Genomic DNA, 72,089 nt, shown 5'->3' with positions numbered 1-72,089 from the left:
GGCCGTGCCAGGTGGCATGTGGGATCTTTGTTCCCGAACCAGGGAGCTAACCTGAGCCCCTTTTGGAAGTGCAGTCATAACCACTGGAACACCAGGGAAGTCCCTTTCAATCATTTTTTGATTGGATTGTTTGTAGAAATACTTTGCTTAGAAGAACTATTAACGCTTTTGTCAAATATACTGCAAATATTTTTCCTACTCTATTGCTTGTCCTTTAACTTTGTATATATAGTTTGTCATATAATTTAAAATCTTCTAGGTACTGATATTGTCAATATTTTGCTTTATGGTTTTTCCATTTGAATATTTTACTTATATATTACTTTCTACTTTCTTGTAAAACTCCAGTTTTTACATGTTGCTTTTTAACTTACCTGAATATTTTTTGTATATGTGTGAAATAAAGTTGCATATTTTATTTCAAATAGATAATGGTTCCTATGTGCTATTTGTTGAATAATGTTTACTTTCCCCAATGATTTGTAACTATCATAAACCTTATTATACATTATGTTCATGGACAGGTATATATGTCTGTTTCTAGAATACTTATTCTGTTTATTTGATCTACCTGATTCTTTCTGTGCTGGTAATAGGCTATTTTAATAGATTTTGATATTTATAGTATATTTTGATATTTAGTACATACGTTCTTTATTGTTCTTATATAAAAATGTTCTTATTTATAATTACATTAAATCTTCCAGAAGAAACTCAGAGTCAACTTGTAATGTTCAAAAAAATTATCATTGATTCTTTGATTGGAGTCATATTTTTATAATAATTTGCAAAAATTCTGTCTCGTGATGATATTATCTTTCTCTGTAGGAATCAGGTGTGTCCCATCCATTTGGATCTTATTGTGTGTCCTTTGATATGATTTGGGTTCTTCTAAATCCTTCTAGATTTGCTGTTCATCAAGCTTCTGTTCTGACATTTGGGCCAGTCTGGATAAAGTAGATTTTTCTTAATGAGTAATTGGATATGCAGATCAGGGACAAGGAAGGGAATGATTGTCTCAGAGTCACACAGCAAATTAATGATGGGGCTAGGCTGATGGTAGAGACAGAGATGGAGAAAGAAAAATAGGGAGAAACAGGGATATTTTGCACAGAAGGTAAATTATCTTTGCAAAGGGAGGAACTAGGATACACCCACAAAATGGGTGGAAGGAGTGATAAGGGCAAAGAGTGGGGGACCATTGTGCCCCTCTTCTGCTCACAGAACTTACTGTCAAGAGGGTACAGAATGTGCATAGTGTGCTTAATACACAATTATTTGCAGTAAGTCTGTTATTAGAAGATCAGAAACTCTGGGTGGGAGCTCCAGTCATTTAGCGACTGTTAACTATAACCAGACCCTCCATTTCTCAGTGGTCTGGGAAACAAGGATTATTCGTAGATGGTTGGACTAAGTCAGAAGTTATTTAGATAATGCATCGTGAGCAGTAGCCTCTACTAGACAGATTACCCAGCTAAGAGCTAGGAAGCCTGAGTCATAGTTTTTCCCCAAACACGAACTCACCAAGGGAGTTTGGGACAATCATGAAATCTCTCTGGGCTTCACCTTTCCCTAATGCAACACTGAGATGCTACCTGATCCTGCCCTATTTACCTAAAGGGGCACTGGTAGGTTAGGACCAGGGTCAACCTGTAAGTAAACAATGAATGCAGGGAAGAAGACAACATGGTCACCATGAAAAGGGGTGCACGGAGCTCTGAAGAAGTAGCAGTTCAGCTAGATCCAGAGGGAGAAGAAGAGGATGACAGGGTGGGCATTGATCATGATGGGGAAGGAACCTTGACTATGACACATGCTTTGGAGCCAGCTGTAAGCAAGAAACCTCTAGAGGTAAGATAAAGAAAACCACAAGAACTAGGGCAGGTGAGAGGAGGGAGGTAGTTGTGAAGAATTTCCAGGATAACATTGCTGTGTCTGCAGTGTCCTGACTAAAGGCATTGAGAGGAAGGGAAGGCCAGGGGTGAGAAAAGCTGGAGACCTCTGCAGGGGGAGTATTGGTCCATAGGGAGGACAATAGCTGCTGTGCAGTCAGAAACAATCTGGTGGGGACTTTACTTATTAATCTGATTGCAACCGACCCATGAGATGATTAACAGTAATTCACATCCTGGGGAGTGAGAGGTTTGATGGCAGCTTCAGCTGGGCTGAGAAATGTGATCTGTGGTGGAGACCGTATCAGGAGAGAAGGGGCCAGAGTGGCAGCGGGGATGATTCTACTTGGCAGCCTATAGCCAGGGAAGCTGTTCACTCTTTGCTGAAATGAAACACTGAGCCGATGAGCCAGCCATTGGAGATGTAGACAGTTACAGGACAAGGAGCTGACAGTCTGGAGACAGCCTGCAAATGTGACCCAAAGAGCTGGAGGGACAAGTGGGAACTCTTCAGCTTGAGTCAGGCAAGAGTTGAATCTGGGTAAGGAATTCTGCTTCTTTGGGGTTTATTTCCCAGAACATACACAGGGAAGACATTGTAAGGACTCTTGCTTTAGGGGAGACTCTAATAATTGCAAAGCCTAGAGTCAGAAGAGTTTGAGCAAGCTCTGGGAGTTGGTGATAGACAGGAAGGCCTGGCATGCTGCAGTCCATGGGGTCGCAAAGAGCTGGACATGACCGAGCGACTGAACTGAAGTCAGAAGAAGGCTGTCATAGTTCCAGTTTTGGTCTGGAAATTGTTTTGTGTGTAGGTACTGGGGAGACCCAAAGACAGGACATGGATATTGTACCAGCAACCACTGGTGGAGCAAGGAGCCTTGGTGACTCGGCTGTGTCATTGGCAGAAGGACATTGGGCATGCACGTTGTCTAGGGAGAGAGGCATGCCCAGGCTTGAATTGCAGAGGGAAAGGAGAAAAGGAAGAACAAAGTGGCTGAGGTGTTTCTGAGAAGGCGACGACAGACGAGGAGGAAGAGGCTGCCTTTCAAGTTACAGCGGGAAACAGAACTCAACTGGAAAAGGAGCTATGGCGGCCATATGGGTCCCAGGAAACGGTCCCTGCCCTGGAGCCAGGAGCCTCACCCCCTTGGCTCCTCGAAAGAGGCTGTTGTGCAGGAATCCGCTGAGCAGGAAAGGCCAGGATAGAGGGGGTGGCGGAGGTAGGGAGGAGGGCTTCCAAGGTCCATTGAAGGGAAGGAGCAAAGAGAATGAGCTCAGCAGACCCAGCATAGATGGAGTGAGAATACAGAGGTCACCTCCAGCCTGTGATAGGGGAAAGCAAGGAGCTGAAGGGGGAGGGGAATAGGGCAGAGAGTTCAAAGGCAGCCTCGAAGGACTCATTAAAATGACACAAACACAAATCACAACTCAGCGTAGGAACATGTACAACAAGTGGCCTAAGAATGCGTAAGGCCAGAGAGGTAGCCGTTGGGGCCCTGGGAGAAGAGAAAAGGGATGTCACTTCAGTATAAGGACAAGGCTGAAGACAAAAAGGATAGTGTATTGTTGGGGAGGCCAAGGGGGCTGGGGGCTCTTCACAAGGGGCAGCGGGGAGGAAAGCCAGAAGGGAAGGCTGAGTTTCTCACGCAGTTTGCATTTTCTAGGAACTGCAAGTGGAGGGTTTCAAGATATAGGATTCTGAAGGTGAATTTGGGAGAGAGCAGGCAGCACTGTGAAGATGAAAAGCAAAATAAATTTCAAAGGAAACATTATTTAAAGCAAATTCCACTTTCCCTCCGCAAAAGATGAAATATAGGAGTGGAAGGATATTTCCACTGTACCTACACTGCAAAAATGGGCTGAAAACAACAGGAGAAAGGTCCATCATAAGAAAGTTTTTTGCAAGTGTTAGTCACTCAGTTGTGTCTGACTCTTTTGTGACCCCGTGGACTGTAGCCCGCCAGGCTCCTCTGTCCTTCGCTATCTCCTGCAGCTTGTTCAAACTCATGTCCATTGCGTCGATGATGCCATCCTGGGCCCCCTCTAGATGTACAGAAGCAGACTTCCTGAGGAAATGGATATTTTAAACTCCTCATTGCCTATTTGTTCACTAGGTTTTATATTATGTGTGGTCCTAATATTGTATCTGCATGATGGAAATTGTATATGTACAGTCATGTGCCACTGTACATCTCTTTCCAACATTATATTCAGTGACATCTTATTGTTAGTTTGAAATCTGCTGTAGTGAGTGTATGTATACCATGGGAATCGGAAAACATTAAAGGCTTGGTTGATTGTCAAGACTTAAGAAAGGGGTGGTGAAAATATTAATAATGCAAATGAAACTTAAAAATGTGTTGTGTTTGTAACCATAACATTTGTGAACAGTGCAAAAAATAAGGAAATAGTCTTCCAGTATTTGAAAACTATCCTCTGATTCAGCAAAAAGTCACTCATATCACTGATAAACAAGTGAATTTCTACCATCTGTAATGCAGAAACTGAAAGACGCTTTAATTTAATGTATATAATTTCTATGAGGGAAAAATATAGCTTGTTTGTAATCATATATCAGAGTTCATGATAGTTACTTTTGTTAAATTATGGTTAACTCTGTTTGCAGCCATAGATAGTCTATGAGTGCAATAGCTTGGCAAAAATGAAAAAAAGTATTATTTAAGTATAATTTATAAAAGTATAATTTATTAAAAAAGAGTATTGTATCAGGTTGGCCAAAAAATTCATTTGAGTCTTTCCATAACATCTTATGTTATGGAATATATTCAATATATTTTATTATTGTTTGTAAATTGTGTGCTACACATCATTTGTGTCATATGTACAGACATGCACTAGAGCACTATTGTTTTAAGGAAAAAATGCATTTCCTCTAGCAAACAAACTCAGAGTAAATTTCTAAAGACAGATTTATTTTTTAAGGCACACTTCTCTGTATATCTCAGTGTGAAACTCAGTTTCTAGATAATAAAGTCAAACTCTTTATCCTCATTCTGCTTAATGGATGTAGATTCCATGGAAACAAGTGACGAATAGGGCACCAGTGCCTCGGAGTTAAGGCAAATTTCCCCCTGAGACTCTACAAATATATTTAGAGATGACCAGTGAAATATTATGGTCCCTTGGTCGAAAGCAACCAAAGTAGAACCATTATGAAAATTAGAAACATCCAAAAGATACTGGCATAGAACAGCGTGAAAACTAGAGTCTAAGAGTCAAGACTTGGATACCACTAGTCCCATGCTTTCCACTAGTCTCCTCAAATTCCCTGTGAACTTAGGGCTTTATCAATTTCAACTTTAGGAGCTGGTAAGTGTACTATAATTTCTCTGAAGATACATTCACTGTTGACCTATAAGAAGAAACTGCTTTCCTTTTAATACTCAAAGTGAAAAATATTTTTTTTTAACACCCAAATAGTTTTTGGTCCAAAAGCTATTCTGCTGCATTAGAGAGTGTTAAGAAAATTTTGATTGCTCTGAAATACATACATACTTATATACATATTAATTTCCATATGAAAATATTCAAACATGCATAATGCAATGACTCCCCACATGTTCGTCCTTCAGCTTCAGCACTTAACAAGATTTTGCATTTGTACCTCAAGTTATATTATTAATATAATAAAAGAACCATTCATAGTTATTTAAAGGAATTTCTTACTTAAGTTTTTTGTAAATGAAAGGATTCCTCTCCTTCTTCCACATTTCCTCTCTACCTGTCCAAATTCTGTTTCTCTTCAAAGTGTAGCTCCAATGACACGTTCTCCAGAAAGTCCTCCCTTAGAGCCTTTCCCCATCCCTCAACACCTGTAAAGATCCCCAGTCCTCTGAATTCTCATAACCCTTCTTAAACCTCTTATACAGTTCTTTGCATTCTCCTGGACTTTGTGTTCTTGTCTCAACCCTTCTCTTAAACTCTCCTATTCACTTCTGTACCTACTACTACTACCCAGGTTAAGACGTCATTTCTTTCTATGTGTCCTATTGCTCATAATGATGAGTGTATTAGTTTCCTCAGGCTGTTGTAACAAAGTACCACAAACAGTACTAACTACAGGAATGCATTGTCACCTAGTTCTGGAGGCTGTGTGCTGTACTGTGCTCTGCTAAGTCACTTCAGTCAGGTCTGACTCTTCGTGACCCCATGGACTCTAGCCCACCAGGCTCCTCTGTCCATGGGACTATCCAGGCAAGAATACTGGAGCGGGTTGCCATGCTCTCCTCCAGGGGATCTTCCTGACCAAGGGATCGAATCTGCGCCTTCTGCATTGGCAGGCGGATTCTTTACCACTAACGTCCCCTGGGAAGCTCCAGTTCTGGAAGCTGGAAGTCTGAAATCAAGATGTCAACAGGGTTGGTTCCTTCTGAGGGCTGTGAGGGAGAATCTGTCCTAGGCCTTGTCTCAACTTCTATAACCCCAGACATTTCTTAGCTTATAAGTAATTCCTCTTCCTTTGTCTTCACGCTGTGTTTCTTCTGTAGGTATCTGTGTCTAAATTTCACCTTTTCATAAGTACACCAGTCATATTGGTTAGGGTTCATCAGAATCGCCTCATTTTAACTTGATTACCTCTGTAAAGATCATATTTGCAGCTAAGCTTACTTTCTGAGGTATTAAGGGTTAGGACTGCAACATGCCTTTTCGGAGGGAACAGAGCTCAACCTACAACAGTTGGGACCCATAATTGTTAGTCAGATGCCTTCAAGGATATAATAACTTCTTTTTTTTTTTTTGAGTGGATTATCATTCCTAAAGTAGTTACTCTTGAAAATCCCAAATCAGCCTCCTTAGAACAGCATACCCCTGTGTGCTCCCTTTCTAGAAAAGTGGACAAAGCACAGTGACATGAGGACATATTTATTTTTTCTCTCTTACTTTCCAAATTTTTAATCTCTTAATCCAAGTCTTTCTAGAGAAACTGTATAAAGCATAGCTCTCTTGTTTGTATTATATAGCCTAGAAGAAAACATTTTATCAGTGATCCAAAGATTTTATTTTATCCAATAGAAAAAGGATACATTTCCCATTTAATTTTTGGGCAACCACTCAGTCATTCACTCACCTGTTTAACCAATATTTATTGAGAGCTTTTCTATGCCAGGTTCTAGGTTGGCACTATGAGCACAGTGGTGACCAGCCACAACTGCTGCCCCCACAGGAATGCGTTACAATTGAGGGATATGCAATTTCTTAAGCGCAGCATACCCATCAGAAGTTGGTTCATTTTCTAGGGCTTCTGTCTCCTCATCTGGGTCTGGCCAGATTTCACAGCCCAATCATCTATCAGCATTTGATAATTCCAATGACTTCCAATTTCTAACATCTCTTCTCTCCTCTCTGAAAAACAGCTTTATGAATACTCCTTTCTTTGTGGTACTAGCCATTTTCTCAGCCCCTTTTCCAAGGCTTTTAAGAGTCATCATGGCTATTGTTTCCTTTCAATTAGACTGAAAATTTCCCTTGAGAGTTTTATTTAGGTTGTTTCCAAACTGTCCACCTGCTCTCTAGACCAGTGGTTTTCCAACTTAGTGGGCAGTGAAGCTTAGTGGTGGTCCATGAATCCAAGAAAGGAATTGAAGTAGCACTGACTTAAATGTTGGTAGCAGAGGATTAGAGAAGTAGGTGGTTAAGAGGAGTGGTTCACCAACTTTAACACGTATAAGAATCCCCCAGGATGCTTGTTTAAAGCACATATTTCAAAATTTCACCCTGAGTAATTCGATTCAGTAGGAAGCCAGTAGCCATTGGACTGCACTTTGAGAAACACTGAACTGGAGCACATGGTGCTTGTGGGAAAGGAAGGCACATTAGGACCCGAAAAGGCAGGGCCAAGTCACTGAGAGCCTTCAATGTCAGGTTGAATTATCTGGACCTTAAACTTTCTACTCTAGGTGATTGATGGAAAGCTGGGGGAGGCTGTGTGGCCCGAGAGAGACCCACCATTAGAGAGAACTTGGGTCTGGTGGGAACACTCACCTTGGCAAAGAGGGGAGGCAGAACCAGCATGGAGTCTGGGAGCCCAGCAGGGGTACTGGCGGAGAGTCCCAGAGAAGGAGTGGTGATGAACGAGGGCCTGGACTAGGGACACTGTCCATCCAAATGCATTCCTTCTGGGTGCACTCAGAAAGGAGAGAGTCACTTCCAAAAACCTGGGCCAAGAAGGAAGAAAAGCAGTTGCTCTTTCCCCGATGGCATGTGGAATTTTGCTGGTGACTTATTGGAATTCTTCCCAAAGCTGGAATTACCCAAGCAACTCACTGAGGCCACTTGAAAGGGATCTGATGTCGTAGTTTGCTTTAATAAGTCAACTCTGCAGAGATGTACATGGAAGTAATCTGTCGTAGTCAGGAAAAAACAAAGAAAATTTCCAAAATTTTATTCTTGGAAGCTGAACACATTAGTGCTGAACTGGACTTTAAAACTCACTTAGATCAGTTCTCTGGCTGACAACTGGGAAAATGAATTGCTGTCCCACTGAGCATTCAACTAAATAGAACATCTTACCCAGTGGTCTTCAGACTATTGGATGCATTCAAACCATTTTAACTGTTAAAAATGTGCATTATTGCTTCTCTTCTAAAATCCTGATTCATTCAGATGAGGAGGAGGCCTTGAATCTACATCTCTAAATCAGTTTCTCTAGGTGACTCTACTGCAAGTGGTCAACATCCACACTTCAAGAATCATTGCCATAGAGAACTTTTATCTGTTATCACACAGTTATCCTGGCTTTGTCTTTTTAAGGTTCTGCATTAAGCACTCTGAGGGGTTCACAAGGAAAGAAGCTGAGTCCCTAATCCCCAAGGGACTCACAGTCTCCAAGGCAAGCCACCTAAGCACAAAACTGGATTTCAGGGGGGAGATCAACAAATAATCCTGAAAGGGGCAGAAAAATAATGCTGGGATGTTTCCAGCAAGGGAGTGGGCTTATTTACTAATCCAGTTGCTTTTATGAGACCAGCTGCAGAGGTGGTCTGGAAGTAAAGAAGTAACAAGACTGCATTGTTGAAAGCCATGAAGATTATGCCTTAGGAGTGCCTTTCATAGGCATCCTTGGAAAAGCATCAAGCTGTATAAGAGAACTCAGTAAATAAGAAAGAACAACAGCCCCAGACAACTTGGAGAGTAAATCTGTAGTGTTTCCTTCCAGAACATTTTAACACTGAGGAGTGATAATTCTCCTTGACCTAGCTGTCAGCAATCACCAAGGTCACCCAGCTTCCTCCTGTTGCAGCTAAGGCAATTAGAACCTGAGAGGTGAAAGCCCTTGAGCAGGTCATGTGGTGTTTGGAGTCAGTGCTAGAGCCCTTTACAAATTCCTCTAGGTCATGCAGGAAGGCCCTTTAATGGACCCTGTTCTACTAGCCCCTGGCTGTCTATCACCTTCTGGTAGCTCCAGACAGGATGCTGAATGCCTACTCTGGGCACTCAAAATGGACTTCTTCTTAGCACATTTCTCTTTGTGGTTTCCTAGTGATGATATTGTACTGGCTAGCACTTACTATGTGGCAGGCTTTACTTTCAAAGTAGCTTTTTATCTACAAAACCCTATTTATATATCTATTTTAGAAATGAAGAGAGCAAGCTCCAGAGAAGTTAAAGAAATCGCCCCAGTTCACACGGTTATTGAATGTCAGAAGTATGATCAGAATGCAGGGCAAAGCAGTAGAGCTCATGCCTCTACATACCATACTGCACACCCTCCTGGAGCTGTTCTGGGACTCAAGTCTGTCTCCTCCACCAGACTGTGAGCTCCATGGGGGTCAGGAACCATGTCTGTCTTGGTAACTGCTGTATCCTCAGTACTGAATACAAAGTAGACATTCAGTAAATATTTTTTGGATGAATGAATAGAGTTGGGCTGAGCTGACACTGATAAAATGATTCAGTGCTGTCTTTAGAACCAGTCCTGTTTCCACCATTAATTCCCATGACCTTTGTTAAGACCTGCCCTTTTCTGGACTTTGGTCTTGCCTTCTACAGAATGAAGGTGGTACACTCTAAGAGACCTGAAATATGTGACAGTTTAGAAGCCTTCACCATCACTAAATCCAAGGCTCCTGGGAGGGTCAGGCCAAATCTATGGTATGACCTCGCCCTGGCCCTAAGCCGTCATTTATGCTCCAAATCTTGGTGTTATGTTCAAAAGTATGAGATAATAAGTCGGGGCTGGTGAAGAGGGGAAGGGTCAAACATTTGGAAAGTTGGGGAGGAAATATTCTTGGGCAGTTTGGAGCTGAAATGGAGAGGACCAAGAAAAAGTTGGTGTTTGCATGTAATTTGCACAAGTGAGCCATCCTTAGAGGTGGTTCTAGTCAGAGAATAAATGTATCAAGTAGGCCATCCATGTGGGCTTCCCAGTTGGCACTGTGGTAAAGAACCCTCCTGCCCATGCAGGAGACATAAGAGATGCAGGTTCAGTTCCTGGGAAGGGAAGATACCTTGGAGGAGGAAATGATAACCCACTCCAGTATTCTTGCCTGGAAAATCCCATGGGCAGAGGAACCTGGTGGGCTACAGTCCACGGGGTTGCAAAGAGTCAGACACAACTGAAATGACTTAACATACACTCAGGCCGTCTATGTGGTAATCAAACACTCTGTTTATTGATGTTTATTCCAGGGCAAGTTTAACAAGATAGAAAACACACTTGAAAACACAAAACATTCAGACCTCCAAGACCAAGAATCAATAATTCCAGATCCCAGCAGACAAGCCAAGCTTGCCTTCACAGCTTGTTCTGGAGATAATCCAGTCATCACATGAATGTAACACTTTCTACGGTCCAGGTGGCCCAGACCAGAGAGTCTTGGGATGCTCTCAGAAGGATGGAAGCCAGCCTTCCTAGGTCTTTAAAGAAGTGACGATGGAGCACAAATTTAGGAGATAATGGTCTTCTGATATAAACATTCTAGCTGCCCTCCCCACCTGGGCTTCCCTGGTGGCTCAGATGGTAAAGTGTCTTCCTGCAATGAGGGAGGCCTGGGTTCGATGCCTGGATCAGGAAGATCCCCTGGAGAAGGAAATGACAACCCACTCCAGTGCTCTTGTCTGAAAAATTTCATGGACAGAGGAGCCTGATAGGCTACAGTTCATGGGGTTACAAAGAGTTGGACACGACTGAGCGACTTCACTTTCACTTTCTTTCTTTCCCCATCTTACAGATAAGGAAACTGAGATTCTGAACAACAAAGCAACTTGAACAGAATCATACAGCTCCCAAGTAGTGGAGCCCAGAATCAAAGCTGGGTCTGTGTGACTGGAAACTCCCCCTCCCCCAGCTCCAGCCTGCCCCTCTGCTTAAGCTCTCTTTGGCTAATCCTTAATGACTAATTAGTTGTCCCATCATTAAAAAGAATCAGAGAAAGGCAAAGGAATGGGGATCCCATGACCTGCTGACCTTATTGTGTCATTAAAAGGAGATAGCTTTGAGTCAAAACATGGTGGTTTTCTTCTATAAGAGTCTCATATTCTCTAGCATCCTCTCACTTCTGAGAAGCTCCCCCTCCACTCTACCCCCCACATGAAAATGTTTTCTGTTCTGGGAAAAATGAGGTAATATTTATAAAGTTCTTAGAACAATGCCTGACATATATAAGCCATAAATATGTTTGCTATATAAATCCAATAAACATTATTATCGTTAAAAATTTTTCAGACAATTCAAAAAATGTAAAGAGGAATGAAAATCACATTTAGTCCCACACTAGAGAAGCCATAATTAACATTTTGATGTTGGTGCAGGCTTTTATAATGTGAAAAGAAAACTTTTTTCATGATATTTGATGCACATTGTCTTGTAACCTGAGCTTCTCACTTAATGATGTGCTGAGGACCTCATTTAATGTCAGTAAATACAGATTTGCATCATCATTTTTAGCACATTCATAATATTCCTTTGCATTGGTACACAAAGAACTTAATTGACTAAATCCCACTAGTGGACATTTTTCTAATATGCTCCATTATTGTCTGATTCACGCACTTCTCCAGATCACCCTGCTGAAAGCTTGCACTAATCTGCATTCACATCAACAATACATTTCCACTATTAATAGTTTGATCAAACATCTTTTCAAATCTTAATTAACTTTTGGTGACTTTTTCATTTGTGTTCTTTGCTCATTTTTCTGTCCAGTTATTTATGTTCTTATAGATTTTTAAGTTTTTAAATAGTATGACTGTTAACTTCTTTGTTAGGTATATTGCAAATTTTTTCACAACTTGTTGTTTCTGTGTGTTGTGCAAAAGAATTCAATTTAAAAGTAATAAAATCTATCGATCTTTTACTTTATGGCTCCTGTCTTTAAACTCATGCTAGAAAAGGTTGCCTTCTGTACTTTAAGAGTATAAAAATATTCCACCTGTATGTTATTTTACATATTTATAGTTTTATTTTTCACATTTAAACCTCTGACCAACCTGTAATTCGCTCTGGTATATTTCCAGAGGATTTAAGTCAGCTCTTCAAATCTTTGGCATTCAATTTCTAACATACTCAGTTCTTGAAAGAGTAGGAATGAGGTTTTCTCTATCTCTGAAGGAAAAATGTAATATAAAACTTGACTAGCATCTTAGCCTGCCTTCTAGAGACCTGCACTACTCTTTCCAGTCTGGCTCACAAAGTGCTACTAGTGATTGAACAGCCTGCTCACCACCTTTGTATAGAGTTTCATTAACTTGAAGATTTTTTTTCTGACTTTGCTCATCATTCCTACTGAGGATACTGAACCTTTTTATTACATGGAAAATATTCCATGGGGGAAAGACAGAAATAAGACAGGCACAAAGAATATGGCTAAGGAGAATCCATTACAAATTTGATATGGGTAGGTAGCAAGGAGGAAATGAGTGACAAGTGACAGAACTTTAAAAAATCTACCTTCAGGGATCAGAAGCCAGAATAAATGGAGAAGACTAACAATTGTCAAAAGCAATGACTTAAAGATGATAAAAAGTACGAACCCAGGAGTTGGGACCCTGGGACTCTGGTGTCAGGTTTTTCACATGGAACTTAGACAAGTGCCGTCTCTCCTCTAGGTCTTGGTTTCTCTACCTATAAAGTGTGAGTGTGAGAGGGTGGTTGGGGTGGAGCAGATGAATTAGACTCAATTTGGTCAACATTTATTGAATGGCAGTTAGGCGCTAGACACAACTCTAGAGACTTAGCTCACTCTACTTTCTTCCTGTTCAGCCCAAGTATGGTAAGGAGCATTAAAATTTCCAGCTGGACCTTCTGGAACTTTCTGGTCTTGGAGAGGATTGTCAGATCCAAGAAGGTAGCTAGATGTGAGGAGGAATTTGGTGGGATAGAAAGAAGCAGTCAGTTGGGTCAAGTGCTGCAGAGTCATATGAAACATGCAGCATATAGGGCTTGAGGATCTGCCAGTCACTCATCACTGGTAGATCTTGTCTCTAGGTCTGTTTTGAAATTCACATAATGACCATCATCTCTCAACCAGGCTAAATGCTTGGTGCTCTGTCCATACAGGACGATTTCATCGCTTATTCACTCATTCATTCATGAAGTAAACACTGACTGAGGCAGTATGTGCAAGGCACTGGCTTTTGCCCCTGCCCATTGGCCTTTCAAACCCAGGGTGGCTCAGATGGTAAAGTATCCACCTGCAATGTAGGAGACCTGGGTTCGATCCCTGGGTTGGGAAGATCCCCTGGAGAAAGGAATGGCAGGCAACCCACTCCAGCATTGTTGCCTGGAGAAATCCATGGACAGAGGAGCCTGATGGGCTACAGTCCATGGAGTTGCAAAGAGCTGGATACAACTGAGTGACTTTCACTTCACTTCAATCAGCCTTTCATGGAACTACATTAGGGCTCTGGCTATTTGCTTGCTTTAAATGCTATTTTGCCTCTTTGCCTACCAGAGCTGCTCCTTTTGGACAAAGTATGCATTTTCAGAGTGGCTTCCAGCTATGAATCACATCCTTGCAAATCATGGTGACACTTTTAAGCTTGTATTTCCCTCCTTGTGTTCAAGTATCGATGCCACTCTTTTCATGCCCCATACGCCATCGGTATATAGATATTTGAGACTGTATGTTTTGTTCTCTACCCCCGGTCCAATAATTTTCTCCTAAGAATTACCGGGCATCTTTGTAGATGACTCTTTTGAAATGTTTGTGAATGGGAAGGGGAGAGCTTGTGTAGCTGTTTAAAGGGAGTATGAGGTTTAGGGGAGGCTTTTTTTTTTTAAGATAGGAGAGACTTGAGGATATTTAAATGCTGTTTGGGAAGACCATGTAGACAGAAAGGATAGACAATCCAAGAGTACAAAAATAACTCATTGAGTGATTCCTTGAGGATTGGGATCTGGGGAACTTGTCCCAGGATGGGATTAGGAAGAAGGGAAACTTCTGCTGGAAGTGGAAGGAAGATGGATGCACTTGGTTGCAGGCTTGGTGGCTGGAAATTGACATTCTCATCTGGTGGAGTCGATTTTCTCTGAGAAGCAGTTCATTCTAAAATGTATGGGGAATAATGGCGGGTGGTTGAAGGCTTGCAAAAGATGGATGTTCAAAGAAATAATTATGAAAAATTGAAAAACAAAGCACTTTAGGAGAATAGGAGACCCAGTTGAGGTGAGTGAATATATAGCAGTAGAAGCACACCTTGGAGATATTGCAGGTTTGATTGAAGACTACTGCAATAAAGTGAATATCACAATAAAATGGATCACACAACTTTTTGATTTCCCAGTTCCTATAAAGGTTATGTTTACACCATAGTGTAGTCTATTAAGTGGAAAATAGCATATCTAAAAAATAATGAAGATACTTTAATTAGAAATATAGTATTGCTAAAAAACGCTAACATCATCTAAGGTTTCAGAAAGTTGCAATCTTTTTGCTGGTAGTCTAGAGACTCTTGCATCAATGTTAATCGTGACTGACTGATCAGGGTGGTGATTCTTGAAGGCTGGAGTGGATGTGGCCATTTCTTTTAAAAAAATTATTTATTTTAATTGGAGGCTAATTACTTTATAATATTGTGGCTTTTGCCATACATTGACATGAATCAGTCATGGGTGTACATGTGTCCCCCCATCCTGAAACCCCCTCCAACCTCCCTCCCCATCCCATCCCTCTGGATTGTCCCAGAGCACCAGCTTTGAGTCCCCTGCTTCAGGTATCAAACTTGCACTGATCATCTCTTTCACATGGTAATATACATGTTTCAGTGCTATTCTCTCAAATCATCCCACCTTCACCTTCTCCCATAGAGTCCAAAAGTCTATTCTTTACGTCTGTCTCTTTTGCTGTCTTGCATATAGGGTGCCTATTACCATATTTCTAAATTCCATATATATGTGTTAATATACTGTATGCAGGTCAGGAAACAACAGTTAGAATGGATATGGAACAACAGACTGGTTCCAAATAGGAAAAGGAGTACATCAAGGCTGTATATTGTCACCCTGCTTATTTAACTTATATGGAGAATACATCATGAGAAACGCTGGACTAGAAGAAACATAAGCTGGAATCAAGATTGCCGGGAGAAATATCAATAACCTCAGATATGCAGATGACACCACCCTTATGGCAGAAAGTGAAGTTTCTGGAACTCAAAAGCCTCTTGATGAAAGTGAAAGTGGAGAGTGAAAAAGCTGGCTTAAAGCTCAACATTCAGAAAATGAAGATCATGGCATCTGGTCCCATCACTTCATGGGAAATAGATGGGGAAACAGTGGAAACAGTGTCAGACTTTATTTTGGGGGGCTCCAAAATCACTGCAGATGGTGATTTCAGCCATGAAATTAAAAGACCCTTACTCCTTGGAAGAAAAGTTATGACCAACCTAGAGAGCATATTCAAAAGCAGAGATATTACTTTGCCAACTAAAGTCCGTCTAGTCAAGGCTATGGTTTTTCCAGTGGTCACGTATGGATGTGAGAGTTGGACTGTGAAGAAAGTTGAGCACCGAAGAATTGATGCTTTTGAGCTGTGGTGTTGGAGAAGACTCTTGAGAGTCCCTTGGACTGCAAGGAGATCCAACCAATCCATTCTGGAGGAGATCAACCCTGGTATTTCTTTGGAAGGAATGATGCTAAAGCTGAAACTCCAGTACTTTGGCCACCTCATGTGAAAAGTTGACTCATTGGAAAAGACTCTGATGCTGGGAGGGATTAGGGGCAGGAGGAGAAGGGGACGACAGAGGATGAGATGGCTGGATGGCATCACGGACTCGACGGACATGAGTCTGAGTGAACTCCGGGAGGTGGTGATGGACAGGGAGGCCTGGCGTGCTGTGGTTCATGGAGTCGCAAAGAGTCGGACACAACTGAGTGACTGAACTGAACTGATACTGTATTGATGTTTCTCTTTCTGGCTTACTTCAGTCTGTATAATAGGCTCCAGGTTCATTCATCTCATTAGAACTGACTCAAATGCAATCTTTTTATAGCTTAGTAATATTCCATTGTGTATATGTTTTTTATTTATTCATTTATTTTAGCAGAGAAATATTTATTGCAAGGTCCTGCAAGGAGACAAGGTGGCTCAAGCCCTGAAAAGCTTTGAGCTCCCCAAAGAGTTTCAGCAAAGCATTTTTGAAAGCTAGATGGTGGTGGTGGTGGGGTGTTTCATATACAGTTCAGTTCAGTTGCTCAGTCATGTCCAACTCTTTGCAGCCCCATGGACTGCAGCACACCAGGCCTCCTTGTCCATCACCAACTCCCGAAGCTTCCTCAAACTCATATCCATGCAGTCAGTGATGCCATCCAACCATCTCATCCTCTGTCATCCCCTTCTCTTGCGTTCAGTCTTTCCCAGAATCAGGGTCTTTTCCAATGTGTCAGTTCTTCGCATCAGGTGGCCGAAGTACTGGAGTTTCAGCTTCAGCATCAATCCTTCCAATGAATATTCAGTACTGATTTCCTTTAGGATTGACTGGTTTGATTTCCTTGCAGTTCAAGGGACTCTTAAGAGTATTCTCCAATACCACAGTTCAAAAGCTTCAATTCTTCAGTGCTCAGCTTTTTAAAATTTTATTTATTTTAATTGGAAGCTAATTACAATATTGTGGTGGTTTTTGCCATGCACTGACATGAATCAGCCATGGATGTACATGTGTTCCCCATCCTGACCCTCCCTCCCACCTCCCTCCCCATCCCATCCCTCAGGGTCATCCCAGTGCAACATCCCTGAGCACCCTGTCCCATGCATTGAACCTGGACTGGCGATCTGTTTCACATATGATAATATACATGTTTCAATGCAAAAGCTTCAATTCTTCACTGCTAAGCTTTCTTTATCTTCTCTCCAGATCACTAAAAGTTTCTCCATATCAACAATAAGGCTGTTTCATTTTCTTATCATTCATGTGTTAAATTTCCTTCAAGAACTTTTCCTTTGTATTTACAACTTGGTTAACTGGTGCAAGAGGCCTAGCTTTCAGCCTGTTGCAGCTTTCGGACGTGCTGTCCTCACTAAGCTTCACTGAAATTGAGAGACATGGCTCTTCCTTTCTCTTGAACACTTAGAGGCTGCTTGCTGTAGGGTTATTAACTGGCCTATTTTCAATATTGTTGTGTTTCAGGGACTAAAGAGGCTGAGGAGAGGGAGAGAGATGAGGGAATGGCTGTTGGGTGGAGCTGTCAGAACACATACATGTATCGATTAACGTCTCTGTCTTATATGGGTACCATTCATAGCACCCCAAAATAATTACAATAGTAACATCAAAGATCACCATAACAAATATAATAGCAATGAAATATTTTAGAAATATTATGAGTTACCAAAATGTGATATAGAATCAAGAAATGAGCAAATGCTGTTAGAAAAATGGCACTTACAGACTTGCTCAACCCAGGGTTGCCATGAACTTTTAATTAGTAAAAATGCAATATCTTTGAAGTGAAAAAAATGAAGCACAGTAAAATGAAGTATGCCTGTACCCATCTTTATATGATGTGGGTTTTTTCTTTAGTATCATTCAGCAATATTTTTTATGGGCCCTTATAAACATATGTAACAAAATTTTCAGGTTCATGTGATGTATAGGGTTTTGAAGAGTTAGGACAATGGGAAGAGAGGAGGGAGATCCCTGTGTGCCTGTTGTCCTCAGTACATGTGAGGTCCATGTAGGGTTCAGGCTTCATGTCTTCCTGTTCATGTCCAGGAAACACCTCTTTGTGTTCCTTATTGTCCAGGGCCTGGTGCATGGATAGTTCAACATCTCCCACTGAGAAGAAAAGGAAGTATTGCTATTGTTACTCACATGCCATGGCTCTGCAGGTCCCTGATGTCATCAGCTCAATGCTGGCTACACCATTCATGGTGATGCTGCCAAAATCCATCGGGCCACCTGTGGACACCAGCTCTGAACTGACTCTCAGACATGGTGACTATGATTCGTGGATGATGAACACAAACACAAGCCTTCCCCAGACTATTCAGGAAAGTGTGAAGGATAAGTTGTTTTCTTTGAATTTCTTTGAATTTTGTCATGTAAATGGAGAACAGCACATCTTCCAACTATGTCCTCTCTTGAACTCCCTAGAATGTAATCACTGCTTTCCTAGAATGGGAACTTTCTCCATGTTGACTACACCCTGCATTCCACATACCGCCACCAGAGGCAAGGGGCCCAGTGGCAAAGCATGAAAGTGAAGAGTGGTCCCTTACATGTAGGAAATGTCTGTCCATCTTCTGGCAGAGTTTAATACTAACCTGGGGGAGCAGATATAGCCATATTGATTAGGAATAAGAGGATATTAATTGGAAAGTTCTGCCCAGTGGCACAGAGCAATGGTCTCAAAAGCGTTCAGAAAAGAGAGGTAGAGTTGTCCCTAGAAGACAGTTTGACAAATGGCATGAAGCCTGCAGAAGGGATGCCTTGATGCTCTGGGTGCCAGCAGTGGTTGGTGAAGGTAGAGGAGGTACACAGAATAAATGGCACCTGCCACCACCTTCCCCCACCATTGAGTGCAATAGACAGAGTGCAACACTGTGGTCTGAATGTACACACACTGCAGAGGCCCCATCAGTGGTGGCTCTTCAGGAGCCCAGGGCCCTGAACTCATCCTATGTCCATCGTGAATGAATATCAGACAAATCAGCATATCACCACCATTATGGCTACTCTGTCTTGCTCAATGCTCACTTAGGGGGAGGCATCTTCTCACCAGGCCTCCCTCCTATTACCAAGGCCCAGCCTGAGGACCCTAGGAAAACCCTGTAAGTCTAATACTCTGGACTGCTTGTGGCATTTGGTCTGCCTCATGAGTGGGATATAGGATCAGAGAATGCTCTTAAAATAATTAACAAAGATTGAGGCCCATGACTGTTTAGGTTTAGGCTCAGGTTTAGGTTCAGGGTGCTCTGTCTAGATAGCCTTGCTGGCCCTGCCTGATCCCAGACACTGAAGGGAGAATTAGAAAACATCATGAAAGTATTCCAAAGCATGTAGCTTCTTGGGCCATGAAGCCAGAACAAGGCTCTGTTTTCCCTGGACTGAGAACAGTATTGAATGATGTGATGGAGTGTGTGTGGGCTAAATCGGGGAAGGGGGAAGTGAAGGTGATAAGAGAGAGCCAGTGGATAAGAAAACTGAAGCATCATTGCTTGGAAGTACTAAGACAGTTGAATAACCAACATGCTGGAAGTAAATGAATTAACAAGCTGGAAGTAGAGGAGGTCAGGTAGTAAACCATACGAATTTGCTTCTAAAGATGGAATAGATGTGTGATGATAACTTCCAGAGTCATCATGGCTGTGATGGAGTGAATGCAGGACTGCAGATAAGGAGGTCAAGAAGCTGGGGCCTGGGTGCTGGGTGGGTCATTGTCATAGATGACAAGGTCAGTCAAGATGACAGCGACATTTAGAAAGGAGAGGAAGACTATAAGAGAGGGGCCAGACTTGCTAGGATATAAGAGGCAGCACCAAGAAAGGCAGCAGGGCTTCCACATTCTATAGCTCCACATTAATGGTTCTACAGAAAAAATAAACTCTTTCATCCTCTTATTTAACAAGCAGTTATGAAGTGCCTGAGATATAATATATAAACAAAGCACTACCATTTCTTTCCCATCTGATTTAGTACTTGTTAGGTGTTGGTGGCTAATGTTTGTTGAATGACTAAACAAACATCAGACTGATTATTGGTGCTGGGAATCTAAAAAAACATGAATAAGATGCAAGCCACTCAGAGTTTTGTAGGGGAGAAAATAAATGATAGTTCATATTTATTAAAACCTTAGCATAAGCAGAGTGTGTTCCCCTACATTATATCAAGGGAGCCTGTCAATCATCTTGCTCTGTAGACAAGGAATATTATCAAAATTCAGAATCATGAAATGAGTTGCCCAATGCTGCAAGAGTTTATAAGCATCACAGGCAGGATTCCAAGTGTTCTGTCTTCCTTCCACTTGCCTAATTGACATCATTTTGTCACCCGATGAAATATCTATTTTAAATGACACAAACATCACACTTTGGGCGGGCTGTGTGGATTTGGGTTCCTTCTCCTCTTTTCCTCTAAAAAGCAATTCCCTTGAATATTTCCCATAGTACCTTCATCCAGTAGGTTTTAAACAAATGAGTATGTTCCATTTTAGAGTAACCTCAGCATCCATTGGAAAGTCTAGAAAACACGAAACAAAACTACTTTGAACTCTCTTGCTTTGAGTTTCATTTTTCTCTTAGGACTTTTTTCCATTAAATCACCCCAGTTAACCACTCTTGGTGCATTTAGCCAAGTGCTGCCCACCAAACAGGCATTGAAAGCACAGGCTTTAGAGGTTGCGCAGCAACGTATGGTATTAAAAAAAAAAAAATTGCATGCCCATAGGAAAGTTTGCCTTTCACTGAACCGAGTGTTTCCTCTTGCATTCTCCTGGACCTGCTTTCAAACTCTGTTCTTTGTCGCTTTACAAAAAGATTGTTTCTTCATTAGCCTTTAAATCGTGCTGATAATAGACTCTGGAATTCCTGAAGAGCTATGCGGTAGAAAGGGAAATGAGGCGGGTGGGCCATTGCACTGTTTGCATCTCAGTAAGGCAATCTCTGCCTTGTTCTGTTTCCCAGTAATGAGTATCCTCTGAAAGCAAATGATTCATCCATTTCTTGTTCCGATATTTCTGTTTGGTTTAGGTACAAAATTCTTCACATTTGTTGCTGTCCTTCCAAATATATGAATCCTTTTCTTAACCTTCAAAGTTACACTCTAGTGTCACTTCCCAAGTGGATTTACAAAGAATTTTCCTGGGGCGATGGGGGTTTATTTGAATGAGCAGAGTCTTGACACTCTTTAGTGACATGTTTGTGGCCCATCTCCTGCAGTAGCCTCAGAACTGGGCTACCCTTCTCCATTCTTGGCCCTCCCCCATCCACCTGGCACAGGCCACTTGATCTACTTCCCAAGGATAACTTTTAATGGCTCTTCATTGCCTAGAGAATGATATATAAGTCTCTTAACCTGGCACAGAGGGCTTCCTGAAACTGACTCCCATAGACTTTCCCACCTTGCCTCACGCCCTATGCTGTCATGTACAGGACTCCTCTTCTACTACCTGGGGCTATTCCCTGATCTTCTGGGAGAGTCTAGCCTGAGTTTCCTGATGTCTAACTATACGGCGCCTGGACTTTGACTGAGGAGTGATCCAATCCATTGCCAGTGTCTCAGCAATGGACTGATCTTTCTCACCATCCTGACTGATGGTCATTTGAGGGAACTCCGGAGATGGTGATGGACAGGGAGGCCTGGCGTGCTGCTATTCATGGGGTCGCAAAGAGTAGGACACAACTGAGCGACTGAACTGAGCTGAACTGAACTGAGGTGTTTTGCAGAGAAGGAGGCTGAAACAGAGAAAATAATGCAGACACCAGTTGAAGAATTGAGAAAGAGTGGAGTTCACGGAAGGCAGGTGTCTGATCCTAACTTTAGCACCTTGTCCCTGATTCTCTTTCTGGAAGAGTTTATGAAGGTGCCCAACCTCTTCGGCCCTTTCCTTAGGGTTGTCTGCTGGGGGACAGATGACGGACCAAAATACTCGGCCTTGCCACCTAGGGCAGATTCAGGTTAGGCAGCCATCAGGTATAGTGGGCTCATCAGTCAGTTCTTCTGAGATTTCACTGAGATCTGCTCTTCAGATATGTGTCTCTGGCTCCAGATAAGCCTTCACTTCCATTCTACAAGCACTTGGATCCTCAGAGCTTCCTCTCACGTCCAGACCCATGGAGAAGAAGATTCTCCTTGAGCTGATTAACCAAACCTTCCCTAGTGATGGGTAAATGAGCCTTTCACAGCAGTTCTGCTAACTACAGGAGCCAGTAGTGCATAACAGTAACCCAGCTAAAGTCAAGAGATCAAATGTGTGTGTGTGATTAATTTGCCTTTCTGCCAGCCTTTCAGCTGGCGTTTGGGGCCTTGCCATGCAGCCTCTTGAGTAGGCTCCTGAGTGGTCCCCAAGTAGATTGTTCCTGGGTTTTGAGTTAATCCCACAGCCTGGGATGCTGGGTCCACTTTTGGGGTCTGTGGAAAAAATGGAGAAAGCCAAGCCATTACCCACAGCCTCTGCGGCACTCCTGGAAGGAAAATACATCTTCGTGTATGAATTGTGCAGCATGCATTTTCATGACTGATAGATATTTGATTTTGAAAGATGGAGGAGGTTGGAAAATATTTTCCTTTCTACTTATTTGTTTTTTCTTGACTATGTTCTGGAAAGTTGAGGTTATTGGATCAAAGATTAAGTGAAGTGTTACCTAGATAAAATGGGCTCACTTCAGCTAGTGTTTTTAGCTTGTTTCATTCCATCTAAAGAATGATTCTTGAAGTCAAATCATTTAAATAACGGATTTTTTTCTATAAAGTTTTAACTTAAAATATTTGACACTTGACTCCACCATAGGAATTATTTCTCACTCGATTTCAGAAAGGCAGAGTATACAGCATTGACCTGTTACTATTCTCTATAACTTAAAGTGTTCAAATCTATTTCTCTACAAGAAGTTGCAGAACAGATGGAAAAGACTCATCCCATTATGTAACTTTAGGCATATGTCATGGTACATGCACGTATAGAAAGATAGTCTTCCAATATCTTTATGTTTAATCTCTTTTATATTTAATAATGAAAATTATATTACAAACTTTAAAATAAGAAAAATAATAACTCTGGACTCTGGACTCCCAGAAAACAAAACAAAACAAAAAAAAAACTTGTAGAAATTTCAGACTCATCTAGTCCCAAGTGTTCATTGTATAGAAAAGTGAAACTGAGGCTTTAAGGGGGCGCCTCTTGTCTAAAACAATACAAGTGGTTGATGGCAAAGTCAGGCCTCACAAAATGTAGGGCAGAGACTCATCTGTTAAAAATGCAAACTGAAATATTTCCAGATGAAATGATATGATGCTTTGGGGTTGGCTTCAAAATAATCCAAGGCAAAAAGAGAGAGGTCAAGAAGTGAGTTGAGGATAGAGGTTAAACAAGTTTGGCACAGACATTGATCATTGTCGTGGCTGGGTGGTCAGTACCTGCATAATCGTTATGTTGTTCTCTCTACTTCTGTACTTGTTGGGAATTTCCCACAATAACTAGCTTTTTTTTTTTTTTTTGATGACCTGTCCTTCCACTCTAGCAAGAAGCTCTACACTGGACTCTCTCTCCACAGTACATTCTGTCAGTACTCAGACATAGTGTTAGTTGACTGAGCTGGTGAAGGATCAGTTCAGTTGCTCAGTAGTGTCCGACACTTTGCAACCCCATGGACTGCAGCAAGGTGAAAGATATAAAAGAAAAATCTATCTTGGAGGTGACAAACTACTAGCCTTTGCAGACAACTCCCTCCTAGGAAGCAGAGATTGTGCTGTTGCACAACCACCCTGGACTATTAATTCCGACATGGCACTTCAGCTTAGAAGTAAAATAAGACTCCCTTTGTTCTTTATCCCACTAGTGGCTGTGGTGAAGGAGTGAAAGTGAAAGCCACTCAGTTGTGTCTGACTCTTTGCGACCCCACGGACTATACAGTCCATGGAATTCTCCAGGCCAGAATATTGGAGTGGGTAGCCTTTCCCTTCTCCAGGGGATCTTCCCAACCCAGGGATTGAACTGGGGTATCCTGCATTGCAGGGGGATTCTTTACCAGCTGAGCTACTACAAAAACCACTAGGGAAGTGGCTGTGGTAGGCAACATAATACCCCTCTGCAAAGGTGTTCGCTTTTAATCTTAGAAACTGGGATACTACCATGTCAGATCCCTTTCGAGTGGCCTCAGTGAGTTGCTTGGGTAATTCCAGCTTTGGGAAGAATTCCAATAAGTCACCAGCAAAATTCCACATGCCATCGGGGAAAGAGCAACTGCTTTTCTTCCTTCTTGGCCCAGGTTTTTGGAAGTGACTCTCTCCTTTCTGAGTGCACCCAGAAGGAATGCATTTGGATGGACAGTGTCCCTAGTCCAGGCCCTCGTTCATCACCACTCCTTCTCTGGGACTCTCCGCCAGTGCCCCTGCTGGGCTCCCAGACTCCATGCTGGTTCTGCCTCCCCTCTTTGCCAAGGTGAGTGTTCCCACCAGACCCAAGTTCTCTCTAATGGTGGGTCTCTCTCGGGCCACACAGCCTCCCCCAGCTTTCCATCAATCACCTAGAGTAGAAAGTCTAAGGTCCAGATAATTCAACCTGACACTGAAGGCTCTCAGTGACTTGGCCCTGCCTTTTCGGGTCCTAATGTGCCTTCCTTTCCCACAAGCACCCTGTTCAGTGTTTCTCAAAGTGTGGTCTGAGGGCTACTGGCTCCAGAGTCACATGGAAATAGTTTTGAATTTGTGACCTTGGAGTATGGCATTTTCACTTTGAGAGTTCTAAAATTCTACAGGTACCTGCTGCTCTGTTGCTAAACAGTACTACATAGTTGTCAAAACCTCCATCATCTTTACACAGACTCTGGGAAGTTGTCCTGCTTTTGAATCTATTTTTCCTGGTGCCTTCAAGTGGAGCCAGTAGATGTACAGTGGACCAGGGTTAGCATAGCCAGAGCCCAACATACTATCCCAAACAGTGCAAGATTCTAATGTCCAACAAGAGGGTTAGGTCTGAGATGCAGATCTTATGGGAGAGCTGAGCAATGATCTGAGAAGATCAGATCAATATATAGAAGGACTGTATCAATACATAGAAGATGGACCCTAAGTGGACTGGAAGAGGGAATGTGTTGTGAACCAATGAAGCTGACAGCATTTGAAGTCAACAGTGTTGGGTTACACTGGAGTCTGTTGTTGACTATGAGGTGTGTGCCTCTGAACAAATCATTCCTCTAACTTAACGCCTTTCAATGGCTTCCCACTGCCTGCAGAATGAAAGCAATACCGTTATCTTTGCTTATAATGCACTTCACAGTATGCTCCCTCCTTACATATCCATCCTCATCACTTTTCTCTCTGTCTGCCTCTCTCTGTCTCTGTTTCTCTCTTTATCTCTCTGTTGTCTGTACTTACTACACTATTTGCAGTTTCCACACAGACCGCTGCTTTTCCATTCTCCAAATCTTTTAAATGTTCTCTCCGCAGCCTTGATGCCATTGATTTCTCTTGTTGGGGTCCTGTGACTATTTGTGAAAGAGGATCAACCAGCTCTGTTCATGATCCCTTTTACATCATCAGAACTGGGATCTCAAGTGAGCCTCAGGGTGGAGGTGGCAGGTCAACAGAACCTTTGCAGAGGAGAAATATATCCATAAATGCCTCACTGATGGGCCCTCTGCTCTCTGTTGGGTCCCCCACAGATCAATTAAGGTCACCATCCCAGTGACTGACTTCTATCAAGTCTGTTTTAACTTGCTGTTTGGGCCATATCATATCAGTCTAACCAGCAAATCTTTAACTTGCTATACCCCGAGAGCTGTGAAAACGCAGCTGGTATTTCATAAAAATCTTTATTAAGTTTCAAGTTTGGAAGAAAATGGGAGGCACTCCAAGGGCATTTATTGGAAGAAGAACAAACACCACAGCACCAAAAATGATTCTAAAAAACTAGGCCTTGTGAATGGTGACATTTTCCCCTTAGAATTCTCTTGATTAATTAATTAATTTATTTTTGGCTTCCTTGAGTCTTCATTGCTGCACTGGCTTTATCCAGTTGTGGCAAGCAGGGGTGACTCTCTAGTTGTGGCTTCTCATTGTGGTGACTTCTCTTGTTGTGGAACATGGGCTCTGTAGTTGCAGCACGTGGGCTCAGTAGTTGTGGTTCCCGGGTTCCAGAGCCCAGACTTCAATAGTTGTGGCACACGGGCTTAGTTGCCCTGTGGCATGTGGAATCTTCCCAGACCAGAGATCAAAGCCTTGTCCCCTGCATTGGCAGGCGGATTCTTAATCACTAGACTGCCAGGGAAGCTGCGACTTTTTTCTTATCTTGACCAGCCCAAAGTTTAGTAGTTGCTTCAGTTTTACAATTGCTTAACAACAATGAATAGATTCTGGGCTCCAGTGAATTCCCAATATGCACATAAATAGCATATGATACAATCAACTGAAAAATGAGGCTATAACAGATGGGTGGCATATTCAAATTCATTTCATTGCTGCAATTTAATATGTTTTATATTAAATATAATGTTCCCAAGACCACATAAAACATATGAGTTATAAAGAGCAAAATCAAATATTATGCTACATCACTGTCTCCAAATTCACTTAATTAATAGATAGCACTGTAAAGGCAAAAGGCAAAACTAAATCTCAATTGCTGCTTATTCCTAGAGCCAGCAGTTGACCCATATTCCTGGCAGCACTTCCCACTCTCCTCAGAGAAATGGTAGTAGTTCCTAGACTGTCTTCTGATCTTGTTGGGAAACAGAGGCTAGGTTGACTCAGCTTTTCATGTCCTTCAAGAAGAATCTGGCCTTATATGGGCTAGAGTTCAGTTCAGTTCAGTCACTCAGTTGTGTCCAACACTTTGTGACCCCATGGACTGTAGCATGCCAGGCTTCCCTGTCCATCACCAACTCCCGGAGCTTGCTCAAACTCACATCCATTGAGTCGGTGATGCCATCCAACCATCTCATCCTCTGTTGTCCCCTTCTCCCCTGCCTTCAATTTTTCCTGGCTTAAGGGTCTTTTCCAGTGAGTCAGTTGTTTGCATCAGGGGGCTAAAGTATTGGAGTTTCACCTTCAGCATCAGTCCTTCCAAAGACTATTCAGGACTAATTTCCTTTAGGATTGACTGATTGGATCTCCTTGCAGTCCAAGGGTCTCTCAGGAGGTCTCTCCAATACCACAGTTCAAAAGGAGTAAAAGGGGATGACAGAGGATGAGATGGTTGGATTGCATCACTGACTCAATGTACATGAATTTGAGCAAACTCCAGGAGATGGTGAAGGACAGGGAAGCCTGGTGTGCTGCAGTCCACGGGGTCACAAAAAACTGGACACGACTGAGCGACGAACAACAACAATAAGCAATGGAAAGTTGAAAATGAATCAGATAGGATCTCTATTCTCAAGGAACAGCCTGCCAAGTGAGGGGCCAGGGTCATACAGAAGTCATGCTGGTGCCTTCCTCCTGTCAACTTAACAATCACATGATGTTCCAAGGACAGAGACTTCTCAGGGACTAATCTTGAGAATCTTCATAGACATGTGATCCTTTGGTCCTTCATGTACTTCTTTTGGGTCAAGTGCTTCCAAAAGAATGTTGAACCTTAAGCAGATCGCTTTCTAACCTCAGTTAGGGTTCTCTTCACTCTTTCCTATTCTTCTGATTCCCGATGATCATCTTGGCTGTTTCCTTATGTGGCCTATTGCCATCTGAAAACAAAGTCTTAGTGCTGGGCTTAGTTGCTCAGTCGTGCCGACTCTTTGAGACCTTGTGGACTGTAGCACACCAAGCTTCTCTGTCCATGGGGATTCTCCAGGCAAGAATACTGGAGTGGGTTGCCATGTTCTCCTCCAGCAAAGTCTTAGTACAACTTATTTAAAAACAAAATTTGAATTACATCATGCTTACATCATTCTCTGCTTAAAACTTTTCAAATGGATCCCTATAACTTAAAATAGATGCTATATGAATTCCCCTGGCCCAAAATGTCCTTCATGATCGGGCCTTTGCAACCTCATATCCTGCCATTCTCATCACACCTCAACCTCACTGGCCTTGCTGTTCCTCAAATATGCCAATCTTACTTTTTCCTCTGAATTTGCTATACCCTCCAACTGGAGTGCTTTTACCACTCATCTTGTGCTTAGCTTGTGTTATCTTGTCATCCAGATCTCATGTCAAATGTCCCCTCTGCTGAGAAAACTTCTATGACCACCCAGTCACTTTCAGTGATGTCATTTTTGTACCCTGCATGACACTTACAGCTATTTGAAATTATCTCCCTTGATTATGTTTATGTCTTGGAGCTGTCTACCTTGACTTAAATGGCAGCTTTGTTTGTTTTCTTCATTTCTCCACCCCTGTCAGTGGAATAGTGACACATAGCAGCTTCTCAGTGTAGGCTTGTTGCATTAATGTGTGCATGCATGAATAACTGAGCATTGTGCTGTTACCGAGTTCTTGTCACTAATGTCACTGCCTTCACCAACTCCATTGCCATCACTGACATCATCAGTGTCTCCACAACTCTTTTGTCTTTGCTTGCCTTGGGAAAACAGACAAGGAAAACTCAAAGCAACATTTTCTTCCTTCCTCAAAGAGGAAGTGCCTGGTGGTTATCTTGATAATGCGAATGTGAAAATATGCATGAGGTCCAGGAAGAAATTTAATTTAAGCTTTTAAATTAATTTTCATTGGAGTATAGTTGCTTTGTGCTTCCCTGGTGGCTCAGACAGTAAAGAATCTGCCTGAGATGCAAGAGAACCGGATTCAATCCCTAGGTTGAGAAGATCCCCTGGAGAAGGGAATGGCTACCCACTCCAGTATTCTTCCCTGGAGAATCATATGGACAGAGGAGCCTGGCAGGCTACAGTCCTTGAAGTCACAGAGAATTGAACCCGACTGAGCAACTAACACTTTCCCTTTTTGTAGTTGCTTTACAATGTTGTGTTAGTTTCTGCTATACAGCAAAGTGAATCAGCTCTCTATATACATATATATCCTCTTTTTAAAGATTTCCTTCCCATTTAGGTTACCAAAAAGCACTGAGTAGAGTTCCCTGAGCTATACAGTAGGCACCCCAATGTTTATTGCAGGAATAAATTTTAAAAAGATTTTGTCATGGCTGAAGTAGTCACAATGTTTATATAATCGAGTGCCCATATTTTACTCATAGATCAAGATTCTCTGGACACAGTTCTAAAAAGTTAGCAATACTCTCTCCGAAGTCGTTGTTGGCTCCTCCTCCCTATCTCCTAAATACATATTTTTTTCCCCCAACTTTCTCTCCTTGGCACTGTTCTCTTTTTATATTCTTTCTCTTGACAGTAGCACAGGGCTTCAATGATCATCTCTACAATACTCATTAACAAATCTTTTAGGCAGCCACAGTACCTCTAAGGAGCTCCTACTGCCTAATGGGCAGAAAATGCCATCCACATGTCCACCTTAAACTCTTAAATTCGATGTATTCAAATTGAAGCTGATTCATCTCCTTTTTTTCACACCCCCTCCTGCAACCTGCTACCTAATAACATCTCTATTTTTTGTTATAGCTAAATGAACTTTGAAAATTCAGTATTTCTGTATTAAATTGAGAACTGGCACCTTTTCATTTTAAAGAAAGCATTTTGGGGCCATTATTAAGTTAAAAAAAAGGGTTACTTGAATACAAGTATTGTGATACCATTAAGGTAGATCTGATAACTGAGATGGCTACTATGTGACTAATGGGCAGAAATAAATGGACAACGGGATGATTCACGTTTCAGGGGGGAGGGAGCAGGACAGGGTGTGATTTTATCATGTTACTCAGAATGGCACACAACATAAACTTTTAAGTTGCATATTTCTAGAATTTTGCATTTAATGTTTTTGAACTATGGTTGATCATGGGGAGTTGAAATCATGGACAGTGAAACCTTGGAAAGGAAAGACTGCTGCATTGTCTCTTTTATTTTTTTTTACAGATTATTTTTATTATTTTTACTTTATTTTACTTTACAATACTGGCATTGTCTCTTAAGAACTGTAAGAGACGAAGACAGAACTGAAAATAAAGAAATGACATCTTGAAATTTGCAAACAAGAGAAGAAAACCCAGTAGCAAATGCTGTCTTTGATTACTCTCTCTGCCTTGTTCTCTCTGTACAATTTATGGACATCTGTCAATTCCACTTCCTTAATATCTCTACTCTCAATTTTGATGCCAAGGCCATTGTTCATATCTTATTGCCAATCAGTTGAAATAATCATTTTGATTGCCATCTCTTGGTCAAAATCTTCAGTGTCTCTCTATCTGCTACAAAAATAGTCTTAATTTTTCAGTCTGCCATTCAAGGGCTTCCACAGTTCAGTCCAACATTCCTTTTTGATTTAATCCCCCCGTTACCTACTGCCTACATTTATTTTGGTGGTAAATATTTTTCAAGACCTAGCTCAAAAGCCTCCACTCCCAAGTAGTGTTCTCTGATTTCCCAGCCGTTATGTGATTTATTTCTTCTCAGAATGCCCTTGACACATAACCTGTACTGCTCTTACAAAGGGTACTACTTTGCATTGTATATGTGCACACAGCAGTTTTTCACCACTGTATCAAAAGCACCTCAAGAATGGGATCAGTGTCTGATTCCCTTCTGTGGTCCCAGTTTGTGCATACTGGGCTTTCAAAGTACTTAATGAATGAGTAAATGAATGAATGAATGAGGCTTGTTTCCCTGTTTTCCCATCTATGCCACTTTAGAAGCAAAGGACCATGCTTGAGGAGGCAAACAGGATGAGAGTTGGTGTGGCTGATGTTCTAGTTAGGAGGAAAGTTACAGAAAACTTACATAAAACTGATGTCAAAGCTTAGAAACTAGTTTAGGACCATCAAGAATATGGGACAAATAGGTCCTGACTACTGCCCTGTGTACTGCCCAATGCAAAAATTTTATTTCAGAATGATGAACCTTGATCACTGCAGAAAGTGGGACTTTTAATACCATTCTCTTTAAATAACAGGCAAGTTTGTAGGCCTTCTTGCAGGATTTCATAAAAAATGATTAATATGATTTTTAAAGTGTTCTTGGTTTTAAAAGGGGTTATAAGCCAGAAGTAAGCCAGAAAGACAAACACCAATATAGTATACTAATGATACTATGCTACAAAAATAGTCTTAATTTTTCAGTCTGCCATTCAAGGGCTTCCACAGTTCAGTCCAACATTCCTTTTTGATTTAATCCCCCCGTTACCTACTGCCTACATTTATTTTGGTGGTAAATATTTTTCAAGACCTAGCTCAAAAGCTAGTAATTTTGTATGTGAGACAGCAAAAGAGACACAGATGTATAGAACAGTCTTTTGGACACTGTGGGAGAGGGCGAGGGTGGGATGATTTGGGAGAATGGCATTGAAACATGTATAATATCATATATGAAATGAATCGCCAATCCAGGTTTGATGCATGATACAGGATGCTTGGGGCTGGTGCACTGGGATGACCCAGAGGGATGGTATGGGGAGGGAGGTGGGAGGGGGGTTCAAGATTAGGAACATGTGTACACCCGTGGCAGATTCATGTTGATGTATGGCAAAACCAATACAATATTGAAAAGTAATTACTTTCCAATTAAAATAAATAAATTTATATTTAAAAATAAAATAAAAGGGGTTATATTATATGCAAAGTTCACATCTGAGTAATAGCTCATTTCCAGCAATGCTGGGGGATAAATGAAGCATTACTCTAAGACTAAACTGCATAGTTTGTGTATCTAATTTCTCTTTCCATTCCCTTCCCTCCCTAGTATGTTCTGCATACTGAAGGAAAAAGAGAAAGATGTGTTTTAACCCTCTAATTAAATGTCAAACCATTGCCCAGGTAGCTACAGGCCAGTGTCCTCAGCACATCTGTCAAGGCTGTTATCCACAAGCTTTCCTCTTCAAGGCAAAAATGTGATTATGTCTTGGAACGATGTCAACAATTTCTAACTGTAGAAAGTTTGAGTTCTTATGATGGGATGTATTCCTGGAAATATGATGAATTAAAAAACTATACTCTGATTTTATTTTCATTATATATCAGAAATAAGTACTCAAAATGTTGACCTTTCTTCTTTTTGGGCCTCAGATATAAAAATTGTATTAATTGTGTTAATCATATCTTTTTTCATGCCACTTCATCATCCTCAGCCTATGCAGGAGTTTATTTTTATTTTGTTATTATTCTTCTTCCAGTTATATTGAGTTATATATTCTTGACATACAGCAGTATGTAAGTTTCAGGTGTACAGCACAATGAATTGACTTAGATACATTATGAAATGATCACTGTAATAAGTTTAGTGAACATCTATCATCTCATAGATAAAAAATTACAGAAATAGGAAAAACTCTTTTCATATGATGAGAACTCTTAAGATTTATTCTCTTAACAGCTTTCATATATAACATACAGCAGTGTTATTAATATTTATCACTTTGTACATTACATCCCTGGTACTTATTTGTTTATAGCTGGAAGTTTATATTTTTTGACTGCCTTCATCCAGCTCCCCCTCCCCCAAGCCCTGCCTCTGATAGCCACAAAACTGATCTCTTTTTCTATGAGTTTGTTTATTTTTGAAGTATAATTGACCTAAAACACTATGTTAGTTCCTGGTACACAATTTACTGATTTGATATTTCTATACATTTCAAAATGATCATCACAATTAGTCTAGTTACCATCTGTCACCATACAAAGATATTACACAGTTGTTGACTGTATTTCCCAAACTGTACATTTCATACCTGTGACTCATTTGTTTTGCAACTGGAATTTTATGCTTCTTAATCTCCTTCACCTATTTCTTTCCTACCCCCACCACCCTCCCTTCTGACAACAATCTGTTTATTCTCTGTGTCTATAACTGTTCTGTTTTGTTATGCTTGTTCGTTTGTTTTGTTTTTCAGATTACATGTGTAAGTGAAATTATACAGTATTTGTCTTTGTCTGACTTATTTCACTTAGCATAATATCCTCTAGGTTCATCTATGTTCTTGCAAATGTCCAGATTTTTGTTCTTTTTCTTGGCTGAGAAAAATTGCATTGTATATGTAATTTTTTACCTTATTTTCTTTATCCTTTCATCTGTTGATGGGCATTTATGTTGCATCCACATCTTGGCTATTGTAAATAATTCTGCAGTGAACATAATGGTGCATACCTTTTCTGATTAACATTTTCATTTTCTTCATATAATACCCAAGAGTACAATTTATCTATCATATGTAGTTTTATTTTTTACTTTTGGAAGAATTTCCATACTGTTTCCACAGTGGCTGCACCAATTTACACCCCAAACAGTCCATGAGGGTTCCCTTTTCTCCACATCCTCACCAACATTTATTATTTCTTGTCTTTTTGATAACACCAATTCTGACAGGTGTGAAGAGGTATCTCATTGTGCTTTTAATTTGCATTTCCCTGATAATTAGTGATGTTGAGCATCTTTTCATGTGCCTGTTGGCCATCTGTATGTCTTTTTGGAGAAATGTCTATGCAGATTCTCTGCCCATTTTTTATTTTTAAATTAATTTTTATTGGAGTATAGTTGTTTTACAATGTTGTGTTAGTTTCTACTACACAGCAAAGTGAATCAGCTATACATATACATATATCCCCTCTTGTTTTGAATTTCCTTCCCACTTAGGTTCCTGCAGAGCATGGAGTAGAGTTCCCTGTGCTATACAGTATGGTCTCATTAGCTATTTTATACATTTATCTATCTTATACATAGTATCATAGTGTATATGTGTCTAACTGTAGGATTCTATTCATAAGAAATGTTCCAAAAGACAAACCTACAGAGACAAAAAGTAAATTAGTGATTGAGGTTTGGATAAGGATTTATTGTGGATAGACACAAGGGATCTTCTGGGGTGATGAATAACATTCTAAAACTAGATTATGATGATGTTTGTAAAATTCAGTAAATTCATAAAAAATACTGAATTGTACACTTATAATAAGTGAATTTTATGTTATTTTAATTACGCCTCAATGCACTCATCTCACACGCTAGTAAAGTAATGCTCAAAACTCTCCAAGCCAGGCTTCAGCAGTACGTGAACTGTGAACTTCCAGATGTTCAAGCTGGTTTTAGAAAAGGCAGAGGAACCAGAGATCAAATTGCCAACATCCGCTGGATCATCGAAAAAGCAAGAGAGTTCCAGAAAAACATCTATTTCTGCTTTATTGACTATGCCAAAGCCTTTGACTTTGTGGATCAAAAGAAACTGTGGAAAATTCTGAGAGAGATGGGAATACCAGACCACCTGACCTGCCTCTTTAGAAACCTATATGCAGGTCAGGAAGCAACAGTTAGAACTGGACATGGAACAACAGACTGGTTCCAAATAGGAAAAGGAGTATGTCAAGGCTGTATATTGTCACCCTGCTTGTTTAACTTCTATGCAGAGTACATCATGAGAAATGCTGGACTGGAAGAAGCACAAGCTGGAATCAAGATTGCCGGGAGAAATATCAATAACCTCAGATATGCAGATGACACCACCCTTATGGCAGAAAGTGAAGTTTCTGGAACTCAAAAGCCTCTTGATGAAAGTGAAAGAGGAGAGTGAAAAAGTTGGCTTAAAGCTCAACATTCAGAAAACGAAGATCATGGCATCCAGTCCCATCACTTCATGGGAAATCGATGGGGAAACAGTGGAAGCAGTGTCAGACTTTATTTTTTTGGGCTCCAAAATCACTGAAGATGGTGATTTCAGCCATGAAATTAAAAGATGCTTGCTCCTTGGAAGGAAAGTTATGACCAACCTGGACAGCATATTCAAAAGCAGAGACATTACTTTGCCAACAAAGGTTCGTCTAGCCAAGGCTATGGTTTTTCCAGTGGTCATGTATGGATGTGAGAGCTGGACCGTGAAGAAAGCTGAGCACCGAAGAATTGATGCTTTTGAACTGTGGTGTTGGAGAAGACTCTTGAGAGTCCTTTGGACTGCAAGGAGAGCCAACCAGTCCATTCTAAAGGAGATCAGCCCTGGGATTTCTTTGGAAGGCCTGATGCTAAAACTGAAACTCCAGTACTTTGGCCACTTCATGGGAAGAGTTGACTCATTGGAAAAGACTCTGATGCTGGGAGAGATTGGGGGCAGGAGGAGAAGGGGACGACAGAGGATGAGATGGCTGGATGGCATCACTGACTCGGTGGACATGAATCTGAGTGAACTCTGGGAGATGGTGATGGACAGGGAGGCCTGGTGTGCTGTGATTCATGGGGTCGCACAGAGTCGGACACGGCTGAGAGACTGAACTGAACTGAACTGAACTGAAGGGCTTCCCTGGTGGCTCAGATGGTAAAGAATCTGCCTGCAGTGCAGGAAACCTGGGTTTGATCCCTGGATTGGGAAGATTCCCTGGAGAAGGGAGCGGCTACCCACTCCAGAATTCTTGCCTGTATATGTATATGTGTGTGTATATATATATATATATATATATATATATATATATGTCTGCATCTTCACTATCCAGTGCTTGAATGGAAAAAAAAGTGTTGATGACTGAAAGACTGACAGACAGAATGTAGGAGGATGGTCCAGCTACTGTAGGGACTGACTGATATGGATGCCTTTCAGATTTTGCTAAGGCCCATTGTTTATCTTTTATTCTTTGTGAAAACTTGTAAACTACATACACTTTAGCAAAAATGGCTTTTCGACTGTGGCCCATAGCCTGATTATCACATACTTTGTCAGCACTATTCCAATGCTCTTCTCCTGTCTTCTTTTATCTTAACCTTTATTTTTCTTTCTGGTTCAAAGTACTTGATTACTCTGTTTTCTCATTTTCCTGTTACAAGATTGCATCTTGAGAAATGGAACTCTTATGACTTTTATTTGCTTTATGTCTTATGCCTTTGAGAGCTGAATTATGCACTTTTCATTTCTCTGGGTGCTCATTTTCCTTTCCATTGTACATGGGATTCTGTATATTGGTGTAGTTTCATACACATGAGCTGTGATTGAAGTATATTTTTCCATGGTCATTAGAAACAGACTGTATTAAGCCATGTAAGAATAGAGGTCCCCTCTTGTTTTCAAGGTGATACAGCAAAGCTTTCAGCTGCTGAAGTCATTCTTAATGTTATTTGCTAATTTTTCTCTTTTGAACTTCCTTAAGAATCACCCCCTCAGGAGCCAGCATAGGCGGAAAAAGGCAATGGGGATCTGTGAACTTCACAATGGCTGCTCGTATACTCTTCCAGAAGGATCCTGCTGTTTTACATGTCTTCCAGCTGAGAAATAAAGTCCTTCCTCACCTATAGGCTTTCCAGAATTTATTACTAGTACTTTTCCATATTGGTGCAAGAGTTTCAGTGGATAGTTATATCTTTGTACACATTTAATTTGCATCTCTTGCAGGTTCGTGAGATTTGTAAATGATATTCATTTTTGTTGCTATAATGATGTCAGCGACCAATTTCATGTCCTTAGGGAAGAGCAGGGGCTGTTTCCTTGCACTGAAACATTGTACTCTATTAGCGAGCAAAAGAGTTAGATCTTGACAGGAAAGCATATTTGCTTTGTTGATGAGATATGTGCAGGTACGCTGTCTCCCTGCGTGAAAACAAGGTACACTGAAAAGAGCCCTGGGTTCAGAATCCAAAGTCCTGGGTACCATAATTCCTGCCACCGTCAATTAGCTGTGTGACTTTGCATGAGACCTTCACCTCTCTTTCCCTCAGTTTCCTCATCTATAAAGCAGGGATATGGATGCTTGCTTTAGCTACCGCATACAGTTAGTGTGTAAGCTCTGGAACCCGATGTAAACAGAAGCACCCGGATACTCAGTAGTGTCATGTCATCATTGCCACTGCCAGCACTACCAGCACCATTATCATCAGTGGATGCCCAGGTGTTCAACAGGAAGAAAGTCTCCCGAGGCTGTCAGTACACAAGCCCACAATTCAAAGTGTGACAGCAGTAATAACAATGCCTAACATTTGATGAGCGTTTACTATGTGTGCCAGGTACTATGCTAAGTGCCTTCCATGTTTCATCTCCTAAAAGCCCCAGAACAATCCTATAAGGTAAGTGTTTGCATTTCCCATATTTTGTAGATAAGGCAACTGAAACACAGAGAAGCGTAGAGTAACTTGACCTTCATGAGAACTGCGTCTGAGTTCAGGCAGCCTGCCTCCTAGCCTGTACACTTAATTCTTTGCTCTATCAGGGATTGCCTGGGCCATGGTAAATTGTGATAAGGGCTCCGCTCCCCGGAAGAACACTTCTACAACTTGCAGAATATTTACTTAATATTATCTCACATAAGCCTCACATCTGACTCATTTTTATAGATTGAATAAAATAGCATAAATATCTTAGTTAAGATTACCCAGCTATTCAGTGATAGGGATTACCCAATTCCAGTCATATATCTTTCCCCTGCACATTGCTGCCTTTTTGGGTGAACTTACTGGCAATCTCCCCTCCCCTCACCTCCTTGGATGCCTTTGTTTTCATTTTGAGGACAGAGGAATGTCTAAATCATAAAGTTATGTCCATGATGAAAATTTTCTAGAAAAACTGGTGTTTTAGTCAATGTTTTCAGTAGTTGGTTTCTCACAGAATCCTAAATCAGTACTGCTGAGAAGGGCCCTAACCCTCACCTATATCAGACTGTTGAATGTTTATTGAATGATTTTGCAGGTCCCCATGTAAGGAAAGATTTTGTTGTTGTTGTTGTTGTTTTTTAAACAGTAACAACAACAACGACATAGTCTGCAGCTAATAGGACTCCAGCCAAGTATTTCAAAGATATTAAAGATGAAGTCATCTTGATCATTCATTTTAAACATACCTGTAGCCATGCTGCACCATTATCCATGGTGTGTTTATCTGCAAGATACTTGGCATCTAGTAAGGGTTTCCCTGGTGGCTCAGATGGTAAAGAATCTGTCTGCAAAGTGGGAAACCAGGGTTCGATCCCTAGGTTGGGAAGATCCTCTGGAGAAGGGAATCACAACCTACCCCAGTATTCTTGCCTGCAGAATTCCATGGACATCTAGTGAGAGACATTTGACTAATAAGATAAAAGATACTCAGCTGATGAAGCTACTGATGCTTTATCTGTGTCATATCCTAGCAGTGAGGGTCTCTGTCTGTCAAAGAACTGATTCAGTGTCATTTCTCATTTCCCAGTTTCTCAAAGACAAATTGTAATATTTGGATTTCCAGGGTGCCCTTTCTTTTCCCCACTGCAGTTTTGTACTTGTTTTTTCATATCAGCAAATTTGGAGTTTTCAAATACAACTTGAAATCTGTGTGGAGAGATCAAGACTCAGAGTTGCATGCCTAAGGCCAGTTAGTGCAGCTTCTCTAGTTAAAATTTCAGCACTGAAAATTAATCAGTCACTGCCTCTGAGATCCTTCAGTACATACCCATAGGCCACTGCATCATTAAGACTTTGAAATCATTCACTGCATTTTATTCAGGAAATATCTTAGCATTCTGAAGTAAGCTGCTTGAGTTGTTGGAATGACCTTATTCCTCCTTGCACCTCCTCAAAACAGACCTTGGCACCTGGTGAGTTTTCCTCGAGAAAGCTGCAAACTCCCCTGGTGAGTTTTGGTGGAGATGACTCAAAATGAGCTTTTGAAAATCCAAACCTAAAATCAGAAAGAGCTGTCAAAGGCCTGTGTGTGGAGCTTTCTATGAGCTCGGCTACCCAGGTTGTAAACTTAGTAGGTGAACTCAGTTTTTCTCCTTCCTCAAAGCAAAACTATTGCAGTTATCAGAATGTCAAAGTTCCACTTACCCACAAATTATGGTTTTGAAAAGACTATTGCAATTAGCGCAGGATTATAGAGTCCAGTTTTGTGCGAGGAAGAGCTCCATAGCAGTCAGAGCCTTTGGACCCCAATCAAGGGGACTGTTTCATGAAATAATGAGGTCCTAAGGATCTCTGGGGACAGTCAAATAGGGACTGGATGACCTCTTGGTTGGAATGTTGTCAGAAGTTCAGAGTGACAGAGGTTTGAGCTTGATGGCTGTTTAAAATCTCAAGCAGCCTTAAAAGTTTAGGACTTAACATATTTCTCTAATAGCATATCTACAGGGGAACACAAACGCAGTAAATGATTGGATAATGTTAACACAGCCTGTGATGTTTTTCAGGCAAAGTTCTCCTAATCTTATTTTTATTGAATTAAATCTGTTTAATTCTAATAGTTAAGGACTGATCAAGATCTGAACCTAAGAGAATATCTTGGTAAAGTCAAGTTCATAGGAAAGTATTCAGTAGTTGAAATTGAGATATCTCACTCACTGGGCTTTTATGCCCAGAGCCAAATGCCACTCTCTTTGTTTCCCTTGGATCCCTCTTCAAGAAAGAATGTGCCTTTAAGCTGCAAGGAGTGCAGTGAGTTGACAGCTTGTGAGCCACGGCCATATGCATCCTGGGCAGCTCCCAAGCAGTGACTGTACCCAGTGAAGGCACCAGTGCCTGGCCAGTCCTGCCCAGTGTGGTACCCCTCGAGAGGCAGTATTGATGGAGAGTTTGTTAGCTCTGCAGTACAGTTTGTGGTTTCCCCTTTTCCATTCTGTTTCTTTCCCCATTCTTTTCTTCAAGGTCAGTTCTGCAACACTCTGGGAAGGCTCCTCCTGCCCAAGCTGTTTCTGCCCACCTTTATCATTCTCAGGCCTTACACTCCTAACTCCATCTCTTGTCTGTTTCCCAGAGGACCAGATGCCCTCTCAGGCACTGTGCTGCATTGTCACAACCTTCAAGTCCTATTCTTTTTCTTTTCAACCACCTTTTTCAACAGCTTCTTAATCAACCATATCTCCTTTTGTGTGATTCTGGTCAAGTCTCTTGGAATCGCTGGCTCCCCGAATGTTCAAGCCAAAAAAAGGAGAAAAAGTTCTCCAATAGACCCCCCCCCCCACTTTACAAAGAAGATAACTGAGGCCCAGAGATGAGGGCAGACTTGCTAAAGGTCCTTGAATGAGGGAGCAGCAACGTTAAAATCAGTTTGGTGCTTTTCTAGTGTGACACTTTCAAAAATTGTGTCCAATGTGGTCCTACATTTGTGTCAAGGAATCTACCTTCTTAGTCTGAGTAGCTATTTTTCTTCGAGGTTCTGAAACCTCTGCTCAATTTGACACATTCAATAGCTCACTAAAACTGAACTATGCTCACTGTCCAACTATGTAGGAACTATGTTCAGCTTTTATTGTATTCAACTTCTGAGTATAGTGACTTGGTTTCCAACATAGAAAACTTTGCATGAAATAGTGTCAGGAACCTCCCAGTATCTCTGTGTCCTTCTCTCTGTGTATCCTTCTTTCTGTTCTGGGTTTTCTATGGAGAGCCGACTCAGTTCATCTTTTTATTTCTGCCCAGGGCTTCTGCCCTTTCTTTCTGCCTCCTTTCCTATCCCAGGAAATAAGACAAGATGATAACGAAGAAGGAGAGCTGAGGACATCCTCATTTTGCTCCTTAGATCCTTGGTCAGTGCTAGTAGAACATAGTAGTTTAAAGGGCTAGGCTTCGGAGACAAGAAAACCTCTCTGTACCCAAATCCCTACATTAAAGGGTCAAGATGGAGATGATAAGAAACAATGCATGTAAAACACATTAGTTCAGTCACTCAGTTGTTTCAACTCTTTGCGACCCCATGGACTGTAGCACACCAGGCTTCTCTGTCCATCATGAACTCCTGGAGCTTGCTCAGAATCATGTCCACCGAGTTGGTGATGCTATCCAGCCATCTCATCGTCTGCAATCCCCTTCTCCTCCTGCCTTCAATCTTTCCCAGCATCAAGGTCTTTTCCAAAGAGTTGGCTCTCCATATCAGGTGGCCAAAGGATTGGAGCTTCAGCTTCAGCTTCAGCATCAGTCTTTCCGATGAATATTCAGGACTGATTTCCTTTAGGATTGACTGGTTTGATCTTGCAGTCCAAGGGACTCTCAAGAGTCTTCTCCAACACCACAGTTCAAAAGCATCAATTCTTTGGCATTTAGCTTTCTTTATGGTCCAACCTCACATCCATACATGACTACTGGAAAAACCATGGCTTTGACTATATGGACCTTTGTCGGCAAAGCAATGTCTCTGCTTTTTAATATGCTATCTAGGTTTGCCATAGCTTTTCTTCCAAGGAGCAAGTGTCTTTTAATTTCGTGGCTGCAGTCACCATCTGCAGTGATTTTGGAGTCCAAGAAAATAAAGTCTGTCACTGTTTCCATTATTTCCCCATCTATTTGCCATGAAGTGATGGGACCAGATGCCATGATCTTAGTTTTCTGAATGTTGAGTTTTAAGCCAGCTTTCCCACTCTTGCTAGTCATTCTAGGGGCCAGCTTCCAGCACACTTCACCCCTGAAGTGGGGTTCCTGTCTATCTTAACTCTACAGAGCTAAAGAGGGTTCTTGAACAAAAGGGAGCCATACTTGAGAGAGCAAAATGAGGACTTGAATGTTCCAATAGGTCTCATTTTTATAAATCTTTCTAAAAGCATTACATCCCATTTCTCCATGTTTTGGGATGGAGTTCCTGTCTGTCAGTCTCTCTGCCCTACAGCAAAAGACTCTTTCATCTCTTCCCACTCTTTCTCTGTCTGTTAATACTTTCGGCCCATCTCCTGCCCAGTGTTGGTTCTGTCTGGCATCTCTCAGAAGCCCTCTATGCCTTTTTTCCACATCTCTCACCAGTTTGGGTCCCCCTGAGGAGGAGGCTGGATAGGTCTCTCCATCTCCTCTTCAGAGATCCTGGTGGTAAAGCTATTTGGGTACATTCAGTGATTTCTCAAGAAAAATTTATAAGATTCTTCTCACATTCTTTATTCCCATCTGCAAGGGTTGGACAGAAATGCTTACTGAAAATGACATGGCAGCATGAAAGAGTCCTGCATCCTGACCTTTCTTCTGCCCCAGGCCTGCCCTGTCCTCTCCTGCTTCCTCTTTACCTTGCTTATGCAAGTACTCTTGCTTTAAAGTGTATTTAAGCATTCATATGATATTGTAAATGGGAATCCCTAGTGGATCAGTGGTTAAAGAATCTGTCTCAATGCAGGAGATGCGAGTTTGATTCCTGGGTCAGAAAGATCCCCTCGAGAAGGAAATGGGAACCCACTCCAGTATTCTTGCCTGGGAAATTGCATGAACAGAGGAGCTTAGTGGGATACAGTCCATGGGGCTGCAAAGAGTCAGATATGATTTCTAAATCCTTGTGGAAATGTATTTTGTTTAACACTCCAGAAGCCCTGGGAGATTTCCTAGTTGAACCAGGAGGCATTCTGAATAGCTCACTTAGGGGTCAGTGTGAGGAGGAAAATTCATCCAAGTACCCATCACTAGAATGTGCTAGAATGAGTTCATCATATCTAGCACATTGTTTCCAATGTTATTTTAGAACTTATTGCTAATAAAATTAGCAAATGTATTAAATACATAATCTGTAAAAAAAATCTTATTGCATTCTAAAATGTGCTCTTGAGAATAAATTGTTTCTTTCCCATCAGGAATACGTACCTATTTTTTTGTACTGTTACACAATGGGAAAATATGATATAATATAAATATAATATTTATTTTAATATCATACTAAAAAGCAGAGATATTAATTTTCTGACAAAGGTCTGAAAGGTCTGTCTAGTCAAAGCTATGGTTTTTCCAGTAGTATGGATGTGAGAGTTGGACTATGAGAAAACTGAGCTCTGAAGAGTCGATGCTTTTGAACTGTGTTGTTGGAGAAGACTTTTGAGAGTCCCTTGGACTACAAAGAGATCAAACCAGTCAATCTTAAGGGAAATCAGTCCTGAATATTCATTGGAAGGACTGATGCTGAAGCTGAAGCTCTAATACTTTGGCCACCTGATGCCAAGAACTGCCTTATTGGAAAAGATCCTGATGCTGGGAAAGATTGAAGGCAGGAGGAGAAGGGGAAGACAGAGGATGAGATGGTTGGATGGTATCACCAACTCGATGGACATGAGTTTGAGCAAGCTCTGGGAGTTGGTGATGGACAGGGTAGCCTGGTATGTTGCAGTTCAAAGGATCCCAAAGAGTCGGACATGACTGAATGACTGAACTGAACTAAAATATAATATAATGTGATAGAATCCAAGAAAGAGATTTTTCCCTTCACACAACTCTATGACAATATCAGATATATCAATCAAATAAATATTAATCGAGTTGTTTGGCATGCAAAAATAAACATTTAATTTTGGGCTTTTTTGATAGGCTTAATGACTTATGGATATTCGTTGCCATTGTGTTAATTCAATCTTTATTCAAAGACCTCCAATAGTTACAAAAAAGTAACTAGTGATGATATTTAAGGAGAAGCAGCAGGATTTACATACATTCCAGTTATTATTGAGCAACACACACGTTGAAGGAATGAGGATGTGTATGTTCTGGAATTATCCTGAAGCCTCATTAAACTGAGAGAGTTTTGCCAATTATTGCATAAAATGTGCTTCAAATGGACTAATCCACCACGAGATAGAGAAGAAAGAATTTAAGGCAGAGAATGCAAGAATACAAGAAAATGTGACTTTGGAAGACTTTAGCAAATCCCTAGGCCTGGGGCAACATACTTTCACACAACAGTTTAAATAGAACAGAAATTGTTTATTATCTTCCCTGGTGGTTCAGTGGCAAAGAATCTGCCTGAAATGCAGGAGGTGCACGTTCAATCTCTGGTTCAGGAAGGTCCCTTGGAGAAGGAAATGGCAACCTACCCCAGTATTCTTGCATGGGAAATCCCATGGACAGAAGAGTCCGGTGGGCTATCGTCTGTGGGGTTGCAAAGAGTCTGAAACGATGTAGGAATGATACAACAACATAGAATTAAAGCAAAAACTCATAGAAATACATGACTTTTTGCAGCCCCCTTTTACCTGCCTCCATCCCTCTTAAGACAGAAGGAACTGCAGATGTCAGCGAGGTGAGAAGTTGGTGATTTTTGCCACATGTCAATAGGTCAAGTCTAGTTTTAAGGATAAAGGTACTACTCAGGAAGACAGACATAAACAAATACTTAATGTTTAAATGACTGTGAAGAAATAGGGTCTGCAGATGCCAGAGCCTCCCCACTCCACATTTCTTCAGGGTGACTTTGAGCATTTGGGAGCTGGGCTTCTTCTTGTTGCTTAGCATTAACTCATTGGCAGCCCCAGGAAGAAGCCTCTGTGTAATTTCAGACATTTCTGAGGGAAAACAAATCAGAGTCTTCCCATATTTTGTGTCCCAGCATCCCCAGGCCACCCCTAAGGTAGACAGGGGAAGAGTCCTCTCCTGAGTTTTCACGTGATGCAATTGAGCCTCAGAGAGGTTAAGTGATTTGTCCAAGACAAAACAGTAAGCGGTGACAGCTGAATTTGAAAGTGGTTCTGATTTCACTCTTTCCTTGACAGTAGTTCATGCAATTGATCCATTTTCCCAGGTTGCTCTGCTTCATCCTTGGCGTCAGACACAAAATACTGCACCAATAAAATGGAATCAATGGACTTAGAACCTCTCTCAAGATAACTCTTGTTTTCTTTTTTTTTATTGAAGTATAGTTGAGTCACAATATTGTGTTCATTTCTGCTGTTTAGCAAAGTGATCCAGTTACACACATATATGCATTCTTTTTCATATTCTTTTCCATTATGGTTTATCACAGGCTATTGAATATAGTTCCCTGTGCTCCACAATAGGGCCTTGTTGTTTATCCATTTTGTATATACTAGTTTGCATCTGTTAATCCCAAACTCCCAATCCATCCCTCTCCTTTGGCAGCCAGAAGCCTGTTTTCTATGTCTGTAAGTCTGTTTCTGTTTTGTAGATAAGGTCATTTGCGTCATATTTTAGATTCCACATATAAGTGATATCATATGATATCTGTCTTTCCCTTTCTGACTTACTTCACTTAGTATAATCATCTCTAGGTCCATCCATGTTGCTGCAAATGACATTATTTCATTTATTTTTTTTATAGCTGAGTAGTATTCAATTGTTTATAGGTACCATGGACCACGTTCTCTTTATCCATTCCTCTGTTGATGGACATGTAGGTGGCTTCCACATCTTGGCTGTTGTGAATAGTGGCTGCTATGAACATAGGAATATGTGTGTCTTTTTGAATTGTAGCTTTCTCTGGGATATATGCCCAAGAGTGGAATTGCTAGATCATATGGCAACTTTGTTTTTAGTTTTTCAAGGAACCTCCATACTGTTTTCCATAAAGGCTGCACCAGCTTATGTTCTTACCAACAGTGTAGGCGGGTTCCCTTTTCTCTACACCAGCAATTGTTATTTGCAGACTTTTTAATGAGGGCCATTCTGAGTGGTGTGAGATGGTAAGATAACACTTACATCGAGTGCACTGATAAACTGTCCAGATGCACTCATCCTACAACTCTTGGTTCAAAATTTTATTTTATTTTTTGTCTTTGATCTCTTAACATTTATTTATTATTTTATTTTATTTTATTTGTTTTAATTGGAGGTTAATTACTTTACAATATTGGAGATTCCTTAAAAAACTGGAAATAGAACTGCCTTTTGACCCAGCAACCCCACTGCTGGGCATACACACCAAGGAAACCAGAATTGAAAGAGACACATGTACCTCAATGTTCATTGCAGCACTGTTTATAATAGCCAGGTTCAAAATTTTAAATTGGGCATCTTCTTTCTAGGCTTTAATCTTAGCATTATGGTTGTTTTCCTGGCTTTGAGGACTTTTTTGTCAATAGCCAGAAAAATTATGAAAGTTCCGTAAATTCAATGGGTCCACTGGGAAATAGCTGAGCCTTGGAAAACCTGGGACCCCAGGGCTGATGGGAAGGCCAGACCTGCATAGACTCTTCTGTGTTCCATGGGTGTGGAGTGGGGAGACCTAGATGTGTGAAGTTCACAGGCCCCAGGGAGCAGGGTGGCTGTCTTGGTAGGAAATTCTCTTTGACCAAGGCCTCCAGGCAAGCTCTTGTTCCATATCCCTGAAATGTGAGATTGTCCATCATGGAAAACTCCAGAGGAAGACAGAGAAAAAGGAAAAATGTGTTCCCAGAACCCTGTATGATATGAAGGGGAGAAGGTAATGCTCACATCAAGACCCATAGTGTGGAAGAAACTGATGGTCCCAATTCTGCATTGTAACTGATTGTTGTTATCCTGCCATTTAGGCATTTAACAAGCCATTGCTCTTTTGTTGACAATATCAATATGTGGAAATAAGAATCAATCACTCCAGCTTCTTGGGACTGTTTGCTATACAATCCACTGAATGACTGAAAGGGGAATATGATTTGGTGGGCATGATGACGAAGTACAGTTGTCTGAATCTTTTACATCATGTATTGAAGAGCTGATGACGACCAAACTGCCAAAATAATTTACTGAAGAAGACAGATTTATTGTGGTCTGACTTTGGGGTGCAGAAGAGGGAACAAGGTTGCAGAGACATGAGGAAGACAGATTCTAGCTTGATCCCAGAAAGATTCTACCAATAGGGTTGCAGACCCTTCACGGGTATGGACTGAGGTCATGAGAGAAGAGGCATCTGCCACGTCACAGGAAGTGCTTATAGATGCTGGCCCCTCTGGCAAGGACTCTAAGGATGAGATTATAATTTCAGGTGGGAGACTGAGCTGAGTTCCAATTCTTCAAATGTCCTACAGTTACTATGACTACTGAGCCACACCAGCTTATCCTCTACCCAAGGATTGCCCAAGAAAAGACCATTATGAGGGTTCCAAGATGTGGAGCTGGTCTCACAAATGGTAAATGCTGTGTTCTGTGTAAATAAGGCCTGAGTTTCTCCTTGAAGAGAAATGATGCATTTAGGTTGGTGATTGTAAAGTTTTTGAGGTAAGGAACCATGTGCATGCATGCATGCTCAGTCGTGTCCAACTCTTTGTGACCCATGGACTGTAGCCCGCCAGGCTTCTCTGTCCATGGGATTCTCCAGGCAAGAATATTGGAGCACATTGCCAATTCCTTCTCCAGGGGATCTTCCCAACCCAATGATCAAACCCATGCCTCTTGAGTCACCTGCACTGGCAGGCGGGTTCCTTACCAGCTGAGCCACTGGGGAAGCAAGGGACCAGGGCTTTGTATAAATTGGAGTGTAGTTGATTTACGATGTTGTCTTAGTTTCAGGTGTACAGCACAGTTATTCAGGGAGATATATATAGATTCTTTTTCAGATTCTTTCCCATTATAGCTTATTACATAATATTGAGTAGAGTTCCCTGTGCTATATAGCAGGTCCTTGTTGGTTACCTATTTTGTATTAACATATAATATAGTATGTATATGTTAATTGCAAACTCTTACCTTATCCCCCCACCCTGACCATGTCTTACACATCTACTTTGTGTAGGACACTCCACTGGGCTCTTAAAGGGGATATAAAGGTGAGAAAAGTCTGCCCCCAAAGTCATTAAGGCCTATGGGAGGAGGTGGTCAGCACACTCTATGAAAGTTTGTAAACAGCAAGAATCAAAGACAAAGTGAGAAAAGTGCCATGAAAGCAGTTTACGGAGCTCTGGGGGTGTAGCAAAGGGAGGGTGAGTCCAACTGGGAGGATCTGGGAAGGCTTCATGTTGGAGGAGGCATTCCTTGAGCTCAAGAGATGAGAGGAATTTTGACAAATGGCGGGAAGCATTCGAGGAGTAGGGAGCGGTTTGAGCAAAGATTATGAGGCGGGACACTGGGGACACTAGTGGCAACTGGAAGTCAGGCAGCCTGGATTGGCATTACAGCTTGGCCACCTAGTAGCTGTAAGTTTTAGCAAGTTGCTTAGCCTCTATACAACGCAGTATTTCAGCTGTAAAATTGGGATAATGATAGTATTTCCCTTATGAAGTCATTACAAAGACGACTGAATAAGTTCATATACAGGAAACAAATAAGACAGCATGTGCCAATTAAGAAGCACTCTCTATGTGTCTGGCATTATTTTTATGTCACACATACAGTAGTCAAAACCCATTTATGTTTTGCTCATATCACATTCTGAGGTAATAAACTCCCTACTTCTTAATTGCTCACAGCTTAATTAGGTAGATAATAAAAACTGGTGCATTTTTCCTAAGTAAAAATGTCAGAAGAACACAAGTCATCCCCAATTTGCTAATAAACAGGCTGTGCACCAAAAGCTTACTGATACAGCCCATATTTGGAGCTCTGAAGATGGTCTTCCATAAACCTGCCAAATCTCCATGCTCTAAGAAAGCATCAAGTAATTTTCACAAAAAAATTTCACTGCAGTTGAATGGCACTGCAGCCAGGGCTCAGGGGCAAATATGGAGTGGGAAGGCCATTCATTCAGGTGATCATTTGTAAGTCAGGGACTGGATTTGGCCTGATCCATCCATTGTATTCTCTTGTTTTTTTTTTTTTTTTTTTTTTTTTCTCTGTCTCTTCCTCTCTACATATAGAAGATTCCCTGGAGGAGGGCATGGCAACCCACTCTTATGTTCCTGCCTGGAGAATCCCATGGACAGAGGAGCCTGGTGGGCTACAGTCCACAGAGTCACAAAGAGTCAGACATGACTGAAGGGACTTGGCACACACAGCCTGCATACACATACACACACACACACACACACACACATATACATATATATATCTCACATGAGCACGTGCTTGCGTGCAAGAGAGATTAACCATGACTGACCTTGATCTCACTGACCCTACATAAGCTGATAGGCCTAGCAGTTGACCCACTATCATTCAAGATGGGGAAAAGTGGAATTGGTGGCAAGCATGTAATCCCAGTCCTGTGGTGTGTTGCCCCCACCTCTTCCCTTCAGCAGGCTCCTAGGACAAAAGAGTCTTCTCCTAGAGGTGATGAAAAGTTTGACATGGCCAAGAAAGTTTCTGTTGAAATGAATTTATCATAACAAGGGTGCTGAAATGAAAAGCTACTCTCTAGGGTTTCTGATTTCACAATAAGCAGTCTCTGGTTATTGTCATATATCAACACCATGTCACAGAGAGAGGGAGAAAGATTGTTCTGCAAAAGTAAATGCAAACAGGCAACAAGCTCCCTTTTAGCTAAACTTATTTAAAAAGTCTCAAGAGAACAAGGCTGAATTGATCATGGAATAATTGATCAATGATGACTAAGTGTGACTCATTATTGATTTGTCTTGCACAGGAACAGAGCTAGTTGTCCAAATGACAAATAAACCCCAAAGCTACCCCCTTCAGCAATATGTGAGTTCAGCTCAAACCTAGATTCTTTTGACTTTCTTAACCTCTATATTGCATTCAGTTTTTTGTTTCTTTTTCTGGAGAGAAAACTTTTGTTTCTTAGAATAGGGCAAAGGTGCTATATACTAAATGGTAAATGTGCTTCCAAATTTAACTGTAATTTTAAAAAAATAAACTGATATTGGCTTTAAAAATGTAGAAAATTGTTGAAGGCAAGTGAATCCTCAAATTCATTAGCTGAAATCACTTTTGTTTTCCAGTTTGTTAACACAGAATATCAGAATTGTACAGAAATAATATTGGAGAGAACCAATAAGATCATTTGAGTCAACAGAAGGAATGAAATTTTTAAATCAAAAGTTTAATCAAAGTTTTCATCAAACCTTCCCTGGTGGCCCACCAACAGAAACAATATTAGATGAATGTAAAATATATTTTGGTAACAATATTGACAGCATATGTCTAGGGGTAGATGCGTGGGATGGGGGATTTTACTGGATATGCCATTCCTAAACCTATTGTCCATGCAGCTATTCACCTGGGTAGCATCTGTGGTAGCATTCAGTGGGGCCTTACTAAACAACAACAACAACAACAACAACAACTGTTGATCTCAGAACCTATGCTCTGCTCTTGCCATAGGGTGTGGAGGTAGGAATGGAAGGGTCCATAGTAAGTGCAGGCTTCTTCTCCTCTGCTTAACTCTTAAATGCCAATGTGATTTTTTAAATTTTTTCTGTTGTTTTAGAACTTTTTATTTTGCATTGGGGTATAGCCAAAGAGCAGTGTTGTGATAGTTTCAGGTGGACAGCAAAGGGATTCAGCCATACGTATACAGGTATGCATTCTCCCCCAAACTCCCCTCCCATCCAGGCTGCTACGTGACATGGAGCAGAGTTCGCTGTGCTGTACAGTAGGTCCTTGTTGGTTACCCTAGATGCCAATGTTTCTAGAATTCTTCTGCACTAGTCTATCTTCTTTCCCTAGACCATACACTTTACAAGGGGAGCCCAGTCATTTTTATAACTTCAGTTATGAACTGCCTGTATGACCCTGTGTACCCAACTGCCAGCTTACAATATTTGGCCATATGTCCTACAAACTCAGCATGCTTTCCCCTAAATGTTTCTGTATTTCTTACCCTGATTAATGGCATCTCCTTTTGCTAATCACCTCAGCCAGAAACCTAGGAGTCCTCCTAGTCTTCTCTCTTTCTCCCACAAAGACATATAATTTATCATCAGCTCTTATTGATTCTATTTTCAGAGCAGGCTGTCTAATCTGTTAATTTCTCTATTTCTCTACTGCTACTACCTCTCATCCAAGCGCCCTGTCTGTTGCCTGGATCAGCACTTTTTCCTCAGCCCCTTACGATCTATTCTCCACGCTGCACCCAGAACGGTATTCATAAAAAAACAGAAACACAATCTGATCATATCATCCCTTCTTTATAAACATGCATCGCTTCCTCACTGATTGTAGAATCAAGCTCAATTTTGCCCCCAACACTGGGAGACTTCTTATTTCTGGAACAAATCATCCTGCTTCTTTCACACTTTTGTGCTATAGGCTCCTCTGACCAAATTCCTGATATAGTCTAGTGGTAGCTAAGATAATAGGCTTTGAAATTAGATATATCTAGATTCAAAACCTGGCCCTGTTTGTACTTGAACTAGCTGTGTAAAGTTACCTAATCTCTCTGAACCCCAATTTCATCATCTTTTAGTTGGTAAGAATAGAGGAACCTGGCTTCACAGGTGGCACAGTGGTAAAGAATCCACCTGACAATACAGGAGATGCACTAGAAGCAAGTTTGATCCCTGGGTCGGAAAAATCCCCTGGAGGAGGAAATAGCAGCCCACTCCAGGATTCTCCCTGGGAACCCCATGGATAGAGGGGCATAACACACAGGAATAAATGTGATAGTATCCACAAAGCGCTTATGACCAATCTGTTTTCTCTGCTGAGTGAGTACCTAACTAAGACCCAGGCTAAGTACCACTTCCTTTGTGAAGCTTTTCTTGGCTACTGGTGTCATTGTCTGCTTGTTCTCGCCTTTGTATTCCCATAGGCCCTTTTGTTCAGATGCAGTTTTTGCTGTGTGCCCTCTTGCACTCTGAGTCTTTATTTGTGCCTTTGTCCCCTCCTTAGCACCTGGCACAAAACCCAACACAGTGATTGCACAGGGAGCATTTGCTGAAGCTGACTGGGTGAAGAAGACTTTAGGAATGTTGGATGGGTCCTCTAGATTTGAAGATGTAATATATCACAAGATCACCTTAGCTATGAGGCAGAAAGGATCCTCTCAGTAAGCTAGTGTCCCTTCAGTATTTTTATTTATGAAATTGAACTCTTTGCCAAGTTTTTTGTTTATCTATAGCTCTGACGTTTTCTCCCTCCCTGTCCTGTGAGGGGAGAGTTTCCCGTGATAATTCCACTCAAACTCCCAGGGCTGTCAGCGTTTGCCTACACCCCTCAGTGCTGCCAGAGACTACATCTGGGGAACGCAAGACCAAAGCCATATTGACCCCCAAACTGTCTCTCCTTTACTCCGTGATCATCATTAGTACTGAAGGCACTTTCTTGTGGTGATTATCCCACGCAGGTCCCTTGCCCTTTCTGGGTCTCGGTTTCCTCACCTATCAAGTGAGGCCTCACCAGAGGATCTCAAAGGTCCTCCTCAGAGGTAAAGTTCACTGAGGATAACTAACATTCTCCTTTGTAAAGATTATACACTGTTTTTACATGGATTCTCTCCATTTTTGAAAGAATACCTCTGAGGCAGATATTATCATCCTTACTTTTCAAGTTAAACTGGGGCTGTGGTGGGCAGAAGGAATGACTTGGCCAGTTCTACAACTCCAATGAAGTCAAATCCCTGGTTCTAGCCTTTTGCTACAAGGTCTTTCATGTCAACTGATCTCTGCAGAATACCTCTCTGTGGTGTGCACTTAAAAAAGTGATGTGTCCATTAACATGCATGTTGTCAGGATTGCCATGGTGGAGGGCAGGACACCCAGCAATGATGAATTAGAGGGACAATGCACCTAGTTAGTGAATGGTCTTTGGAGGAGATAGCATTGGATCTCTTTCTTTTAGACAACTCCGGAGATTGAAAATAAAGAAAAATGATGGGACAGAATCAAACACTGAGATCTTCAGTTTAGCTCATAGAGGCAGAAACTTTTTTTTTTTTTTTTTAGCAGAATTGGATTCTATCAATACAATGTTTCTGAAGACATCTTTTTATTACTGCTCCATATTCTCAAAAGTAGATCACCCCAAACCTTAAGCAGCAGCATCTTTGAGAAAGGAGCCAGGTTAGATATTCTACTGATGCATGAATGTTTTTGATCTGGAAGAGCTCTTGATGATCATTTAGTTTAACACTGTTTACTTTACATTCATGGAAACCGAGTTATAGCGAGGTGAAGTGACTTGCCCAGGTTCTCACAGAAAGTACAGGGGTAAAATGAAAATTTAGGTGTCCTGACTCCAAGTCCCTTTTTTATTGTACTTTGTATTATTTATTTGTAATCATATGCTAAAAGTACGACAATACCCCAGTGGAGGAGAAAGGTAAATAGTAAAAAGAAAGATGGATCTATGCTTCTGTTTAAAGCAAAAAAAGGGGAGTACTAAAACCAAAATGACTCAGATTATAGCTATTATTCAGTTAAAATAATACAAAAAGTATCAAAATACTAACCATCAGGACCTCCTCTTCCCCACCCTACCCCTACTCCCACCCCTACAAACCACAGCCATACATACACACAGCTTGCTTGCCATGAGAAACTCAGATCTGTTAGTGATCGAAACCAGCCCTGGGTCTGGAATAGCCTTTTCTTGGAATAAATATACAAATTTTGGCAGGAGTTCAATCAGTGCAGCTCAAATACCCACACCCATACCAAACCCTGGGCAACATCACACTCCTGTCAAGTGCAGACATTTTCCGGAAACTTGGGAGTGATGGTCATGGCAAGCTGCGGCCCTGAAGACACATAGGCTAATCTAGGTGCATTCGATTAAGCAAATGGGTGTAGTGAACTAAGATTTGACATTCTATTATTTTCATTCTTCATGAAAGTTGATTAAGTATCAAAAATGACCTCATTAGTAGCACTGTTCTACTTTCCCTATCTTTTCAAAAGCTGAAATTCAGACTTAGAAGAAGAGTTGCTTTGTTTCCTGTATTTCATAACATTCACATCCTTGTGAGTATAGACCTCCCTGGCTTATGATTTTGAACACTTCAGAAGGACTTTTTCAAAAACAAGGTACAAATACTGATGTGAGACCACCATTGCATAGCATGGGGATTTTTACTATGAAAGTAGGACCTCAAACAGTAGTTGCGCTGCTGAGAGTCAAGTCAATGGAGTTCTTAAGCCAGGCATATGGGGCCTGAGGGGCGCAATGAATGGAGCAACAAGACATCAGCTGACCCTTGAACAACAGGGGTTTGAACTGCGTAGTTCCACTTACACATGGATTTTTTTTCCCAATAAATATACAGTCAGCCCTCCATGTTCTTGGGTTTCACATCCACGGATACAGAGGGCTGACTGTACTTCACCATTTTATATTCATATAATGGACTTCAGTATCCCTGGATTTTGGTATTCACAGGGAGTCTTATAGTTCCAGAGCTTACTGGCTGCAGGGACAGGGGGAAGTGGAGGAAGTAGATGATTAGAGCACCTATCCCCATGCCAGGCTTGGCTCTAGGGTTCACGGACTGAGTGGGGTCAAACCAAAGTGTGGAAAGTCTTCAGTTCTGTGGCTGAGTGGAGTTTGACCTGTCAAGAACAGACATCAGTGCTCAGTAAAGACGTGGAATGGGATTTGCAGAGTGGAGAAGATGAAGGAGGACACAGAAATGCAAAACTGTGAAAGATCATGCAGTGAAATGGAGAAAGGAATCATGGGCAAACAAGGAAGTTGGGAACTAAGAAGCCTGAAGGTAATTCCATAGAATTAGTATTAGACCAAAGCAGAAATATGCTGGGAAATGTTTTGCAGACCCAGTCACTGGGGAATAATCCTAAGTTTCCTGATAGAAGAAATAATTCTTCCCCCCAAAGAAGGGCACCAGAAATATGCCTCAACCTTTGCTCTCTTAGAGACTTGGGGGCTGGTGGATGAAGTTCATACCACAGAAAGAGAGGGTAAGTCCTCCGTGCAAAGAACGTATTGAAAGGAATTAAAATGATAAAGACAAAAAAGTGAGACTGTTAGAGAAAATGATTTCAAATACTGATATTCAGAAATGTGTGAGTGTGTCAGCAGCCCAATTCAACAGTAAGGCCAAGGATATTGTAGAAAAGAAAAGGAGGAAGCAAAGCTGAACTGCAGTTCTGCCTGTACTGAAAGGGAAGGAGTCCTCTGTGAAGTTTCTTATAGAAACCACCGGGCAATGCAAAGACAGGGCTATGGCAGGAGTGAGCTTCAGTTCCTCACCTGTCCCTCATGTCTTCATTCATGCAATCTGACCTGACTTGCTTCCACCCTCAGATTGTTCTTCCAAAATCACCATTATTCATTCATTCATCTATTCAACAGGTATTTAGTAAGGACCAACTCAGCATTTGATACCGACCTGGGCACTTGACATCCAAACAGGATTAGACAGATCTGCCAAACCAACTCTCTCTCATTCCCTACATCTAACTCTTCACCACGTTCTGCCAGTGCTGCACCTAAATATGTCTTGGCCTTGCTTCTGCTCTCTGCCATCCCTAGCATTAGTCCCAGCTGCATCATCTGTCTCTCGAATTGCTGCAGTGTTCCTCACTGGGCTCCCATCACCAAACTCTCCTGCATATAAACTACCTATCACACTACCACCAATTACCAAACACCATGCTATTTTCCTAAATTGCATATTTTAAATTTTGAATGGCTCCCCCATTTTCCTCCAGAATAATTTTCAAAGTTCTTAGCCTTCTAGTCAAAGCTCTTCCTAATTCCTCTCACCCAAATATTCTAGCTTTACTTCCTATCACTTGCCCCAACAGGCTCCATGCTGTGGTCATGCTGGCCACTTCCGCTTCCCTGAATGGCATTGTCCCCAGGCACTTTCAGGTCTCTGTGTCTTTGCTCACTCTGGTGCCTCTGATTACACTCCTTTCCACCCTGCCACCTCCTGTGCATCCCTTAAGGTCTTGCTCAAATACCTTCTCTGTATCAATAATTGCTTTCTCCATTTTTATAACTTTTCCTCCCAAATATTTCTAAAAATCTCTATGACATCATGTCAGTTTAATTGTTTGCTTAAAGCCCACCCCACCCCTAATCAGAAGGAGCTAATCAATGGACTTATTTATCTCTGCGTCTCCAATGCTCAATATATTCACAAAACCCTAGTCCATCCCCAAATCGTGGAAGAGTCCTTACAAATCATGTCCTGCAACTCTGGCCCTAGGAAGCAGCTATATTTTTTTCTAGACGAAGACTCATTTGGATTAGTACAGAAACCTAGTCATTATGAAATACTGAAAACCAAAGTGGTTTTGGTGTCTGAAAAGACAAAATACAACCAGTGTTCTGGCCCGGGTAGGCAAGTAGCCAGAAGAACCAGCTCTTTGGGCCAACAGTTTTCTTATAGGCGCTCCTTCCCATGTGCAAGTGATATCTGGGCGCACTCAGCCTGGAACCCCACCCAGGGGAAGATAGACAGCTCCCCGTGTTCTTACACAGGCTGTTTGCAGGCCCTCTTTCCTGTGCAGCAAAGGAAGCATGTGTTTTTCTTCTTCCTACTTCTGTATAATAAATTCTCAGACTAAAATTAAGTTGTTCAATAAATATTTCTTTTTATTACTGCAACTACCAGAGACCCAGGGCTTGGTTCCATAATTTATGATGATGTTTGCTTTCTAACTCTCTGCTATGGTTTTCAAGATATAAAAACTTTTGGCAGGCTCTCTTAGGTCTGATTTGAAAGCCAAATCCCATTTCTTCTATCTGTAGGGTCTCCTGAATTCATCATTCTCTCTTCTCCAATTTCAGTGCCCCTTCTCATGCTCAGAGCTTTGCCATATATCTAGACAATTGCAGTAGCATCCTAACTACTCTTCTTATGGAACTCCTTCGAAAGCAGAGTTTTGATCCTAGCACTCTTCTGATCACTCCCCATGTGCTACAAAATTGTCTAAACTCTTCTAGTTTTCATTCCCAGTTATTTCCCTAAATTGTCTCTCACTACTCAACTTTCTTAACTCATTTTTATAAATACGAGATATATCATGTATATAGAAAAATAAAGAGACATACATGGAAAATAACCATGTGCCCTCTGTCTGGCTTTTTCAGATCCTAAGATTTTAACATGTTTGATTCATATCCTTTTTTGAGATACAAAATATTGGAGACCCAGTTGAAGCATTGGGAATTCCCTCTTATTCCAATTAATCTCTCTCCCAAGAGCTAACAACTATCTTATTTTTTAATTGAAATATATTAGACATATAATGGTGTATAAATTTAAGGTGTACAGCATGCTGGCTTGAAACATTGCAATTTGATTATCATTTCTTTTTGTGTGTGTGTGGTGAGAATAATTAGGATCTATTTGGATTTTATAATTCTCATGTATGTGTTCCTAATTTTACTATAAGATGACATACCTATAAGCTACATACTTTGTTGTATGTTTTAAAACCTTATGGAAATGGCAACACACTCTTGTCTTTGGAATGCACTTTCTTTACTCAGTGTTATGTTCTGATTTTTCTTGTTGACATATGTAGCCTATATATAGTTCATCATTTTCTGTACTGAATATTTCTGAATTTTAGTGAACCTTTCAGATAATTTATATGTCAATCCCTTGTGTTAAAAAAATTTTTTTGTTTTTATATAGATTAAAATTTGCAAGCATTTACAGAGATAATACAGAGTTCCCTATACCGTTCACCTGACTTCTCCCAAAGATAATATGTTCATAAAAATAGCACACTGTTAAAATAAGTAAGCTGATATTGGTGGAATACTATTAACTGCAATGCAGAGATTATTTACAATTCATCATTTGTTGGGAAGAAGAGTGCATAGCTCTATGAAATTTTATATAACATGCATAGATTCATGATCACCAAATTTGGGATAGGGTTCTGTTCTATCAACAGAAAAAAAATCATGTTACCACTTTATAGTTTATTCATTTTATTGTCTTAAAGTATTCTGTTTTTTAAATGTGCCTCAATTATTTATCTAATTCTCCTGTTTCTTATTTCCAAATTTTTGCTTGTGCAGAAATTTGCAATGAAAATGTATGCACAAGTCTCCTTGTGCACTACAGGTAAGAGTTTTTCCTAAAGTATTTATTTTTTAGATATGGAATTGTTATGTTACTTTTCAGCTTTACCAGATATTACCATACTGCTCTCCTAGGTGGTGCCATTTTATATTCTTACCAGAGGTGTATGAAAACTCTTGTTATTCTGCTTCGTTGACTTTGGTATTGAAATATGTGTCAGTTATAGAACTGTGAAATGGCATTTTATTGTTGTTTTACTTTGCATTTCTTTGATTACTAGTGGGTTGAACATATTTTCATAAATTCAGTAGCCATTAAGTTTCTGAAAGTGAGTGTTATGCAGTCAGTCTGATTCTTTGCGACCTCATGGACTGTAGCCTTCCAGGCTCCTCTGTCCATAGAGTTCTCCAGACGAGAATACTAGAGTGGGTAGCCATTTCCTTCTCCAGGGGATCTCCCCAACTCAGGGATGGAACCCAAGTCTCCTGCATTGCAGACAAACTCTCTACCATCTGAGCCACCAGTGGCTTCATTAAGTTTCTACTATTGGTAATTATCTGTCAATGTTTGTTGCCCATTTTTGAGTTCTTTGTCTAATTGATATTATGAGTTCTTTATTAATTCTGGATATTAATGTTTACAAGTTATATGTATTGTACATACCTTCTGCTGATCTGTAACTTTTCATTATGTTTTTGCTGTCTTATATTGAATAGATATTTTACATTTTATTGTGACCAAAATTATCAGTTTTTTATGGTTTGTGTTTTTGTGACTTGATTAAGAATCCCTTCCTTTACTTGAGGCCCTAGTAAGATTCCCTATTTTTTCTCATGAAGATTTAAAATTAAAAAATTTTTATATTTAGAACTGTAACTCACTTGATATTTATTTTTGTACTTGGTTTGAGATAGAGATATATACATTTATGCTTATATATGTTTTTATGTGGATAACCAATTTTGTCTATATCACTTACTGAGTGGTTCTTCCTTTCCTCACTGATCTGTAGTGCTATCTCTGCTGTATGTCAAGTTTCCATACACAGTTCGATCTGGTCTGAACTCATTCTACTGTTCCATTGATCTATTTGTCTATCCCTGTGAAATACTACATTGCCTTACAGCATAATAATAAGACTTGACATCTAGTAGGGAAAACCTCCCATCTTTTTTTTTTTCAATATTTTGATGTTTATTTTCAGCCCTTTGCTCTTCCATGTGAATTTAAAAAATAAGCTCCCTAAGTGTCATAAAAAACAATTGCTATCTTGAATGAAAGCCCATTGAATATATAGAGTAATCTGGAGAATTGATATCTTTATTATATTGAGGTTTTGCCTTCATGAGCATAGTAGAGCTCTCTATTATTTAGGTAATCTTTTATGGGTTTAAAAATAATGTTGTAGACTCTTATCTATAAATATCTCATATGTTTTGCAATTGCAAATGGTATATTTTTAAATTATATTTCCTAATTGTATGCTGCCATCATTTGCTTTCTAACCTTGTCATCAGGCTCCTACATTTATTATTCTGCTAACATTACTCTCACTTACAGCTCCTAACTCAAAAACTCAAATGGACACATTTCAGGCCTTAATATTTGTGCTATCAAATATTCTTGACCACTTCCTTGTTCTTGAAACAACTCTTTCCTCCTTTGCCTCATAAAACCGTGTTCTTGGTTTTTTCTTCCAATTTTTGGTCAGTCTCTTATATAAGTCCTTACATTTCATGCTGAATTTTTTTCTTCTAGGGGTCTGTTAGAGTTCGCAGGTGGCATTAGTGATAAAGAATTAGCCTGCCAATGCAGGAGACACTGGAGATGCAGGTTTGATCCCTAGGCTGGGAAGATGCCCTGGAGAAGGAAATGGCAACCTGTTCCAGTATTCTTGCCTGGAGAATCCCATGGACAGAGGAGACTGGTGGGCTACACTCATTTCTCTGATCATGGGAGAGCTGATCATCTCCCATGGTGTCTATGACTCTATCTATGAAGTAAGTTTATATAAACTTCATCTTAAACCTCTATCCTGAGATCCAGACCCATAGATTCAATCACCTATTGGAATCATTCAACATATCCGAAACTGAACTTCACACCAGTCCTCTCAATCTGCCTTTTTCCTTGTGTTTCCAATATCAGTGAATAATTTTACCAGTCACTCACGTGCTCAAACCAGAAACTCTGAAGTCATTCTCGTCTCCTCCATCCCCTTCATTTCAGCACATTGCACTTTAATACAGCAGTCAAAGTGAACATTCCAAACTGCACTATGATGATACTTTCCTGATTAAAACTCTTCCACGTTCCCTGTAATTTGACTTTCATATTCCACTTTTGCTTATGTTAACATGGGTTCTTACTTTCATTTACTCTTTCCATTAGTCAACAAATCTTTATAAAGTGCCCACCGCACACCACTAAGATCAGTGTGGGGATATCACAGTGACCAAGTCAGACAAAAATCCCTACTTTCTTGGGCCTCACCATTTGAAAAGAAAGTGAAGAAGTAAATGTGAAACTAATGAGAGTTGTGTAGAGAGGTGTACAGGATGCTATGGGAGAACGATTAGGGGGCTGGAGATGACTGCTGATGAAAACTGCCCTTATGGTCTCCCAGCACAGCTCAACAGAAGGTAGGATGGCCCCTCATCCCTGCCAGAGAGATTTGGTTTGTCCCTCGTGGCATTCCATATAAACTTAACATAAACACACACAAGATACCAGGAATAGTTCTCATAATTTACAAACATATTAATTCAAATGTATAAAACCAAGATTTACCATTCAATAGACATTTATGGTGTTCCTTGTTTGTACCGTGCAGTATTCCGGATGAATAAGACATCATTTCTACCTCCACAGGGTTCACAACCTTGTGGATTAATTATGGATTCTTTTAACTAGAGATGCTTTTGGTCCTATGTTTCTGTATTTTTCAAAGGTTCTATAATGAGCATTTGTTACTGTAACTATGGATAAATAAACTATTAAAATTTAGAAAATAAATTATGAAAAAAGCAACCTATATGGTTTACAGATATCTGCCAAAACAGGTCATTTTTCAACTGATCTTAGAAGCTCGATTTGTTGTTGTAGCCTGTGCCAGTGCCATTAAATCCCCAGTTTCCAGCCTGTGGTTTTTAGTTACCATGGAAAAGTACAAGGCAATTTGAAATATACCTAGAAGACTTTATGGAAATGTGGACTCTTGTGTGCAACTCTTGAGAAATAAGAGTTCAAGAAAATGATATGAAAAATATCAAGCTACCAAATACACAAGAACAATATTTTGTCTCTTTTTTCTTAAGAAGAAAAGAATTAGAGTAAAAGTAATCATTGTAATTATTATAGAAATGGGATGGGAAAGAATATAAAGCAAAGATGAAAAGAAATCATTGCATAGGAGAGCTAGAGAAGCCCTAAAGGGAAGGAAAAGAAATAAAGGGGGTAAGAGCAGGGAGGGGGAAGGGAGAGATGGGCTAAGAGTTGTTACCTTTGAGAAGTAGACACCAGGAAGACTTTCAAACAGATGCGTGAGGACTCTGGAGGATGGAGGAAGGTGTCACAGTGTGTGTTGAATGTGAAAGTGAGTGAGTAACTGTCAAATCTAGCTTTAGAGCTTGGGGAGAAATCAAGAAAGATGAAGAATCTATAGCAAAAGAGAGGGTGCCCAAAGGCAGTCTGTTGAAGCATGGGGTCATGCAGTGAAAAGGCATTGAGCCCTATGCATGGCACTGGGGATAATGGTGGGCCTAGGGGGTGGGAATCACTTGTCCTTAAGTCCAGAGATGGGAAGGGTGAGCCACTGTGCCGGGCACTCGGGGGAGGCGGCACACTGGGATAAGGTCTGGAAGTTGCAAAGAGGTTTCACACTCCACTCCCTAAATCAGTAGCTTTTAGGTCCCCCTAACTCTCCATGAGGTGGTGAGCAAACTGTCTGCCCCCATTTTACAGGTGGACAAACTGAGAATGGTAACATGGCTTTCTCTCAGAAATCTGAGTGTGTCAGCTCTTCCCCTGCACACACACTTATCTCAAAATGAATTGACCCTGAGAGGAGCCACACATGCACTCACATAATTAACCGCTCACCAAAGCATAGCCTAGCGAGGGGATGTATTCAAGTTTCCTCACTCCAAGCCTACCCCACCGTAACTACACACACATACAAAGGGAGAACTGACCCAGATCCAAACTTGAGTTCTCCTGGGCCCAGACTGGAACTAAGGTTGCAGTGTGGGTTCCCTCAGACAGAAAGCACAATTCCCCAGGGACTGAAGGAGCCCCAGAGGCATCTCTTGAAGAAGAAACAGGGTTGTTCTGAGCTGCCCCCTTTGGGGCTAACTGCGGGCTCAGGACATCAAACCTCTGGGGACCTGAGAAGAGAATCTGAGCAGAGAGGCTTGGTACAGGGCTTCTAAGGGTCTCCTCTGTGTTTATTTGGGGTAGGGGGAAGCACAGATTGCAAGCTTGGAACATTTTACCTATTTGTTGAGAAAGGAAAAGCTTTCTCAGAGCTGTAGGATGTCACATTCAAGGTAAGTGCAAGGAGAAGGGCAGGACCACAGGGCCAGGGTCCATCCAGTGGGCATCCATGGTCTGAGACTATGGAGAATCTGAATGTACTGGACAAAAGACTTTGGAAAGAAGAAAGCAAACTATTTTCTTATTTTTGCTTGAAAACTATTTGCCCAATAGCCTTTCCTTAACAGCTCTGTCCTGTCACCTTTTTCCCCAAGAGTAGGGTGAGAGGGACCCCAGCTACGAGAGGAGGGCCAGAGCCCTGCAGTCCAATTCTAGTCCAGTCGCTGAGCCTTTGGTTGACATTGTGACCTAACACCTCCAAGCATCCCTTTCCTCCTTGTCAAATGGGACAGTCATGCCCACCCCTTAGGGTTGTTATAAGGACAGGATAAAACACGTTGAAGTCCCTTTGGGCTTAAAGACTACTGGGGCAGGGCCTTTAGAGTTCCTGGCTCCAGGGAGGTGGCGAAATTGACGTCCAGCCTGGGAGGCACTTGCCTAGGCTCACGAAGGAAGTCAGAGGCTGGATGTGGGCACATGAACCCAGGCTGGGTGTCCAATGCCTGGGGACACTGGGCAGGGCCCTGAGCTCTGGAGGCCTTTGAGTAGCCCTGAGAGTGCAGAGCCAGGGTGGGGCTGGGCAGCTAGGGTGTTTCCAGGGCAGCTGCTCACAAGAAATAAACAGCCACTGCCAACAACCTTCCTTTCCCTGCCAGGGATGGAAATGAGAGAACTGGGCTTCGATTACCTATTTCAGGCTCCAAAACATTCAATGGTCTTCAGGAAGTAAAGGAGCAGCTAATTTCTTTTTAATTGAAGGAAAGAAAAAAGACTTCAAGACATGGTCAAGTGTGCAGTCTTAGTCCCACTGGAGACATAGACTTGACTCCACCTTCTTAGCTGAGAGGAAAGGACATGTCCAAGATGACAGTACCCTGTGACAGACAACGGACACAGGCAGCTCAACTGCAAAGGTCTTATTTCCTGAGTCTTGGCCCTCAGAGAGGAATGTCACCGTGTCATGCAAACCCCACTATGTGAAGCCCAGAATCCCAATTGTCCTTTGTCTGGATAGTGCTGGATTTTGGTCTCAGTGATCATAAATGCATATTTATTGGCTTCTTTTGTTTAAGAAATAAAGGAACAAACTAGGTATGGAGCAATTAAGATAATCAATTCCAATTTGCATGACTTCCTCCATTTGTATTCTTAACCTCAAAGGTCCCTGTGCCCCAGGGACCTGCTTTCAGAAAGATTTCCACAGATCCTTCTTAGGCTGGCGTCCCCTGCCCAGAGCTGCTCCCAGCTCCACAACCTGCTACTTGGGCTGTCTTGTTACCTTCCTTGGGCAGCAGCAGCAGCAGTGTCTCTATGATTGCCACACTTTGATTTTACAAGGTTTATGTGCATACTAGGTCATGTGATCTCTCCACAGCCTGGGGTGGGTGACAGAGTGGGACTCATCAGTCTCAGTTTACAGAGGAGGAAATTAAGACTTAGGAAGATGAAAGAGCACCAAAGCACACTGTGTAGGGGGAGGAGATAGAAGTCCACCTTCCAGCAGCATCTTGCATTCTTGGGAATGCTAGAACCACATGGGGATTACTCATCTTTTGTTGTTGTTGCTGTGATCAAGGTGTCCTTGGAATCCCAGCATGTAAATACTACATGCGAAAAGAATGCCTTGATAGCTTCACACTGAAATTTTCACACCTGTGTTCATAGCAGCATGATGCACAATAGCCAGAAGGTGGAAGCAACTCAGGTGCCCATTGACAGATGAATGGGTAAACAGAATGTGGTCTAGTCATACAATGGAATATTATTTGACCTTGAAAAGGAAGGAAATGCTACAACACAGGTGATTCTTGAAAATGTTATGCTAAATGAAATGTCAGGCACAAAAAGACAAATACTATATGATTACACTAACATGAGGTCCCTGCTGCTGCTGCTGCTGCTGCTGCTGCTGCTGCTGCTAAGTCGCTTCAGTCGTGGCCGACTCTGTGCGACCCCATAGAGGTCCCTAGCATCATCAGATTCATAGAAGACAGAAAGTAGAATGGTGTAGGTGCCAGGAGCTGAGGGAGTTGGTGTTTAATGAGTACAGATTTCAGTTTAGGAAGATGAAAAGAGATCTGGAGGTTGGTTGCACAGTGATGTGAACATACTTAATAAACCTAAATACACGTTGAGTGTCCACATCTCTTTCTTCCTACCCTTATATCACTCCCTGTTCAAAACATTCAGTGGCAATTCACTTCACAGAAAATAAAGGCCACACCTCTCAGCTCAGTCTACAGACTCCCCCACCTCTTTTCTGTTTTGTGCACCCAGACCATTTGCCTTTTCCAGGCCCCTGCCTGGGAAGGTGAGGGTTTGGGGGCCAGTGTTGCGGAGCTGAAGTCCCAGCTCTCAGCATTGATGTTGCGTACACTCACAGAAGCCCCTGTTTTGGGTAGTGACTAATTTCCTCAATTGTCCCTGGTATCCCTTGGCCCAGAAATCTGCTCTTTAATCCTCTCCAGAGCACAATTTCTCCGTGCCTCACTTGCAGAGGTACCAAGGAAAGCCTGTTTTTGAGCTGACTGAGGATTCTGTGATGTAATAAACTGGGTCTCAGTCTCCCCATGGCGGCCTGGATTCAGCTTCCTCTGCTCTGCTAAGTCAGCTACCCCTAGTACATCTCTCGGTTGCTATGCTGGTCTCCCTTTCTGTTCTTCCTGCCATTTTGAGTTTATTGTTTAAAGTGTTATCGAGTCCAAGCTCTCTCTGCTTGCCACACGACAGGCAAATAAATCCGGGAGATGAGGTGTTGAGGCAAGGAATATTGGCTGATGGAGAAGATGGCAGAGTAATGTCTCAAAATAAGCATCTTATGAGGATCTGGATGGCAGGTTCTTTTATAGAACAGAGGTGGGGGAGAGGTGGGGAAGCAAAGTAAAAAGGCCATTAATCTTGTAAATATCTCCTAGAATGTCAAGCCTCAGTCAGGGGTTGGGTTAATTTCTTCCTTCCTGGCATCCACAGGTAGACAAGGCCCTGAAAAAAGTCACTTTAGTTTAACATTCAGGCAGAGGGGTAGGATTCTCTGAGGCAGGCCATTATGTATGATTATAGTAACAAAAGTAATGGAAAGCAAGTCAAAGAAACAGTTCCAACACAAGTCAGAACTGACTTCCCCCTGCAACCAAAGGAGGGAGTGAGATTGATGTTCCTGACTATTCCACCATCTTTACCTGAAGCCTGAGCTAACTAGGACCTGGCTAACAGAAGCCAGACAACAGAAGCCAAAAGGAAAGCATTTCAGACAGAGGGAGCCACATTAGTCAGATCTGGAAGCTATGTAAGAGGATGGTGTTTGCTGAAAACCTAGATTGTGGAGGGCTGGTGCTCTACTAGTTCCCTATGATGACCTGCCTTTGACAACCTCAAAGTTGGTCATGAGGGGCTTGGTAAGATGGGATGATGTCCAGGAGGACCAGTTCTGTACTGTGCTCTGCAACACATGTATTCAGGGACCAGGAGTGCCCAGAGGTTGGTGTGGCTTGAGCTCCAGTTATAATACTAGCTGCACCATCAGTTCTGGAACAGGAGCTTCTGTCTGCTTTGATGGGCCTGGTTGAATTAATCAAGCCATAATCTGCTTCCTTTGCTTACTTGAAAATTGACATTGAAAAGCTGTTTTTTTTTTTTTTCCCAACTATCTCCATTTAGGATTGCTTTGTTGAACAGATAGCCATGAAATTAGAGAAATGGTATAAAAGGCAGCAGAAATGATATATACATTGTATGTTGTCTTTACTGCTCCTGCTGCTCTTTGTCAAAAAGAAAAGTACAAAGTGAGACTATTAGGCATTGGCAGTAGCCATCTGAACAGGCCCATTCAGTTCTTTTTTAATTCCTGAATCTTGCAGATTCCCTTGTCACTCATCTGGTAATAAATCCACCTGCAACGTGGGAGACCTGGGTTTAATCCTTGGGTTGGGAAGAGCCCCTGGAGAAGGGAAAGGCTACCCACTCCAGTATTCTGGCCTGGAGAATTCCATGAACTGTATAGTCCATGTGGTTGCAAAGAGACAGACATGACTGAGCGATTTTCACTTCACTTTCTGTGGTTCATGGGATTGCAAACAGTCGAACACGACTGAGCTACTGAACTGAATATTTCATTATATATGTACCACATATCCTTTATCCATTCATCTGTTGATGGGCATTTAGGTTGCTTCCATGTCTTGGGTATTTTAAATAGTGCTGCTACGAACCTAGGGGTGCATGCATTTTTTTTTTTTGGATTGCAGTACTGCCCAGATATATGCCCAGGAGTGGGATTGTTGGGCCATATAGTAGTTCTATTTTTAGTCTTTTGAGGAACTTCCATACTGTTCTCTGTACTGGTTACACCAATTTACATTCCCATCAATAGTGTCAGAGGGTTCCTCTTGTCCAGACCCTCTCCAGCATTCACTGTTCATAGATTTTTTTGACGATGGCCATTCTGACCAATGTGAAGTGATACCTCATTGTAGTTTTTATTTGTAATGCAATATTGTTAAAAGTTCAAAGCAGCAAGCCAAACTATACCTGTGAACTGGCTGCCTACTTTTGTAAATGAGATTTTATTGGACAGAAGGCCAGGGTTAGTGTGAACCAAGTGAGGCATGATTCTGCAAGTGCAGGATTAGATCCTGTTATTATCTTAAACTTTGGTGTTTTGCTCATCATGCATTTTTTGCATTCATTTTCATTTTCAGCACACTGCATTAAAATATTATTTATCTGGATTCCGGAGGCTTTGGGTGCACTTTAAAATTTTGAATCTCAAGCAAGTGCTTCAGTCACCTCATCTTAATCCAAAGTCTTCCCTCCCTTTCTGCAAGCCACATGATCATGTAAAAAGTGGGATACAGGCATGGGCCTCCTTAATTAAAACCATGGGCTTTCCCTGACCTATAATTCAAAGGTACAAATTAATCCCTCCTCAGAAACAGCTAAGTGAGCAGAGTATTGGATTATGACTCTTGCCTGCAAATGGTACTCTTACTGTCCATCCATCAATCTTTCCTTTTTCCTTTGTTATAGCCAAGTCCCAGCTGAAATTAAAATTTGGACTTCCAAGCCATTAAATACCTAGATCAAAGCTTAATTGAATTATGACATACACATTAAATCCAACCTGAGAGATAGACAAATGGGACAATTTGAGTAGTATGTGCGTATATACAGATGTGTCCCCACCTAACTTTTTGGCACAAACTAGCTTAAAGCTCAGGTGAAATCCCATCTCTATGTCAAAATTTTTGAATTTATGGTATCTGATTATTTTCTAAAGAGATTGGGCCTCCTGAAAGTATGGTTCTAGCAATAAAAACCTACATTCAACTCCCATACAGCTCAATTTTCATTAACCCATGTTGTACCAAAGCAAGGCTTTGGAGCTAAATAGAGGATTTTCACATCCCTTACTATGAGAACAGTGGCATAATGAGGTTAGGACCATTGGTACATCCCATACACGAAAGAGCTGATGGGTCTCCTAAGATATCTGGAGAGATCTTTAAAATGTCAGCCTCCAATTAAAATAAATAAACTAATTAAAAAAAATAGATTAGAATGGAAAAAAAGGTGCCTAATAATATTTGCAGTGATGGAGATACATCCTTTTCAGAAGGCACACAATTGCTTTATCAGCTTGAATGATTTCCTTAGTGCCATTGTAGTAAGTAGGCTACATAAGAGGAGGTTTTTTTAAAAAATTTATTTAAGCAATTCATCTAATGAGCAGGGTTGGCTGGGTGCTGTGGAAATGCAGCATGTGATTAAAATACACCAGCAGAAGAAAACCTACTAAGTGAATTGTTGGCAGCTCCTCCCCCAACAATCTCATTATGTCTTTGTCCTTCCTCACAGTAAAACTTTGGCTGCAAACTCGGTGCAGTAGCATCAGGTGATGTCATGCCTTCTGACGGCTCCCAGAACCAGGGTCAGTGGGGTTCACTGGGGTTTCAGGCCCCAGGGAAGGAGGACGAGGACAAGCTTCATCCATGCATGGGCCAGGCTTGGGGAATATCTCAGAAACACTTAGAAAGATGGAGCCTGGCTCCAGGAGACCATCAGGCTATGTACATTGGGGAAGCAGAGTATAGCTTCTGAGGGTGCCAGACAGGCACCTGCCCCTGTGAGTCAGTTTCCTCAGTTCGCTGTGACTGCAGTAAAGTAGTTCCACTTGCGGTTTAAAATGGTGGAACTTTATTGACTCAGTTCTGGAGGCTAAAAGTCTTAAGTCAAGGTGTCAGCAGAGCCATGTTCCCTCTGAGAGCCCGAGGGTACAATCTTTTCTGGCCTCTTTCCCCTTCTGTGGCCCCAGGGCAGTATGTGGCTTGTGGCTACATCACTCCAGTCTCCACTTCCATCTTCACAGCATCTTCTCCTATGTGTGCCTTTTTCTCTTCTGTCTCTTATAAGTGAAGTGAAGTGAAGTCGCTCAGTTGTGTCTGACTCTTTGTGACCCCATGGACTGTAGCCTATAAGGCTCCTCCATCCATGGGATTTTCCAGGCAAGAGTGCTGGAGTGGATTGCCATTTCCTTCTCCAGGGGACTTGTCTCTTATAAGGACATCCTAAATCCAAGATGATCTTATCCTGAGATCCTTAATCATACCTTCTTTTCCTGAATAAGGTCACATTCATGAGTTTGGGTGAATGTGACCTTTTGGTTGTTGTTTAGTCACTAAGTCATGCCCAGTTGTTTGTGACCCCATGGACTGTAGCCCACCAGGCTCCTCTGTCCATGGGATTTCCTAGGCAATAATACTGGAGTAGGTTGCCATTTCCTTCTCCAGGGGATCTTCTCGACTCAGTGATCAAACTGGGTGTCCTGCATTGGCAGGTGGATTCTTTACACTGAGCCACCAGGGAAACCCTCTCTTTTAGGGGGCCACAATTTAATTCACTCCACCCTAGATTTTGAGTCCCCCGATCATCACACATTTCTCTGTGGGGAGGATGAATCAGTATAGTGCAGTAAAGCTACACAAACCCTTGTACAGTGTTCAAAAGCCTTGTGGAAGGAGCTTCTGTGTAGCACAGGGAACTCTTCTCAATGTTATATGGCAGCCTGGATGGGAGGGGAGTTTGGGGGAGGATGGATACATGTATATGTATGACTGAGTCCCTTCACTCTTCACCTGAAACTATCACAACATAGTTAATCAGTTTTGCATGCTAAGCTACTTCAGTCATGTCCGACTCTTTGCAACCCTATGTACTATAGCCTGCCAAGCTCCTCTGTCCATGGGATTCTCCAGGCAAGAATACTGGAGTGGGTTGCCATGACCTCCTCCAGGGGATCTTCCCAACCCAGGGATCGAATCTGTGTCTCTTACGTCTCCTGCATTGGCAGGCAGGTTCTTTACTACTAGCGCCACCCAGGAAGCCCTATGCAAAAGAAAAAGTTAAAAAGCCTTATGGAGAACCATGAGCACTGCTCCATGGGATATGATGTGAAAAGAGGCCAAGTGCTCAGACCTTGCAAGACAATTAACCTTTAGGTACAGGTCGGCACATTTGTCTTCCTTCCATTTGTCTTTATCTCTGAGTTTTCACAAAGGACTTGCTTCAGCCACTTTCCCGAGCTGACTGTTTCCTGGGGGATCAGTTGTAGGAGACTGGTCCCCATGGATCAGAGTGGTGTTCTGGCCCTTCAGCCATGCTCACAGAGCCTGGCACAGAGCAAGCATCAAGAAATGCTTGTGGAACATAGAATGAAGAACTGAAGAAAGGGAAGAAAGAAGGCAGATAGGAAGATGAGCAGTCTCCATTTGTCCCTCCCACCTTCAACCCTTCAGGTCCTTCCTAGTACAGGTCCCTCCCAGACCATAGATCTGACAGTCTCATCATGCTGCAACTGATATGTTTGCTATAACTCATATGAATTATGCTGAATGCTTTTCAGATGGTTTTGCAGTTGTGTTGTAGAAGAAGAATCCTTCATTGACTCATAACTGAGTGCTTTCTTGTTTTCTTGTACCAAATGCATTCAGTACAAAGAGCCTTGGCTTGGGAGCGAGCAGATCTAGATTCTTCTCCCAGCTGGGTCACTACCAAGGAATGTCATCTTGACCAAACCCTTTCCCTCTCTGGGCTCCAGTTTTCTTGAAGGTAAAATAGAAATTAGACAAAGGGATCTCTGAGGCTCTTTCCACAACTGAAGCTCTTCCCCATTGGTGATGCTTCTGGAGAAAAATAGTTTATACAGGTCAAAACCAAGCTGAATTGAAACAAAGATGGGAATTTCAATGTCTCCTACACCAGGATTTGCTGACCTCACTCCATTCTCCCTCTCTAGCCCCCAGGAGAAGTGACACTCCATAGTTGACCTGCCTTAAGCCTCAGCCCCAGGACTCCAATAGCCTTGCTTGCTGATCAGACCTTCCCTCTAGGAGGGGAAGAGACTCAGGACACAAGAGCCATGTGTGTGAATCCAGTGGTCCTTTCTACACTCCAGACCTTAACACATAGCCACACACAGACCACATGCATGCTCTTCTGGGGCCAAATCCTGGAGATGGTTTATAATTATTTATCTGGTTATCTGAGCTTGATTCATCTTTTTAAAAAATCAATAGCTGTTTTCTCATGGCTTATTTTTGTGAGTGTGTGTGTGTGTGCTAAGTTGCTTTAGTCATGTCTGACTCTTTGTGACCCCATGGACTGTAGCCTGCCAGGCTCCTCTGTCCATGAGATACTCCAGGCAAGAATTCTGGAGTGGGTTGCCATACCCTCCTCCAGGGGATCTTCCCAACACCCAGGGATTGAACCCATGTCTCCTGCATCTCCTGCACTGGCAGATGGATTCTTTACCATTGTGTTACTTGGGAAGCCCCCATTCTTTCCGAATTGAAGTTAGTAATATATGTTCACCAAAGAGGGAAATAAAATGTACCTCTATAAACTTCTCCAAATTACTTCAATGAATATATTAATAGATGAGAAAGAATCAAGGTTTTGTCAATATTTTACATATAGTTCAGTTCAGTTCAGTCGCTCAGTCATGTCCGACTCTTTGCAACCCAATGAACCACAGCATGCCAGGCCTCTGTCCATCACCAACTCCCGGAGTCCACCCAAACCCATGTCCATTGAGTCAGTGATGCCATCCAACCATCTTATCCTCTGTCATCCCCTTCTCCTCCTGCCCTCAATCTTTCCCAGCATCAGGGTCTTTTCCAATGAGTCAGCTCTTCCCATTAGGTGGCCAAAGTATTAGAGTTTCAGCTTCAACATCAGTCCTTCCAATGAACACCCAGGACTGATCTTCTTTAGGATGGATGGGTTGAATCTCCTTGCAGTCCAAGGGACTCTCAAGAGTCTTCTCCAACACCACAGTTCAGAAGCATCCATTCTTTGGTGCTCACCTTTCTTCATAGTCCAACTCTCACATCCATACGTGACCACTGGAAAAACCATAGCCTTGACTAGATGGACCTTTGTTGACAAAGTAATGTCTCTGCTTTTTCATATGCTATCTAGGTTGGTCATAACTTTCCTTCCAAGGAATAAGTGTCTTTTAATTTCATGGCTGCAATCACCATCTGCAGTGCTATCAATGCAGCTTTAAAGAAAGACATTTTACCTGCTGCATTGATAGCTTCCTTCCCATGGGCCTTTCCACTTGGAGGGTGCATCCTCTTCCACAAATCCAGGGGGCACTGGGGTAAGGAAACTGTGGCTGAAGCTTGATGGCTTCCACATCAGCTCCCACCACTTCCTGGCTTCTGGAGCTTGGGCAAGTCCTTTCCCATCTTTGAGCTTTAGTTCTCTTCTCTGAAGTCAGGGTCATGGCATAACAGGCCTGGGTACCTGTCCAATCACAGGGCCACTGGGACCATTAGAGAACAAGGCCACCACGAGGGAATCACTGTGTCAAAGGTCCGTCACTAGTACTCTGTGCTACAGTCCTCAAAAGGAGAGTGTTTGGCATGGCCTCTGAGGACACCATTCACATCTAATACAGTGTGAACCTGTAGATATGCACCCCTGGGAAGAGGCCTGGCCCGTATCCCAGTTTGATGTGGACTGAGCTGCTTCTGGGGCTCCTGGCCATGTGGA

This window comes from Ovis canadensis, chromosome X (genome assembly GCF_042477335.2).
Source record: "Ovis canadensis isolate MfBH-ARS-UI-01 breed Bighorn chromosome X, ARS-UI_OviCan_v2, whole genome shotgun sequence".
In the NCBI taxonomy this organism is placed as follows: Eukaryota; Metazoa; Chordata; class Mammalia; order Artiodactyla; family Bovidae; genus Ovis; species Ovis canadensis.
This window is presented reverse-complemented; position numbering follows the sequence as displayed.